Source organism: Ranitomeya variabilis, chromosome 8 (genome assembly GCF_051348905.1).
Source record: "Ranitomeya variabilis isolate aRanVar5 chromosome 8, aRanVar5.hap1, whole genome shotgun sequence".
Lineage (NCBI taxonomy): Eukaryota > Metazoa > Chordata > Amphibia > Anura > Dendrobatidae > Ranitomeya > Ranitomeya variabilis.
In genome coordinates, this window is record NC_135239.1 from 169,268,079 (window position 1) to 169,340,167 (window position 72,089).

Genomic DNA, 72,089 nt, shown 5'->3' on the forward strand with positions numbered 1-72,089 from the left:
ATTTTCTACAGGTGTATGTGGAGCGCCCCCAAGGGCAGCGGGGTACTGGGTACAGGGTCCTTCGGTTCACAGGGGGGATGTCACGGTGGCTGACCCAGTCCGTGGCCCTTAGGACGTCAATGTAGAAGGGAAAGGTCTTCAAAGGGATGATGTTCGTGACGCCACCTGTGGTATTCGGTCAGGGTGACCGACGCTGCTTTAAGGGGTCCGCTGGGGTGATGTTATGACAGCTAGATGGTATACCTTCCCACAGGTGAAGTGTATCCCCAGGGCTTCCCAGTGTGTAGATGGTGGATGGTGAGAGGTGCAGTGAAGAACGAGGACACAAGGTTGCAGTCTCTTTACTTTTACTGAAGGCTTCAGCATCCACAGTCCAGGGCACCAGATCACAGGACAGGCACAGTCCGGCCAGTTTGGAGGCAAGTCCAGGTGGAAATCAGTAGCCTTCCTCTAGCGCCTTGGTGTTGTAGTCCCTTACTGCTAAGCTTCTCATAAGGTCCTCACAGATGTTGTAGATGTTATGTCTCTCTCTCTGTCCCCCGGTTAGGATAGGACAAACCCGTATGACCGGTGGCTTGAGGCGTTTTACAGGGACTCTATCATGCCCCAGACTCTAAGGGGTGCCACCTTGACTCCTGGGTGTAGGGGCGAACAGGTAACGTGAAATTAGCTGTCCTGCCGGTCTCTGGAGCAAGGCATACAGGGCTGTTGCTCCCTCGGTGTTCCGGCTACCAGGATCCTGCGCCTCAGAAGGAGCCAGCCTGTGAAGGGCAGAACTCCTCCTGGTATCCACTACTTTGCTATGGCTTCTTCACCCTCTCTACAATACAGTTCTCCTTCAGTGTCTCTTTCTAGAAGCTGCCGCACTTAGGGCAGGCACAGCTCCTTGTCCTTCTGTCTCGATCTCTGACAGGCTCCCACCCCTGCCAGGGACCAACTACCTGAGCAAAGCTCAGCCAGCAGCTGTCTAACTTCCTCCCCAGGCAACCAGGTTTACCTAAGTGTGAAGAGTGCCCTAATAAACAAGAGCATAGCTCCCCCTGGTGGCCTGGAGTGCAAAATGTGTTGCATGTTTGTGATACCTGAATGCAGTTGTCCTTCTTTGCCTCCAAACGTAACATCACTCCCCACTAGAGGAGAATGATATTGCTGCAACGACCAGGACCCTGGGGCGCTGCATATGCTCCATAATAAGCAATATCAATAATAATAAGCAATAACATACTCCCGGCTAGGGCCTGTCCAGTGGGCATGGCCTCACTCCATACACTTGTATTGAGCCGTGGCCCAGTGAATGTGGCTCACTGTAGGGCGCTGCCTTCCGCCATACAAGTGTATGGAAACGAGGACATGCCCAACTCATACATACCGTCTGGTCCCGGCTCAGAAACAGGTGAATCCCCGTTGCGCATGGGAGCAGTGCATGCGCTGCGGAGGTTCATAAGTCGGCAGTCACACAGACTACATGCTCATGGTAACCTCTGTGTGAGCCGGCATGCTGTGAACTGCTGTAACCTAATGACGTCATTGCTCGTCACTGCCGCTGCTTCTTGCTCCACTCTCAGTGTATTCCGCTGACTGTGGTGAGTGGTCACGTCACTGATGTCACCGGTCATCACAGCCTCTGGATGTAGCAGAATCATTGAATAACATTGGTCTGAGTACAATCCAATTTTTTTTTCCCATTGCACTTGTCCAATTTATAAGCTGGTGTGAGTGAGCCCTTGGACGCTCAGTGGGTAGAAGTTTTCGTGAAATCACATCAAATATGCCTGGACAGTTAAGGCTACTTTTACACTTGCGTTTTTTGGTTTCCGTCGACGTGCAGTGAAATGACGTATCGACGGACGTCATGAAAATAGTGAAAAACGTGTGCGACGGATCCTGTGAAATGACGGATGCGTCGTTCTGATTTGTCAAGGGAAAAATTTCCGGAATTCAAATGTCTGGGGGAGAGAGAGAGGAAAATGAGAGAGAGGAAAAAGAGAGAGAGAGAGAGGAAAAGAGAGAGAGAGAGACACTTTTTCCCGGACTTGAAAATCCTTCCGGGCATGCTCAGAAGGGAAAAACTGGATCCGTCGCTGGATTCCTGTGTGTGACCGTCAGCGACGGATCCTGCGTCCATAGGCTTCCATTGTAGCCGACAACGGGCAGCGCAGGATGCGTCGCTGACCGATTTTCTGACGTGCACAAAAAACGTTACAATGAACGTTTTCTCTGCACGACGGACCGATATTTTCCCACGGATCCAGTGCACGACGGATGAAACGCATGGCCATCCGTCACAATCCGTCACTAATACAAGTCTATGGGAAAATGCAGGATCCTGCAATTTTTTTTGCAGGATCCTGCATTCTCAAAAATCGACGGATTGTGACGGATCTGAAAAGATGGAAGTGTGAAAGAGGCTACAGGGTATGTGCACACGTTGCGGATTCTCTGCGGATCCGCAGCGTTTTTTGCAGTGCAGAAACGCTGCAGATCTGCAATTGATTTACAGTACAATGTAAATCAATGAGAAAAAATAAATGCTCTGCACACATTGCGGAAAATCCGCTGCGGAAACGCTGCGGTTTAAAAGAAGTAGCATGTCACTTCTTTTTTGTGAATCTGCAGCGTTTTTGTACCCATTCCATTATAGAAAACCGCAGGGGTAAAAAACGCAGCAAATCCGCAAGAAAACCGCAGCAAAAACGCACAAAAAAAGCTGCGGAACCGCACAAAAAACCGCAGGTGCGTTTTCTGCCAGGAGAGGCAGAATCTGCACCAGAAATTCCTAAGCCTAATCTGCAACGTGTGCACATAGCCTAAGTGCGGAAGATTTTTTGTGCAAAAAAAAATAAAAACAATGGAAAAAAACCCACAGCAGTATGTGCACACGTTGTGGATTTGGCTGCGGATCCGCAGAGGATTTGGCCCTGCGGATCCGCAGCAGTTTTCCATGCGATTTATAGTACCATGAAAACCTATGGAAAACCAAATCCGCTGTGCACATGCTGTGGAAAATTCAGCGCAGAAACGAAGTGGATTATTTTCCGCAGCATGTCAATTCTTTAGGCTATGTGCACACGTTGCAGATTTGACTGTGGAATTTTCTGTGCAGATTCTACATTTCTTGGCGGAAAATGCAGGTCGGAATCTGCGCCTTTTTTTGGTATGTGCACACGTTGCAGATTTTTGTGCAGATTTCTTCCTTTTTTTTACCCCTGCAGATTTCTATTATGGAATGGGTGCAGAAACGCAGAATCTGCATATTGTAAATCACTTGCGGATCTGCAGCGTTTCTGCGCATTTTACCTGCGGATTCACCGCGGATTTACAGCTTTTTTTGTGTGGATTTCACCTGTGGTTTTACACCTGCGAATTCCAATTATGGAACAGGTGTAAAATGCTGCGGAATCCGCACAAAGAATTGACATGCTGCGGAAAATAAACTGCAACGTTTCTGCTCGGAATTTTGCGCAGCATGTGCACTGCGGATTTGGTTTTCCATAGATTTACATGGTACTGTGAATCGCATGGAAAACTGCTGTGAGTCCGCAGCGTCAAATCCGCTGCGGATCGGCAGCAAAATCCGCAATGTGTGCACATGGCCTCACACTACATTGAAGCATGGCCTCAGTGATCCAAATTCAGTCCTGTGATCAGACTCCAGCCTTCTCCCACTCAGGTGCAGATTATCACAGTGATCAGGTGATCTGTGGGATAATTTCTCAACATATAAAATGCTGCATTCCCAGCAGGCAGCACTGACTGGGGTGTGAATGATGGAGTTCTTTTACAAGATTGGTGAGTAGGGGAGAACCAAGGGCTTTGCAGTTTTTCTCTGGTTACACCAAGCTGTTGCTTGTTTTAATGTTCTACTCAAGAGTCCTGGCTAAAAAAAATGTTGTGATACATTTGGGTAATGTGTCACAGTTTTTTGTTTTTACTTTAATGTGAACCAATGGTGCTGTGCAGGCATGATCACTCTCTAGCTGGTGATAAATCTGATTGAGAAGCTGGAGTGTCAAGCCTGACTTTTTTTTTTTTTTCAGGAATTAGGTGATGCTGTATTTTGCTCCTTGTAATCCATGCCAAAATGTACAATTGTATGGAGCCTCACCAGTGAGGTGTGCTGGTTCAGGTTCAGAAGTTGGGGTTCAGCTGCTATGTTAAGGGATATTTGTATTGGGATGAATACAATTCTGATGTGGATCTTCAAAGTCAACATGTGTGGCTCTTGCAGTTGTGTGTGCTCCATGTTATCTTGTTCTCAGTTTACATGGGTCTAAAATGTGCAGTTGGATGATGTATATGGCAAAGTTTCCACCATTGTGTATGTGAAGCCATTCCACCAAGTCTTGGTGGGTCAGCCTTACCACCCATGTTCTCTGTAGCGTAGGTGCGTGTGACACAGGTGCAGAGCAAGGGTAAACAGTTGTCTGATCTTAATTGTTACAAGGATAGATCTCCTTGCAGGGAGCAACAGGGGTTAAATCAGATTAATGCTAGAAATTACAAAAGAATGGAACAACTTAAGGTGGCAGATTATATGTATGTCTGTCTTGGTGTGAGTCTGCTTGTTGTCGCTTCCTCTGGGATGGATGCTGGCCGTCTGGTGCTGAGGTTTTCTGGCTTCCCTGCCTAACATCAGGTTTTTCTTCTGCTGGCAGCGGGTGGCTCCTGGTCTGACCTGCTGATGAGCCCCTAGTCTGTTACACTGCTCAGCAGCCAAGAGTCCTTCACAGCAATCTCCTGCTTGGTGTAATCTGCTGCACGCCTGATGATGATCTCTGGTCCTGTCTACATCTGCCCCTTTGCTGCCACGCGGCCTATTGATACTTGCGGCGCAGGTCCTCACTCGCTTCCCACACAAGTTATACAGCTCTGGCTCACTACACCCTCCTCTCTGCAGGTCATGGGTCTCATCCGTCCTCAATTTCCTTCACCCCCCTCTGCAACAATAGGCTTGGCCCCAGCAGTTCTGGACTTGGTGCCCTGTCAGCACCCACAGCCAGGTCTTCTCCCTTACACAAGGCTATAATCACACAGGGATGTGTTTTGTTTTTTGTTTTTGTGCTGGGGCTCCTGTCCAAGAGCCATAAAGGGATTTGGCTGCTGAACCAGGGTCCTGCAAATATCTGCTCATCTGATGAGTTTGGGACAGGAGACCAGTGACCAGTCTGCATTTCAGATCATGTAACATGGATGTGTGACTGCAGCCTGACATGTTTGGCTGAGATCTCTTCAGTATTACACAAACCCTGGGAGAGCAAGGAATGCGTTGTAAAATGTTGAGCTGCTCTAGCACATCTTGGATTTCAGGGGGCATTAGTGTAACACCCCAGGTAACCAGTTGTTACAGTGATGTTGCCTTCCTTTCAGGGAGGGCAATATCATGCTTGGAGGCAAGGAGTATTCTCTTTACCAGGTATGCACCTACATTCAACATGTTCTGAACCCAGATTCAAGGGAGCTTCCCTGGCTTTAAGTGTTCTGGTCTGGAGCAGACAGTAAGGAGAGTAGACAGTGGGGCCAAGCAGCCACGTGGGAGCTGCAGCCCCTGGAAAAGGAAGAGAACCTGAAGAGTTGAATTGTAGTGGAGCTTAAGAGGAAAGGAGCACAGTGGAAGGGGCTCAGAGGGGAACAGCAACCAGACACCCCCAGAGCGCAGAAACTGGGAGCCCGAGGTCGTGTTCTCCAGGATGCACGACAGAACCAGAGGGCATAGGACTGTACGTTATTTGCCCACACCAAGTCTGAGGTGATTCAGTAATCTGAAGAGCCTGGGTCGTGATAGACCCTATAAAACGGCTCACATTGCCCACCGTGCAGACATCTGTCTCGTCAGGAGAGGGGGTACCTTGTCAGCAAGCTACGAGCAGCAGGGACCTCTCCAACTAGTGCAAGTAGGAAAGGCTTACTGACCTCACCTGGGAGAGGGATCCCCTATTGCCTCCAAGCCAGCCGGACCACAGCTACCCCTGCACTTGGTACCCTGGACTGAGGCTGACAGCTACCATCAGTAAACCAGGTTAAGACTGCAAACCTGTGTCCTTGTTCTTTACTATATCATCCACCACACCATCTGTGCCATACACCTTGGGAACCTCGCTTCACCTGTGGGAAGCGTCACCATCTAGCTGCCATACCATCATCCCAGAGGACCCCTTTAAGCATAGTCAGTCCCTACTGACCAAAAACCACAGGTGTCACGAACACAAACTTTATTCACTTATCCACCTTAGATTGAGCACCCAGGGTCACGGACGGAGTCGTAGCCACCGTGACATCCCCTTTAAGTGCAACAGGACCCAGTGCAGAGTACCCCACTGCCCAGGCGGGTGACTCATTAGCTTTACATGGCTACAATTAGTGGCACCATTCTGTACTTCTCTTGACTTTAACCTTTCAAATGTCATGTAGGCCTTGCATTGTAAGAACATTTTACCTGTAAACAGCAGAAATACCAGTTTGACAAGAGAGATTGCCAAGGCTTGGTGGCATGAAAAAAAACCATTTTTATTCCTCCCTTCTGTCCTTCTACATTCATTTAGAACATGACTAGTATGGTCTGGCAATGGTGACTGCTCTGCCCACCTACAGCCCTGTCCAAATAAAGAATTCAGTTCTTTGATCCTGAGGTTTCCATCAATGAATGGACAGACTATACGTTACCCCCTTCCATTTCCATGTTGACTTGCATAGTATAACCTTTATATCCCCTTTATCCAGGCTCCATATTCCAAGCATCAGAAGAGAGAGTTGACAATGGATCAGTTTATTTCACGCCTAAGGAGTCTCTTACAGGGCGATCTCAAAGAGGAAAATTGAGCAAATCTGACATTAGCTCACCAACTAACTTCAAGTAAGTCATAACTTGTCAGCCTGAGACTAAAAAACGTACTACTCCAACAAGAGGAAGCAATCCCCAATGCAGCACATCTACCACGCTTTACTCTAGCTTCCAGAGCACTGTTTTCTTGGAACACTGACCCACTAACTTATTTCTGACTTTTCATACACAGCCATGCCCATTTACCACTTTATACTACACTGGCAGGAGTAGAAGTCAGATGGCAGTGTGCAATATGCATAGTGACTCTGCACTCACCATCTTTAAGTAACAAGCTAGCAAGAGCGCACTGTCAGTGCATGTTGTAAGAATACACTGTATGCAGGAAAAGCACATCAGCGCTGCCTTGCAAGTGACCCAATTCACTTACAGACCCATTGTCTTGCCTTGCTGAGTTTAAACCAACACTTTGACCAATATCAGACATGCTTCCACCATTCTGCAGACCGCTTGGTCTGAGTATAAAATCTGACATGTGAACAGCTCCACAAACTTTCATGGGTACACTTTCTATCTGTGAAAAACTGATTTTTGAGTGAGGCCTTACTTTTGGAGAACACCTGTTAACCTCTCCTTCTGACCTATGCCCTCCTTGCAAGCCTCAATTGTTGGCCAGAAGAACAGACCTAGTTTTTGTTTTCTCTCCACAGACATGTTACTCATGTGGGACTCAAAGCTGTGCCTGGTTTTGATGTAAGTTATAGACTTATTTGGTCACTGGCTCATCCTAGTCATACCTTATTTCTTGCTAGAGGTCATGCATTATTGTTCTAGTGTAGTGGATGAGACTTTACTAAATCTCATGTGTGTAAAATCGACAGTGACTTCTGTAGCAGTGTTTATATGGAGGTGCCGAAATGTGACCGTGCATAGGCTTCTGATATAGCAATACATTTACCAGAAGGTTCCCATAAAAGTAATGTCACCAGGTTTTTGCAAATCTCCCCCATCTGAGAGCAGCAGAATTCAGACCTGGTTTCCAGTGATGTCACTTACTGGGCTGCTTGCTGTAGTTCTGATGAAGGCCCAGATCTGCTGCAGATCCACCATGTTATCTAAATGCTGAGCTCTGTATAACCCTGCCCACATCACTGGCAGCTGTTTAGCAGCTTTCAGTGTACACTGTGCATAGGCAATCGGTTGGGTGTGCCATGTTGGACTACATGACAGCAAATTTAACACATTTCTGACCTCAGATGGGATAGTACGTCCGAGGTCAGAACCCTCGCTTTGATGCAGGCTCCCCACTGGAGCCCGCATCAAAGCTGGGACATGTCAGCTGTTTTGTACAGTTGACATGTGCCCGCAATAGTGGTGGGTGGAATAACGATCCACCTGCTGCTATTGACTAGTTAACCCCTTCATGACCCAGCCTATTTTGACCTTAATGACCTGGCCATTTTTTTGCAATTCTGACCAGTGTCCCTTTATGAAGTAGTAACTCAGGAACGCTTCAACGGATCCTAGCAGTTCTGAGATTTTTTTTTTTCGAGACATATTGGGCTTCATGATAGTGGTAAATTTAGGTCGATGATTTTTGCATTTATTTGTGAAAAAAAACAGAAATTTGGCGAAATTTTTATTCTGTTAAACCAGAGTTGTGACACAAAATAGTTAATAAATAACATTTTCCACATGTCTACTTTACATCAGCACAATTTTGGAAACAAATTTTTTTTTTTTTTTGCTAGGAAGTTATAAGGGTTGAACTTTGACCAGTGATTTCTCATTTTTACAACCTTTTTTTTTTTTTTTTTTTTTTTTTAGGGACCACCTCACACTTGAAGTCAGTTTGAGGGGTCTATATGGCTGAAAATACCCAAAAGTGACACCATTCTAAAAACTGCACCCCTCAAGGTGCTCAAAACCACATTCAAGAAGTTTATTAACCCTTCAGGTGTTTCACAGCAGCAGAAGCAACATGGAAGGAAAAAATGAACCTTTAAATTTTTAGCCACAAAAATGATCTTTTAGCAACAATTTTTTTTTTATTTTCCCAAGGGTTAAAGGAGAAACTGGACCCCAAAAGTAGTTGTCCAATTTTCTCCTGAGTACGCTGATACCCCATATGTGGGGGGAACCACTGTTTAGGTGCACGACAGGGCTCGGAAGGGAAGGAGCGCCATTTGACTTTTTGAATAAAAAATTGGCTCCAATCTTTAGCGGACACCATGTTGCGTTTGGAGAGCCCCTGTGTACCTAAACATTGGAACTCCCCCACAAGTGACCCCATTTTGGAAACTAGACCCCCCCCCCCCCAAGGAACTTATCTAGATGCATAGTGAGCACTTTAAACCCTCAAGTGCTTCACAAATTGATCCGTTAAAATGAAAGTACTTTTTTCACAAACATTTTCAGCCTCAATTTTTTCATTTTCACATGGGCAACAGGAGAAATTGCCCAACAAATTTTAGGATCCATTTTATCCTGAGTACACTGATACCTCACATGTGGGGGTAAACCACTGTTTGGGCACATGGTAATGCTCGGAAGGGAAGGAGCACCATTTGACTTTTTGAATGAAAAATTAGCTCCAATCGTTAGCGGACACCATGTCGCGTTTGGAGAACTCCTGTGTGCCTAAACATTGGAGCTCCCCCACAAGTGACCCCATTTTGGGTACTAGACCTCCCAAGGAACTAGTCTAGATGTGTGGTGAGCACTTTGAACCCCCAAGTGCTTCACAGAAGTTTATAACGCAGAGCCATGAAAATAAAAACATTTTTCTTTCCTCAAAAATAATTATTTGGCCCAGAATTTTGTATTTTCCCAAGGATGAAAGGAGAAATTTGACCGCAAAATTTGTTGTCCAGTTTGTCCTGAGTATGCTGGTACCCCATATGTGGGGGTAAACCACTGTTTAGGCACACGTTGGGGCTCGGAAGGGAGAGGGCACCATTTGACTTTTTCAACGCAAGATTGGCTGGAATCCATGGTGGCGCCATGACGCATTTGGAGACCCCTCTGATGTGCCTAAACAGTGGAAACCCCTCAATTCTAACTCACACTAATCCCAACACACCCCTAATCCAAACTCTAACCATGACCCTAATCAGAACCCTAATTCCAACCCTAAACCCAACACACCCCTAACACTAATCCTAACCCCAACACACCCCTAACTCTAATTCCAACCCTAAGGCTATGTGCCCACGTAGCGGATTTGTGTGCGGATTTTTCAGCACCGATTTTGAGAAATTCCCCGGTTAAAACGCACTGCGCTTAACCTGCAGATTTCCAGTGTTTTTTGTGCGGATTTCACCTGCGGATTCCTATTATGGAGCAGGTGTAAAACGCTGCAGAATCCGCGCAAATAATTGACATACTGCGGAAAATACAACGCAGCGTTTCTGCGCGATATTTTCTGCACTATGGACACTGCGGTTTTGGTTTTCCATAGGTTTGTGGTACTGTAAACGTGATGGAAAACTGCTATGAATCCGCAGCGACCAATCCGCTGCGGATCCCCAGCCAAATCCGCACCATGTGCACATAGCCTAATTCTAACCCTAAGTGCAACCCTAACCCTAGTGGAAAAATAAAAATAAATATATTCTATTTTTTATTTTTTTTTTTGATCGCTGTGATATCACAGCAATCAAAATGTACCTGGAAAGAATCTGCCAGCTGGCATATTCAGCTGGCGCACTGCGCATGCACCCGCCGTTTTGGAAGATGGCAGCGGCCATGGAGAAGACAGACGGACACCGGGAGGGACATCGGAGCTCGGTAAGTATGGGGGGAGCAGACAGGAGGATAGAGGGGAGCAGGGGACGTGACAGGACGGAGAGGAGGAGATCGGTGGCTGGGGGGGGGGCAGATCGGGGTCTCCAGCCATGGCAGATGCTATTGCAGCATCGGCCATGGCTGGATTGTAATATTTCACCAATTTTCATAGGTGAAATATTACAAATAGCTCTGATTGGCTGTTGAAAGTGAAACAGCCAAATCGGAGCGATTGTAGCCACGAGGGGGTGAAGCCCCCCCGGGCTGCAGGGACACGATCCCTCCATGATGCCACATAGGCGTCACAGGTTGGATTGGCACCGACTTTCATGACACCTACGTGGCGTCGAAGGAAGGGGTTAAATGAACTGTCAAATGCTGATGGTGGCATTTAACTAGTGCGCTCATTTCCATCCCGATGGCCGTAAGCATCGCTGACCCCTGTCATGTGATCGGGGGTCATCAATGCATTGGCATGACAACCAGAGGTCTATTGAAGACCTCTATGGTTGTTGATGCCAGATTGCTGTGAGCACCACCCTGTGGTTGGTGCTCATAGCAATGCTGTAATTCGGCTACATAGGAGCGATCTGGGCATCACTCCTATGTAGCAGAGGCTATTGAGGCATGGCAAAAGTTAGTCTTTAAAAAAAAAAAAGTATAAGTTTAAATTTCACCCCATTCAAAATAAAACAATAAAGATCACATATACATATTTTGTATCACCGTGTTCAGAAACGCCTGATTTATCAATAAAAGGCTTAACCTGATCACTAAACAGCGTAGCGAGAAAAATCGAGTGCCAGAACTACTTTTTTTTTTTTTTGTCACTGCAACATTGCATTAAAATGCGATAATGGGCGACCAAAAAAGTATCTGCACCAAATGGTGTCATTAAACGTCAGCTCGGCATGCAAAAAATAAGCCCTCACCCAAACCCAGATCACAAAAAATGGAGATGCTACGGGTACAGTACATTATACTGCTGGAATCTGGGTCCCTCTCTATATTGTACTGCCTTCAGATTGGGTAACAAAAAATATGGTGACAGATTCAAGACTCGTGAACATACACACAAGTCAGTCTGCATAAATCTGCGCTACAGTAAGATGCGGCACTCGTCTATCATGCATCTCCAGTCAGGGAATATGTTATGAATTTGCTGGCTGTTTATCACACATTCTGCAAAACTCTACTCACTTTCAGAGTTTGCAGGAGTCGTGTAAAATCTTTACAATCTTTTTTTTTTTTTTTTTTCTTAGCCTAATTTAGACCTGGATAAATTGTTCACCATGGCAGGTGTCAAAGAGGAACACCTTGAAGACCAGGAACTGTCCCGGAAAATATTCTCTGTGCTAGAAAAGGCAGGTAGCTTGGAAAATGTGAGGAAGCAGACACGGAGAATGAGTATGTACTGATCTTTTCAGAAGTCTTCCAACTTATGAATCTTGGATTTTAGTGATTGAGGTCTCTGATGTATTGCTAAACTCTCTTGTTCTTTCCTTCAGCAACTGTGGACAGGCCAAGCACACGGGCTAGACTGCGTTCTCTGTCATCTTCAAGCATAACTCCATCAAAAAGACAAAATGGCCTTCAACAGGACTCTCCCCATGCTGCAAAAATGTTGGCACATGGTTCTCCATTATGTTATCTTCAGTCCCTGAGCAAAGTGCCACCAACTATGGGAACTCCTACACCTTTCAGCCATTTCCAATCAATTAAATCCCTTCCTCCAATGCCTCCATATTTGAATGAGTTGTCCCAAAGCTTTTCTCCAGCAGCTAACTTTCCTTTACGACCTCTTTCAAAGAAAGCTGCTTCCCCTCCACAACCTGTTTTTACAAAAAATTCCATGGAAATGCCACCCCCTCTACTTCCAGTTGCAAAATGTGTTACTAGCCTTTCTCCTCAAGGCCATCACTGTCATAATTCCAACACTTTCTCCCCACCTTCATTACTTCCTCACTTTGTTAGCGCCTTGGATAAAATAAACTGCATAGCTGACACCTTTCCTCCCTCTATCCCATTAATGGAGCCACCTATTAAACTGGGAGATGTTCCTTCACCTCCACCTCTTCCACAACTTGATAACCAAAATTCCCAAACTATTCCCCCATGTATTTTCCAAGAGAGTCTGATACCTGTTAATATCCCTCCACCGCCAACTCCACCATTTTCAATTAAACAGTCTTCTCAAAATCCACTGTGCCATCGATCGGAGTGCTCGGTCTTTTCCCAAATCAAAGAAACCAACAATCCAGTAAGTGTACAAGACACCAAGGCTTCCATTAAAGAACCTGAGCAACAGAACAATCCTATGTTCTTGGACCAGATCAAGCAGGGCATCCAGCTGAAATCTGTAAGTGCACGCAATATTGAGAATTTTGAGGAGAATTGTACTGCCTAGCTGCTGACCTACTCTGACACTTGATTTCTGCAAGTGCCAGGAAAGTGTGGTGCTGGAAGAACCATGTACTTTTCGGTGTCATGAGCAAGTGTCATAGCAATGTTGGGGTCAAGTAAGAGGATCGTGGCGATGGGGAAGTGCCACTGACAAGTCCAGACCAAACACAAGTGCACCCTAAGTGTGACAAGTCATCTTGTGCTAACAGATTCCATTGTTGCAATTTCTGTTAACATTTCAAGCGGAACTTTTATATAAAACTTTTTTTGGGGGCTACCCCATCTGAGAATGGCATAATGCCAGGACAGAAACCATGATTCCAGTGACATCACTTATTGGGCTGCTTTCTGTAGTTTTGACATGATCTACATTCTCTGAATGCTGAGCTGCATATAACCCGGCCCCATCACTAATTGTACACTGTAAAGTAGAAATCTGCCAATCAATGGGGTGCAGTGTTATACAGAGCTCATGAGTATGAAGGAATACATGGCAGGAGGTCTACTAGTGGTCTCCTGCAAAAGTTGATTTCTCTGATGCCCACGACGGCACCACGGAGAGAGGGGATCCGCCCACCAAGGACAGGAAACCTACAGATAAAAAGGCGGTACCTCCTTTCTCCTGCATCAGTTGGTTTCCTGTCCTTGATGGGAGACCTACAGATCCACCTCCGTCAGAAGGAAAGATTCTCTGTGGGAATTCCAGGGCCAATCAGCCGATTCAGGCAGCGGGGGCCCCCCTGCCTCAGCTAGATGTGGTGACCCGAAGCGCCACCGCTAGGGGCTGGTAGGCCTTTTTAGGGTGTGCGGAGAGGTGGCAGGACCAGGCCACCTCTCTAGGAAGACTCACCAGCAGCAGCCGTGTCCAAGTTTCATCTATGGATAGGAGCGATGTGGCTCCCTGGCGTCAGTCTGCAGCCTGAGTTCCGTGGAGTCGGCGTGCAGTAAGTGCGCGGCGCCATGTTGCCCCATCTGCGTGGGAGAAGACGAGATTTCAAGCGGCAGGGGCTTGCGCACAAGCGCTGCGATCCTCGCCTAGTGTGCCTGCGCGGCCGTTGGGAGAACTGCGCGGGATTTCGTGCTCGGGCCCGAACTGCGCAGGATTCCAGGGGCAAGGCGAACTGCGCATGCGCAAAAAAAAGGCGCCTTCCACCACTATTTTAGCAGGTGCATCTGGGGGCAAAAACGCTTCCAAGATGGAGACCGGCCAGTGCTCACCTGTGAGCGATGTGGAGCAGGTATCTCCCCTGCCCAGGGCATCTCCACAACCGACGCCTCAGAAGCGACAAAACCAGAAAGGACACCAGGACTCTACCGGAGGGCGTTCTGGATCTCTGTGCAGCAAAGAGTCCAGCATAGCGTCCGGCTCAAGGGATAAAGCGAACATGGATCGTGCCCAACCGGTATTTATGGGTCCATAAGGTGGTGAGTGATCTTCGTGAATGTTAGCGATAGTGAGAGTCTATCTTTGTGTCTTTTACCGTAGGGGAAGAAAAGCGCAAGTAAAACTAAACATAACACATGTGCCCTATGTAAAGATCTTCAATCTTCATGGGACAAAAGACTTTGCAGTATTTGTATTCAGCAGACAGTGTCAGAAGGCCTTCCTGGGTTTGCAGCAGATCTCAAAAACCTGATTAAAGTCCAGGTAGAGGAAACCTTTAAATCCCTCAAAGGAGGAAAAAAGAGAAGGAAGACTAAGCACAGATCTCTGTCTCCTGAATCGGGTGATTCGGGGGAAGATATGGATTCGGGCTCATCTAATTCTTCCTCCTCATCTTCCTCGGGAGGCCGTAGTTGCTTTCCTATAGAAGAAACTGATAGTGTTTCTAACGGCCTTAACTAGACTATGGGGCTGGCAGATCCTCACCCCAAAAGATCCGTTCAAGACATAATGTTCGGGGGCTAGACCAGAAAAAGAGAAGGGCCTTTCCCCTTAATGAAAAAATCCAGTCTTTGATTAAAAAAAGTGGAAAAAGCCTATAAGAAAGTCGCTACTGACTCCGAAAAAGTACCCATTCGATGACCAATCCTGTTCCTTCTGGGAGAAGGCCCCTAAACTGGATGTGGCAATTGCTAAGGCATCCAAAAAAATATGCCCTTCCATTTGAGGACATGGGGGTCTTAAAAGACCCAATGGACAAGAAAGCAGATGGCTTCCTCAGAGGTTCATGGGAAGCGGCTGGTGGAGGCCTTTAAACCAGCAGTCGCTGCCGCATGTACATCCCGCTCCCTGATGGTATGGCTAGACCAATTGGAAAGCCAGCTCAAAAACAGGGCATCCCGAGACTCAATTTTAAATATGTTGCCCATTATGCGTGGAGCTGCCGCCTTCTTGGCAGATGCCGTGGCGGACTCAATCAAATTATCCACTAGGTCAGCAGTGTTTTCTAATGCCGCAAGACGGGCCCTCTGGCTAAAATGTTGGCCAGGAGACCTCCAGACTTAGTCTAAATTATGCACCATCCCCTGTGAAGGAGAGTTCCTATTCGGGCCCACTCTAGATGATATACTAGAGAAAGCGGGGGATAAAAAGAAATCTTTTCCCTCCCTGGGTTTCCCTTCATACAGAAGGCCCTTTCGGAGCAAGAGGTTCTTCCGAAGGAAGCCCGGAAAAAAACAGGATAGGTGGGAGGACAAGCGAAACAAAAACAAGGGTTTCATCTTCAACAAAAACCCTAACGATAACAAAAAACCCGCACAATGAATGCTTGCCCCAGGTGGGGGGGGAAGACTGGCCCTTTTCCTCTCAGCCTGGGAGAATATTACCAACAGTCCTTTGGTATTGAACATAATAAGATCCGGACTGAAATTGAAATTTCAAAAACCCCCTCGTTCAGGACGACTTCACGAAGATCTTCGGAGGAAGAGCAGCTAGCATTAGAGAGAAGTCATGGGACTGGTAAACAAAGGGGGTTCTCATGGAAGTTCCCCTTCAAGAAAGAGGTCAAGGGTGTTACTCCCCTCTGTTCCAGAGAAAGTCCTGAATGAACCGTCCGGCTTCTATCATAAATCTGAAAGAGTTAAACAAATTCCTAGAAATCCAGCCGTTCAAGATGGAAACAATAAAAACCTCAATAAAAATGCTGTTTCCACTGTTTCATGGTAGTCCTGGATCTAAGGGACGCCTACTATCACGTCCCTATCCAAAGATCACCAAAAATTCCTAAGAATAGCAGTCTATATAAGGGGGGTGGTATACCATTTTCAATTCTTGGCCCTACCTTTCAGGCTGGCTATAGCCCCGCGGGTCTTCACAAATAGTTGCGGAGGTAATGGCTCACCTGAGGGAGCAAGATACCCTGATAGTACCATACCTCGACGATTTTTTGATAATAGGTTCCTCTCCACAACACTGCGAGGAACAGCTGAAAACAATCAGACATTCTCTGGAAAAACTGGGCTGGCTAGTGAACTTAAAAAAATCCAGATTGTTACCATGCCAGATCCAGGAGTACCTGGGTCTCACTCTGGACTCTATAAAACAAGAATGTCGCCTTCCAGGGGAAAAAATCCAAAACATCATAAATCTGGTATCCAGAAGGCGAGACACCCCCTCCATAACACTGCGCCAAGCGATGTCCCTCCTGGGATCCATGACAGCCTGCATTCCGGCAGCCCAATGGGCTCAATTACACACAAGGGAACTTCAATGGCAAATCTTGTCAGAAGAAGTCTCTCTAAAAATGAGCTGACCTTCTAAATTCCCTTTATATCCAAACACAATTTAGTCACTAGGCTGGTGGACATCGCTAGGCAATCTTTCTCAAGGAATCCCGTGGGTGACTCCAGTATCCCAGGTAGTAACAACAGATGCGAGTCCCAGTGGGTGGGGGGCTCACCTGAACGACCTGTTAGCTCAGGGGAATTGGCCTCCATATCTGAAAAGCGTCCTCCAATATGAAGGAACTATTGGCAGTCAAATTTGCACTATTAGAGTTCCTGGGGCCCCTTCGGTCTCACCATGTCAGAATCATGTCAGACAACAAAGTGGTGATGGCATATCTGAATCACCAAGGGGGTACCCGTTCTCGGAGTCTGATGGAGATAACCAATCTTCCACATAGCCGAATCCAACCTTCAATCCCTATCGGGCCTGCTTATAAAGGGGGTAGACCATTTCAGAGCAGACTACTAAGTCGCTCTCGCTTGAAGCAGGGGGAATGGGAGCTGAATCAGTCGGTGTTCAGTCAAATCTCGGTAAAATGGGGCACACCAAACATAGACCTCTTCGCAAACCATCTAAACAAAAAAGTGAACACCTTTTGCTCAATAACACCAGGGGGAACCCTGTTTCCCTAGATGCGTTCCTGGAACCATCAACTAGCATATGCGTTTCCCCCTATTGCTCTGATTCCAGCGGTGCTGAGGAAGATTCGGGAGGACAGGGCTCACATAATCTTGATCGCCCCATTCTGGCCGAAAAGGACTTGGTTTTCCTGGATGATGAGAATGTCCATCTCTGATCCATGGGTACTTCCGGATCTCCCAAACCTTCTCTCCCAAGGCCCAGTTCATCATCCACAGATGGCAAGTTTGCACTTGACAGCTTGGCATTTGAAAGGGAGCTACTAGAAAGCAGGGGGGTTTCTCCAGGGCTAGTATCTACACTGTTACAAAGTAGAAAACCTGTTACAACCAGACAATACGGTAAAGTATGGAAAAAATTCCTTTCATCTTCAGGCTTCAAAATGGGGGAGGGTGTCCCTCTTAATGCCTTTCTGGAGTTTCTGCAGAATGGGTTAGAGTTGGGTCTGGCCACAAACACCTTGAAGGTTCATGTAGCGGCTCTAGAAGCTCTGTTCAACTATGATTTAGCAGGAAATTGATGGATATCTAGATTCATCAAAGCAGCCGGTAGATCAAGGCCTCTACCCGTGAAATCTACCCCTCAGTGGGATTTAAATTTAGTTCTTGGAGCATTATCTAAACCTCCCTTCGAACCCTTAGCGGATGCTTCAGTCAAAATCTTATCCCTAAAAACTTCCCTGCTAGTCGCACTCACTTCCGCACATAGGATCAGTGATATCCAGGCCCTATCCGCCAACCCCCCCTTTCACGCAAATCCTGGATGATAGGGTCATCCTAAAACCTGACCCTGCATATCTCCCAAAGGTGGCATCCTGTTTTCATAGGACACAAATCTCTGCCCTCCTTCTGTCCTAACCCCAAAAACAAAGAGGAAGAGGCGTTACATACATTAGATGTAAGGAGATGCCTGATACATTACATAGAAGCCACTAGGGAGAGTAGGGAGGATTCCTCTCTTTGTGTGTTTCCAGGGTCCCCGAAAGGGGAAGAAAGCATCTAAACGCACCCTGGCAAGATGGATTACAGAAGCCATCAGCCTGTCATACTCGGCGAGTGGCGTACCCGTTCCGGGAAATATCAAGGCACACTCAACAAGAGCAGTGGCAACCTCTTGGGCGGAGAAGGCCGGAGCTTCTATTGAGCAGATATGTAAAGCTGCTACCTGGTCTTCACCGTCCACTTTCTATAGGCACTATAGATTGGACCTTACCTCCTCTCCAGACCTTACCTTTGGTAAAAGGGTTCTGGAAGCGGTGGTCCCTCCCTAATGTACAAATCTCTGCAAATCTCTCCGTGGTGCCGTCGTGGGCGTCAGAGAAAAATATAGTTACCGATAACGGTATTTTCCCATCTCCCATGACAGCACACCTGAGAGGGATCCGCCCAGTCAGGACATGAAACCTACTGAAATAAAAGGGCGGTACCTCTCCCTCGCTTCAGTTGGGTTTCCTGTCCTGATGAGAACCCTTGTGCTGAAGACGGCGTTTTTTTTTTTTGTTTTTTTTAATAGAAGATCCACTTACCCGCTCCTGTCCCGGCACTGGAAGCACAGGCAGGGGCCTGTATGTCGGCCTTCAGGAGACGGTAGCGCCGTTCGCAGATCCCATGGGGCTCTTGCGGGCGTTGGTCCAGCACAGTCCGGACTCCTGGGGCCGTTCTGTCTACCACGCCGCTCTCTCCCCCTCAGCTGGGTGACTTCCGGGCGCATGGCTGACGTTGCGCGCAAGGTACGCTGGGAGTGGGCGTGCCTGCATGACGTCAGACCGGCACGCCAGATCCAAGATGGCGGCGCCCATGGAAAGAACGCCAGTAACGCTACAGGCTTCCCGGCGGGGTTCGGGAGGAGAGGAGCTTAACAGTCACCGGAAGAGGTGGGGAGCACTGAGGAGAACCCTTTATTAAGGGTAAAGCAACGCTGAACGACGCTCATTCCCATACAGCTGTTCCAGAGATGGAGGATCATATGGAGCTGCAACAGCTGCAAGAGCCCTCTTCAGGTGATACACCTGCTCACTAGCTTACTAAAATGGATAGCCGCTCGAGTGGAAGGAGTGGCAATCGTCCTGGTCGGTCATTTCAGGATTCTTCTACCTCCAGGAGAAACATTCCCCGTGCTCCTAGTCCGCCTCGGAATCCGGTACCGTTTGTGGTCAGCAGGTGGTGAGTGATCTACGTGAATGTCACCCTGGTGGTAATAGAGTACATTTTCTGTTTACTTGGCAGGCGCCGAGGAAGGCTAGCTCCAAGACAAAGAATAAAGAATGTGCCCTCTGTAGAGTTCCGTTGGCAGTCCAGTGGCAGAAAAGTCTTTGTATAGATTGCATCCAAAAGACTATCCAGGAAGAGACCCCTGACTTTGCCTCTAGTCTTAGGGCAATAATTAGAGCAGAAGTAGAAGGCTCTGTTAAAGCAGCACTTAAGAAAATGGGGTAGTAGAGACCTAGAACCAGTTTCTGTATCTGAGGTTTCTCATTCTGATGAGGAAGGTCCGGAAGAAACATTGTCTCCCTGCTCCTCCTCTAGGTCCTCTGGCTCCTCTTCAGATAGCGATGTTGGGGGGCCGTCCGTGCTTTCTTACGAGAACATGGACAAGCTGGTAAAAGCCGTTAGAGCTTCAATGGGCCTAAAGGATGAGAGAACAGCTAAATCTCTGGAGGACATTATGTTCGGGGGTTTGGAGGAAAAAAGAAAATGTACCTTTCCTGTTATCTCCAAAATAAAGGCCCTTATAGAGAGAATGGAGAAATCGGGTAATCTGCCCTCGGCTTCTAAAAGACGTTACCCCTTTGAGGAGAAGGATTCAGAGACTTGGGATAAAGTGTCTAAAATTGACAGCGCTGTAGCCAAGTCTTCTAAAAAAAACTATCCCTTCCCTTAGACTCTGGTGTATTAAGGGACCCCTTAGATAAAAAAGCGGACGGATTCCTAAGGCACACCTGGGAAGCAACCGCGGGCAGTCTGAAACCGGCAACTGCGGGAACCTGTGTCTCACGTTCCCTTATTGTATGGTTACAGCAAATAGAGGAGCAGTTAAAATCTAAAGCTCCAAGAGATGAAATTTTATCCAATGTAGCTATGGCTAAAGGAGCGGCAGCCTTTATAGCAGATTCTTCAGCAGACTCCGTAAGGCTGGCGGCTAGAGCTGCAAGTCTATCCAATGTGGCTAGACATGCTCTCTGGTTGAAGGGGTGCCCGGGAGACTTACCCTCAAAGAATAGACTCTGTTCTATACCATGTGATGGCCATTTCCTCTTCGGTAAAAAGTTGGAGGACATTCTGGAGAAAGCCGGAGACAGGAAAAAGGGGTTTTCCTCGCTTTCCAGTGGACTTTAGAAGGCCTTATTTTCGGAGGGGCAAATTTATTAGAGGCCGCCCCCCCCCCGGGAGATAGGAGTTGGGACTCCAGAGACAGAAGGGGATCTGGATATATGTTTAAAGGTCCCTCAACATCAACAAAAAAGCCCTCCCAATGACGCCAGGCCAGTAGGAGGGAGGCTTTCGTCTTTTTTCCCAGCCTGGGTAGACATATCCCCCACTCATTGGGCTCTGAAGGTGGTCAAAGACGGCCTAAAAATAGATTTTGTTTATCCACCGCGACAGACTTTTGTTTCAACACCCCAAAGAAAAACCCCGGAAGAGCAGCTAGCCTTGGAAGCAGAGGTATTGGAGCTGGTATCAAAACATGTTCTGGTAGAAGTCCCGGGGGAAGAGCAGGGAAAAGGTTTTTATTCCCCTCTTTTTGATAAGGAAACCAGACGGGTCACTATCATCAATTTAAAAAATCTCAACCAATCGGTAGTAAACTGTTCCTTCAAAATGGAGTCTGTGAATACAGCAATAAAACTCTTGTTTCCACAGTGTTTCATGGCAGCTATCGATTTAAAGGACGCCTATTATCACATCCCAATTCATCGAGACTTTCAAAAATTCCTAAGGGTAGCAGTTTGTCCAAGGTTGTCTCAGGCACTATCAGTACGCTGCCCTCCCATTCGGCCTGGCAATAGCGCCAAGAATATTTACCAAGCTGATGTCAGAGGTCATGTCCTTCCTCCGCTCTCAGAACGTGGTAATAGTTCCGTATCTAGACTACTTCCTGATAATAGGGAATTCAGCAGCACACTGCCTGTCACAAATAAAAGAGGTTATGGCGACACTAGAAATGTTGGGGTGGAAAATAAATCTCGCCAAATCAAGGTTGACACCGGAGCTGATTCAGTCCTTTTTAGGCCTGGTTCTGGACTCCAGGCGTCGGCTTTGTCTCCTACGGCTTCTTTCACACTAGGCCGACGTTCCCAGCGCTAGCGTGGTCTCCGCCGCACAACGGGGGCACCGGATGCATTTTTCCAGTGCATCCGCTGCCCCATTGTGATGTGCGGGGAGGTGGGGGCAGAGTTCCGGCCGCGCATGCGCGGTCGGAAAAAGCGGACCGTCGTGAGCAAAAACGTTACATGTAGCGTTTTTTGCTCCCAACGGTCCGCCACTGCACGACGCATCCGTCGCAGGACGGGTGCGACGTGTGGCAATCCGTCACAATGCGTTGCTTCATGTTAATCAATGGTGAAAAAACGCATCCTGCAAACACTTTTGCAGGATGCGTTTTTTCAGCAAAACGACGCATTGTGATGGAATGCAGTTAACGCTAGTGTGAAAGTAGCCTACCAGAAAACAAGCTGGTCAAAATTCAAAATCTTGTGGAAGCAGCAATTCAACACCCTGTAATGACATTGAGAAAGGCAATGTCCTTGCTGGGCTCTCTGACGTCCTGTATACCCGCAGTAAGATGGGCTCAGTCCCATCTAAGACTATTGCAGTGGGAGGTCCTGTCTGCGCAAAGATGGTTAAAAGGGCGTTTAGAGGGCAAGCTATGTCTTTCGTTGGAGGTAACAGATTCCCTAAAATGGTGGGCCATAAGAGATCATTTAACGTCGGGGGTCCAGTGGATAACTCCGGTAGAGCAGGTCATCACCACAGACGCAAGTGGTACAGGATGGGGGGTGCATTTAGGATCTCTCTCAATTCAGGGATCCTGGTCCCATCTAGAATCACAGCAGGCGTCAAATCTAGGAGAATTATGGGCTGTAGAAAGAGCTGTGAAACGCTTCCTTCCCATCCTTCAAGGTCACCATACCAGAATCATGTCAGACAATCGCGCAGTGGTGGCATATATCAACCACCAAGGGGGGGACGAGATACCTTTCTCTAATGAAGTCAGCGTCTGTCCTCCTACATCTACCAGAGCGCCACCTACTATCCCTCTCTGCTCTCCACATAAGGGGAGTCGAGAATACGAGAGCAGACTACCTAAGTCGCAAGACACTGAGGCAGGGAGAGTGGTCTTTAAATCCCAGGGTGTTTCAACAGTGAAGGCTTGGGGGCTTACCTGTAATAGATTTATTTGCCACTCTAAACAACAGGAAAGTAGACAGTTTCTGTTCGTTAGACCCGAGGGAGAATCCTTTCACGGTAGATGCTCTGCAAATACAATGGGATTTCAGTCTCGCTTATGTGTTTCCACCGATAGCGATGATTCCAGCAGTGGTGAGAGAGATCAGAATGGAGCAAGCGAGGGTAATCTTGATTGCTCCATTTTGGCCGAAAAGACCTTGGTTCTCCCTCCTGAGACAGATGTCTATAACCGATCCTTGGATTCTACCAGAAATTCCAAACCTGCTAACCCAGGGCCCAATATGCCACTCAAGTGAAGGGCTTCCATCTTGCAGCCTGGAATTTGAGAGGGCATTACTGAGTAGGCGGGGGGTTTCGCCGGGGTTAGTCTCCACCTTATTAAAGTAGAAAACCAGTAACATCGAGAATTTATGGTAGAATGTGGAAAAAGTTTCTGGATTTTTCGGGGCAACCTTTGGGGGATAAGGCTCCTGTGGGTACTATCTTAGAATTTTTACAAGCGGGTTTACAACTGGGGTTGGCAACTAATACGCTTAAGGTTCAGGTGTCGGCATTAGGAGCCTTGTATAATTGCAATCTTGCCTCCAATAGATGGGTGTCCCGCTTTATTAAATCCTGTGGTAGGTCTAGACCAGTGGAAATTCATAGAGTTCCCCCGTGGGATTTAAATCTGGTATTAGATGCCCTAACCAAAGGTCCATTTGAACCCTTGCAGGAATCGTCAATAAAGATACTCGCCCTTAAAACGGTGCTTCTGGTAGTTAACATCAGCCCGTAGAGTGAGCGACTTGCAGGCCCTGTCTGCCTCCCCTCCTTACACGCAAATTTTTGATGAGTAGTACAGATCCGGCATACCTTCCGAAAGTTGTACTTAAATTCCATAGAAGTCAAGAGATTGTGTTACCCTCTTTTTGTAGTAATCCTAAGAACCCAGGGGAGGCAAAATTTCATACACTGGATGTGAGGAGAACTATTTTGCAGTACATATCCTTGACTAGTCAGTGGAGGAAGGATCAATCCCTATTTGTAGCCTTCCAGGGTAGTAAGAAGGGATATGGGGTATCCAAGGGTACTATTGCTAGGTGGATTAGGGAGGCTATTTCCTTATCCTATGCTTCCTGTGGCGCCCCGATCCCTGATGGCATCAAGGCTCACTCCACCAGGGCCGTGGCTACTTCCTGGGCAGAAAAAGCAGAGGTATCGATAGATCAAATTTGTAAGGCTGCTACCTGGTCCTCTCCATCTACCTTCTTTAGACACTATCGGCTAGATCTATCCTCCTCATCTGACCTTACCTTTGGTAGAAGGGTGCTACAAGCGGTGGTCCCTCCCTAAGGTGGTTCTTTCTCCAAAAATCTCTCAGGTGTGCTGTCATGGGAGACGGGAAAACACCAAGGTTACTTACCGGTAGCCGGTTTTTCCAGAGCCCATGACAGCACCTGTATATTCCCTCCCTTCTTTTTTCACCCTTTGGTGCGCACTTTTTAGCTGGGTGTATCTTGTTATAATTATGATGTGGTGATGGATTACCATGTACTAACCATGGGGCCTCTCATGCTCTGAAAACCAACTGAAGCAAGGGAGAGGTACCGCCCTTTTATTTCAGTAGGTTTCCTGTCCTGACTGGGCGGATCCCTCTCTCAGGTGTGCTGTCATGGGCTCTGGAAAAACCAGCTACCGGTAAGTAACCTTGGTGTTTCTCTGAGCCCAAGACGGCACCCCTACATTCCCTCCCTTCACTTCCTGGGTGTGCACATGAATATAGTGCCTTATGCTAATGGTATAAGTCACGCGGTATCTCATGTTAAGTATTTAGGTAATGTTAAAAGCAAGTCTCTGTTCATAGTCTCCCATCGTTCTCTAGTAAACAACTGATGCAGGAGAGAGGTACCGCCTATTTATCTGTAGGTTTCCTGTCCTTGGTGGGCGGATCCCCTCTCTCCGTGGTGCCGTCGTGGGCTCAGAGAAATACCGTTATCGGTAACAACTATATTTTTTTTTAATCAGTAGTACAGCAAGCAGCCCAGTAAGTGACACATTGCTGGAATCAACATCATGCTGCTCTCAAACACATGATGAGATTCCCTTTGAAACTGATCTTTTCTTGAGTCAATGGAATCTGTTTTTTATGGCAATGGACCAGTTGGGTGTTAAAATGGTGGTTGTCTTAAATAAATAACTTCAACTTGGTGGCAAATCTATGATTTTAACTTTGATTATACGATTAAAATCCTTTTAACTTCAAAATAATGAATACTTAGAATGGAAGCAAACCTAATTGCTTATTTCACCCCCTCCTAAGGTAACCCAACCTTCAAAGGTTGAAAATGCAGAAAGTCTTAACATAGTCACAGCATTAATGGATGTCATCAAAAGAAGGCACAAGGCTATACACTCCTCAGGTAGGTAATAATCAATGATGAGTTGGTGAATATTGGTCTGCTCATATGTAGAACTAACACTTGTTTGCATTGGGCCCTCAACGTGTGATTTAATGGTTCACACCTTGTCACATGATTCTATCCAAATTCAACCTTTAAACAAGTGCTTTTCCCATCAAAGCTCACAGCCTTTTAATATATTGCACTCATCATATTCTATAATACTGTGCTTACAATTGATTTTTTTTTTTCCCTTTCTGCCAGCTACATTTTTCTTTTCTGCTCTATGTAGAAACACTCTTGTCCCTCCATTCCCCCCCCCCCCCCTCACCCTGCCAGGGACTTCTGCAGTGACTTATGAGTCATGCAGGGAAACCAGCCCTCCTGCTTCTACAGAGCTTAAAGATTCAGCTAGCGTGGTTTTTTTTTTTTTTTTTTTTTTTTTTTTTATCACATGTCAATAGGTCATCTTATTTTCTAGCCCATAAGAGGCACCTCAAATTTTTGGGAGGAGTGTAAAATGGGGGACCGAATTCAGCTTACCAGGGAAGGGATCAGTACAGGTGGAAGTGTGGTCCAGGCTGGTGCGGTGGCCTCCAGGAAATTCCATCCCAGGCTGGTGGGATGGGGGGAAGCAGCGCTCTGGTGTGGTGGTGGGGCTCCGCCAGCATTTCTTGGAAGCCCCCACAGCTCCACTGCTGTGATGCAGTGCGGTGGTCTCCAGCAAAATAGGAGGCGCATGCTCGGATTCAGATCTCGGGACAAGATCTGAATCTGAGCATGCGCCGCCCTGGTGGCCATTTTGCCAGAGACCACCACAATTAATGGAGCTGTGGGGGCTTCCAGGCTTTGAAGAAATGCCAGCAGAGCCCCACCACACCACAGAGCACCGTCACAGCCACACTGGGATGGGAAGCTGCATCGGCGCTGCCGCCACAGGATTTATAAGTATATTCCTACCATAAGATGCACCCCCTATTTTCACCCAAAACTTTATTTTGGGGGAAAGTGCGTCTTATGGTCCAGAAAATACAGTAATCTGTCATTCCATTAGGTCAATCCGGAGTAGAAAGGCAAAATAAGCAATTGTAAATACACACTGCTATATAATATGATGGCTACAATATGTTAAGAGGATAGTCTTAGTTACTCACCGGTTAACGGTGTTTTTTGGAGTCCATGACAGCACTACGGAGAGAGGGGATCCGCCCTTCAGGAACAGGAAACCTACAGATACATAAGGGCGGCACCTCTCCCACGCATCAGTTGGTTTACAGAGCACAAGAGGACCACCAAGGTTAATAGCATACATAATAAACAATGACCCAAATAACTAACTATTCACTACCCGTGAAATATATAAATAAAGGAAGAGGTGTACACCCAGAACTTAAGAAGACAGGAGGGTATGTACAGGTGCTGTCATGGACTCCGAAAAACACCGTTAACCGGTGAGTAACTAAGACTTTATCGGTCGTCCATGACAGCACTAGAGAGTAACTAACTAGGGAGGGACTACAGCTTGCAGCACCCTTACACCAAACGAAAGGTCAGAAGAGGCACCCAAGTTCAATCTATAGTGGTTATAGAATGTGTTTGGGGAAGACCAAGTAGCAGCCTTACAAATTTGGTCGATCGACACCTCCAATCTTTCCGCCCACGAAGCCGCCATAGCTCTAGTGGAATGCGCTTTCAGACCTTCAGGCGCCGGCTTGCCCTTTGAGATGTATGCCAGCGAGAGCCTCCCTGATCCATCTAGCTAAAGTAGATTTTGATGCCCTGTCACCCTTCCTACTACCCTGATAGGACACGAATAGGGTGTTATCTATCTTCCAGGGATCAGTTACTGCCAGATATTCCAGGATACATCTTTTTACACCTAAAGTGTGTAGCTTCCTTTCCTTATCGTTAGTAGGATTGGGGAGGAAAGATGGAAGAACTATTTCCTGTGTTCTGTGGAACCTGGACACTACTTTAGGGAGATATGCTGGATCAGGGGAGAGAATCACTCTATCATCCCTAAGCTGCATGTAAGGGGGAACCCTGGATAATGCTTGGATGTCGCCTATCCTACGCGCCAATGTTAGGGCCACCAGGAAGGCTACTTTAAGGGATAAATTTTTAATAGAGGCTGATGCAATTGGCTCAAATGGAGCCTCTGTCATGGCTGAGAGGACTAGGTTCAGGTCCCATGGCATGACCCTATTCACCATTGGCCTAGACCGTTTTGTCGCTCTGAATCTGCTGACCCAGTGATTCTCAGCAATGTTGCAGCCAAAGAGGGCCCCTAAGGCTGATACCTGCACTTTAAGTGTATTTGGGGATAACCCCATATCCAACCCCTTCTGTAAGAATTCTAAAATCTGGTCTATTGGTATTGACTGACCAGCTATTACACCCGAGTTTTGAAGGAACTTCTTCCAGATCCTAACATAAATCTTTGTGGTGATTATTTTTCTGCTCTTCAGCAGAGTGTTAATGAGGCCCAGAGAGAACCCCCTATCCTTTAACAGCGCCCGCTCAAAACCCACGCCGTCAGATGAAGGCCAACCGCCCAAGGATGGTAGACTGGGCCCTGGGATAGGAGATCCAGGATGTCTGGCAAGACCCATGGGTCGGATATCGACATAGCCCTCAGGCATGGAAACCACATTCTTCTGGGCCAGAAGGGGGCAATTATTATCACTGTGGCTTTGTCCTTCCTGATTTTCCTCACTACCAGAGGAAGTAGAGACAGGGGAGGAAAGGTGTAGGCTAGCCTGAAGTTCCAGTCTATGAGGAGGGCGTCTACTGACAGAGGATTTTCTCTGGGGTTGAGAGCAGAATTGTGCCACTTTCCTGTTTTCTTTTGTGGCAAACAGGTCTACCTCTGGTTGACCCCATCTTTCCACGATGAGGTTGAAGATTGAGGCAGGGAGAGTGGTCCCTGAACGACTCCATGTGTTGCGGCTTAAGAAATCCGCCGTAGTGTTTTCTGCCCCTCTTATGTGAAGAGCCGTCAATGAGAAGATGTTGCTCTGCTAGATGGAATAGACGATCTGCTACGCACATTAGGGATATGGAACGAGTCCCGCCTTGGTGATTTATGTATGCCACGGCGACCCGATTGTCCGAGAATACCCACACGTGGTGGCCCTGTAGATAGACAAGGAGTGATTTAACTGCCTGTTCCACAGCCGTTAACTCCTTTAGGTTGGAAGACATTTCTATCTGATCCCGATCCCAAAGCCCCTGGACCAACGTATCCCCCATGTGAGCCCCCCCACCCAGAAGGGCTAGCGTCCGAGGTGAGTATACGAGTTACATTATATTCCCAGGGGACCCCTGTGGACAGGTTCTCTTGGTCTAGCCACCATCCGAGGGACATAATAGCGTCTTGGGATAGGGTCATCAGGCTCTCCAGACATCCCCCCCAACCTTTTTTGTTGTAACAGCACCTCGCCCTGAAGTATCCTCGTATGATACTGGGCCCATCGGACCGCTGGAATACAGGAAGAGAGCCCAACAGACATGGCTCTTCTAAGGGACATGGTGGGGTTTTTAGAGGCATTCAGCACCTGAAGGTGCAGGCGATCAATTTTCTCTTGAGGCAAACGGCATTCCTGAACCTGGGAATCCAGGGTCAGGCCTAAAAATCGCTGCACCGTCATGGGCTGTAAGCGTGATTTTTTGACATTTAGCATCCACCCCAGACGCTCCAGAGCAGACATCACTTTATGTAACTGTTCCAGACAGTGATCCGCCGTTTTACCTACGATAAGGAGATCGTCCAGGTAGGGGATTATTAGAATGTTGGACTCATGCAGGTGTGCCATAACTTCCGCCATAACTTTGGTAAACACTCGAGGGGCGACCGATATACCAAAGGGGAGGGCCCTATACTGGAAGTGTCTGATTACCCCATCCAACCTTACCACCACCCTCAGGTATCGTTGGTGACCTGCATAAATAGGGATATGGTAATAGGCGTCCTTCAAATCCAATACTACCATAAAGCAGTTTTTAAACAGCAGCATTATTGCGGTGTTAATAGTTTCCATCTTAAATGATTGGACGGTCAGGAAATTATTAAGAGCCCTAAGGTTAATTGTTCTGAAGGAGCCATCAGGTTTACTTATTAGGAATAGAGGAGAGTAGAATCCTCTACCCTGTTCTCCTTCCGGAACCTCTGACAGGACATTCTTATTGAGCAGGTCGTGAACTTCTGCTTCCAGGGCCGCCTGTTCTGCTGGAGAGGACCTGAGTGGGGTAACTCTGAAGAAGTTCTGAGGGATGGAAGAGAACTCTAGCCGCAGACCCGCAGCTATTAACCCCAAAATCCAATCGCTACTGGAGATTTTGGACCAGGCCGGGTAGAAGGCAGATAGTCTACCTCCCACCGGGGCGACTAGTCATTGGGGTGGTTTTTTGACCTCACGGTATGGCTCCTGACGTCCTCCACCTCCAAACATAAATCCAGTACCTTTCTTCTTTTTCTCATCCCATCTGCTCTGGTCTCTGGCTGGTCTCCTCCGAAAATCTCTTCCCTGCGAAGGGACGCCTGTAAGAGGTATTTGGTAGATTGGGAAACTTTTTTTCTTCTAGTCTCCAGCTTTCTCCAGCAGTTCGTCTAGGACTGGACCAAACAGGTATTCCCCTTCGCATGGGATAGAGCACAGACGGGATCTGGATTGAAGGTCACCCGGCCAACATTTCAGCCATAGGGCCCTGCGTGCTGCGTTTGATAGTCCGGCCGCCCTAGCCGCCATTCTTGCCGAATCCGCAGATGCGTCCGCGAGAAAGGCAGCGGCATTCTGAATTGTTGGCAGGAATTTCAACATAGAATCTCTGGAAACACCGCCTTCCAACTTAGACCCTAGCTGATCCAGCCAGACCATCATCGATCTGGCTGCACATGTCGCAGCTACAGCAGGTCTCAGGGCACCCGCTGACATCTCCCATGTCCCTTTAAGGAATGAGTCAGCCGTCTTATCGAGAGGATCCTTTAGGGAAGCCATGTCGTCGAAGGGGATAGATGATTTTTTTTTTAGACACCGCTGCGTCCAATTTCGGTGCCTTATCCCATGTATTCACCATGGGGTCCTCAAAGGGATATCTGCGTTTAAAGGCAGGTGGAAAAGAGCCTTTCTTCTCTGGTTTTTTCCATTCCCTTTTGATGAGGTTCTGGACCTTGTCATTGAGCGGAAAAGACCTACGTTTTTTAGGGTCTAGACCGCCAAACATTAGGTCCTGTGCTGAGAGTTCTGGCCTTTCATCAGCCACACCCATGGTGGATCTAACTGATTTAATTAGTTTGTCCATTTGGCCCAATGGGAAACAGAACCGGTTAGACTCCTCTTCCGAAGAGGACGCTGAGGAGACAGAGGCATCTGACTCATTCTCCCTACTAGGGCCAGCGGACGAATCCGAATCTGAGGCGCTAGGTTCCCTTCTTTTGGAAGGCTCCCGGGACAGGGATTTCAGGGAATCTTTCACCTCCTTCCTGATAATCTCCCTAAGGTTTGATGTGAAATCAGGAGACTCTTCCACCACCTATGGGAGCGGAGAAAAAGGCTATCAGAGTCCCCATCAATTTATTTCCTACCGTCTGCTGTACACACGACTGACAAAGTCTCTTAGGGTAGGCGTCTGGCAAAGGGCAAGCGCATAGCGTGCACTCCTTGTTTTTTGTTTTACAGCGCTTTTTTTTTTTTTCCCCTACGGAAATAAACATAGGAAAAGACTGCATCAGGGTACTTTCACGAAGATCTTACCCATGCAGTAGCGGTAGGTACCGGATTACTGGGGGGTCGGTCCAGATCCTTCTGTTTATATCTGCGACCGGGCTGGTTACTGCGTCCGTGGGCCTTCGGCTGGGGGTTCGCATGGGACTTCTCCGAGGATCTGTCCTGCTCCTGCTCCAGCAGACCGACGGCAGCTTCCGGCTCATCCATAGCTGTAGATGGGCTCACAAGCAGCCCTGCAGCGTTATGCTCAGCTATATATAGCCCACCCCCGAATCCGGAACATGTGCAGGTGTGTGGCCAGAATCTTTTCCTCCACCTGCAAATCCGTGCCCCGCCCCCGCCGCATGCAGGACAGTGGTGATTTTTGCAAAAAACCAGCCGGCCGGCGTCCAACTTCCGGTTTTAGCCCTGCCCCCTGCACGTCACTTCCGGTTTCGGCCTGAGGGCTCAAACGCACCCAGAAGCCGGGGACAGCGTCGCCGGACCCCCTAGCTGCCCGCCGCTACACCACCACCACCCGTGGCCGCAGCACAGCGGCGAAAGCGGCAGAAGCCAGCGCCCGACCCCCGGCCTGCCGACCAAAAAGGAGCGCACAGGGCGCCGCACCGCACCGACGGGGACCAGAGGCGGGGAAGACCGAGGCCCAGGAGGGTGAGCGGACCCCAGGGGGGCATACTCACCTCGCTGACCACTGGGGATGGACCTCCTCCGGACGTCGCTCCACCCTGCACCGCTCACTGTTGTGGAGTCCTACCCGGACCCACCGTGGCGCTTCCAGGGACCCGCACTGCCCGAGGTAGGAGACCCCCCCCCCCCCTCGCTACCTGGGTCAGACAGTCGGCCTGGGTATTGATAGGAGAAACAAAGTCGTATCTGCAGGGAATCCTGTCCTCCAGGAACAGGAAACCAACTGATGCGTGGGAGAGGTGCCGCCCTTATGTATCTGTAGGTTTCCTGTTCCTGAAGGGCGGATCCCCTCTCTCCGTAGTGCTGTCATGGACGACCGATAAAAATGGTATAGATCGCGCAGTGCTCATTGTTTGGCTCTTTACACAGGCGGACCAAAGCAAAACTGCCGATCAGTAAAAGCTTATCAATTAGTGGTCTACTCGTGCTCCTGGTTGGGCCATGTAAACGGACCCCTAGTATTTAATTGCTGCCTCCGTTCTGTAGTTCTAAATATTCTAAGTAGAAGGTTATGTGAGACATGTAGATCAGGAGAGCAGACTGTCAGTAATTACATGGCTCTCAGTGGTAACACCCCTTTCATGTAAAATCTTTGGAGGCAGATTCTCAGATCTATGTCCATAGATCTTAACAGCTCACTTCCATATTTTATTAAATTTAGACTTAGAAAATGTAAGTGTTGTTCAGCTTTCTATGATCTGTGCTCATATAGAGTTTATAATTGACCCTACTGACACCTTCCCTTTAAGATGTTCTGTATTAATGGAGTTCTCATTTGTTTCAGATGAAGATGAGGTGGAAGATGACGAATGGGAGGACTAAAACATTGTAGCATAGCTTGTCACTGTCTCTTGTGTTGTAAGCGATGAAGTTTGTTTCATATTTTGTGTTTAAAAATGTAAATAAAGATGACAACCTTTTAATGTTGGACTTGATACCTTAAACTAGCATTGCAGATAATAATGTACAGAAAACTTTAAAATGCTAACCCACAATCCAGATTCCTCACCTCCTCCCCCCAAAAAACAGTAGGTGCCTGCTCAGGTCAAAAACTAATGCACAATCAATGGTTCAGCAAACCCACTTACTAAAGATGATGGCAAAATACTGAGACCACCACTCAAGCCTACAAATTCATGGAGTGAGAGGTTTAGTATTAAAACTGTAAACAAAGGTTGCTGGAAACTAGACATGAGCAAACTTGTCTGTCCTATGTTCACGCCGAATGTTTTCCCAATCAGATTTGTGTTCTTTCACAAGCATTCTTGCTCAAAATCTGGTCACAGATCGCATTTCCACTAATGCTTTTATTACTTTGGCTAGGATAGTGGTGCTCTGAGTGGGGGATGTGTTTGGGAGGGGGTGTGGAGAGTTTAAAGCAGCGCCCCTTCTACCAGGAAAAAAAATCTTCTAGAGGCAAAAAACCCAAGTACTCTCCCAATCACAAATAGTTTATAGCTCAATAAATTGAATATATTGGATGTTTTTTCCTAAGTGACCTTCCTTGTATGGGATAATTCTGGTAATGTGCAGACCTACTTCATCTGGAGCTTATTCTACCAATCCAACAGATTACCTAGATAAAAAATTTTTTATTCAATTAAATCACATTTGCACCAAAACATTAAAAAAAGTGGATGGAAATGGCTACATCCATTTAGGCAGTGGACGTATATTAAATGGTTAGAAAACATCCCACAAAAGAATTGGAGAAAACTGCACTCGAATTGTAATTTCAACAATCAAGCTAGAGCCCTGAAAGATTCTAAAACCAGTAATACCCCAAAAATCTGGTGAATCAAGCACTCTCAAATGGCAGCAAAATCAAACAATTTTTGCTTAAACAATAGAAATAAAGGAGAGGGACCAGATGAATATGACTATAATTTACAATTCACAACAAAGATCTAAACTTTCTTGGTCACCAGTAAATCTTGTTGAATGATCCTATTTTGGGGAAATTGTTAACGAAAAACCCAGGTTTGATGCTTTATGGAACTCCTGTGATACTAATCACTTTTCACAGCCAAGTCATGAGTCAGGATATCTAGTTCACTCTCTGACTTTGAACCAGTTACAGAAGAAGTGAGCAGGCTCCTTGCATCTTCTCGCCCGACCACTTGCACCAGTGACCCCATTCCGTCACATCTCCTCCAGTCCCTTTCCCCGGCTGTCACCTCTCACCTAACAAAAATATTCAACCTTTCGCTCACTTCCGGTATTTTTCCCTCCTCATTTAAGCATGCCATCATACATCCATTACTTAAAAAACCCTCCCTCGACAAATTGTGCCGCTAATTATAGACCTGTCTCTAATCTGCCCTTCATCTCTAAACTCCTCGAACGCCTAGTCCACTCCCGTCTTACCCCCTATCTCTCAGATAACTCTCTTCTTGACCCTCTTCAATCTGGCTTCTGCTCTTTACACACTTCTGAAACTGCCCTCACTAAAGTCTCTAATGACCTACTAACAGCTAAATCTAATGGTCACTACTCCATGCTAATTCTCTTGGATCTCTCCGCAGCATTCGACACTGTGGATCATCAGCTCCTCCTCACTATGCTCCGCTCCATCGGCCTCAAGGACACCGTTCTCCTCCTATCTCCCTGACCAATCCTTCACTGTATGTTTTGCTGGTTCCTCCTCTCACCTTCCCTTACTGTTGGGGTTCCTCAAGGATCAGTCCTAGGCCCCCTCCTCTTTGTATACTGCCCCTATTGGACAAACAATCAGTAGATTTGGTTTCCAGTACCATCTCTATGCTGACTACACCCAATTATACACCTCTCCTCCTGTTATCTCGCCGACCTTTTTAGAAAACACCAGTGATTGTCTTACCGCTGTCTCTAACAGCATGTCCTCCCTCTATCTGAAACTGAACCTGTCAAAAACTGAACTCCTCGTGTTCTCTCCCTCTACTAACCTACCTTTGCCTGACATTGCCATCTCCGTGTGTGGTTCCACCATTACTCCAAAGCAACATGCCCGCTGCCTTGGGGTCATCCTTGATTCCGAACTTTCATTCACCACCCCACATCCGATCACTGGCTCGCTCTTATCTGCATCTCAAAAACATTTCTAGAATTCGCCCTTTTCTTACTTTCGACTCTGCAAAAACTCTTACTGTTACAATAGTCCAGACAAGAATGAATAAGTGAAACTCTCTACTGATCGGCCTCCCTCTTACCAAACTCTCCCCGCTCCAATCTGTCCTGAATGCTGCTGCCAGAATCATATTCCTCACCAACCGTTACACCGATGCCTCTACCTTGTGCCAGTCATTACACTGGCTACCCATCCATTCCAGAATCCAGTACAAAACTACTACCCTCATTCACAAAGCACTCCATGGCTCAGCACCACCCTACATCTCCTCTCTGGTCTCAGTCTACCACCCTACCCGTGCCCTCCGCTCCGCTAATGACCTCAGGTTAGCATCCTCAATCAGAACCTCCCACTCCTGTCTCCAAGACTTTACAGGTGCTGCACCGATTCTTTGGAATGCATTACCTAGGTTAATATGATCAATCCCCACAGTTTTAAGCGTGCCCTAAACTCATTTGTTCAGACTGGCCTACCGCCTCAATGCATTAACCTAACCATCCCTGTGTGGCCCATTAAAAAAAAAAAAAAAAATTCCTCTCATCATGTTCTCATACACTTTATGCAGTTAACAGCACTCTGTGTCTGTACTGCTACATACTTAGGCTGTTAACTGGTTCATGCAGCTTTACATGAACACCCGAGCCTTACACTATGGCTGGTCCAAATAACTAAAGCAATTGTTACCATCCACCTCTCGTGTCTCCCCTTTTCCTTATGGTTTGTAAGCTTGCGAGCAGGGCCCTCATTCCTCCTGGTATCTGTTTTGAACTGTGATTTCTGTTTTGCTGTAATGTCTATTGTCTGTACAAGTCCCCTCTCTAATTTGTAAAGCGCTGCGGAATATGTTGGCGCTATATAAATAAAAATTCTTATTTAAGAAGTCAAATGTAGTCAGGTAATGTTTCGAGGTCAGATTACCAGGAGGATAGCGGATCAGAGAAGAAGGGGTTAAACACAGATGGTCAGAACGGGGTCCAAGATCAGGCAACAAAAAATCAACATACAGAACTCCAAGCACAGAGGAAACAAACCACACTTGGCTAATGCACATATGGAAAAATAACAGCTCAGTTAAGTAGCATGGCAATCACCTGGGATAATGAACACTTGGAGACAGCCAACTCCTCCTTGTCTCAGATTGGATAGTCGGTTGTCAATGAAAGTACTGACCGCTTCCTCATGCCCCTGTACCAGATTGGACTGCTCAGCTGTCAGTAACTGCATTCCAGACACTCTGAGGGGTAGACCCGTGACAGCTCCCACTGTAAAAACATTATAGCTCCAAGCCAACTAAAATCAAGATCCACAACTGAAACAGTTAAATCACAATTACCATGTGGAGTTTTTAAGTGCAACAATAAACTGATGCCATTCAGTCATGGATCAAACGGTATCCTCTCGTCCAGTACTACTAATTTTTTTTTTTATTTATATAGCACCAACATATTCTGCAGCACTTTGTTATAGAGGGGATTTGTACAGACAATAGACATTACAACATAACAAACACAGATCAAAACAGATACCAGGAGGAGTGAGGGCCCTGCTTACAATCTGAGGGAAAGGGGAGACACAAGACGTGGATGATAACAATTGCTTTAGTTATTCGGACCAGCCGTAGTGTAATGATCGGGTGTTCATGTAAAGCTGCATGAACCGGTTAACAGCCTAAATATGTACAGATATGTAAACAGTACAGACCCAGAGGGCTATTAACTGCATACTAGCATGACCTTTCCAATTAATATCTCATGTGCACATAACAATTTGTAATCCATATGATAGAATGTCCTTGCAATGAACAATATGTAGGATGCACCACTCAGCCTTTAAACAATAGAATTAATTCACACAGGTTACATATCCAGAAGGGTTTTCTCAATCATGGATTATTCTGCATTTCAGTATTACACATAAACATCATGAGGATATGTGCATCAGCCCAACAGAACATGTCCCTATTAGTGATGAGCGAGTAGCATTGTTGCTCGGGTTTTCCCGAGCACACTCTGGTGATCTATGAGTATTTTGATGTGCTCAGATTTAGTTTTCATTGCCTCAGCTGCATGATTTACAGCTTCTGGACAGCCTGAAAATGTGGTAATTCCCTAACAAACAGGCATTCCTCACGTATTCAGCCTATCTTGCAGTCGTAAGTCATGCAGTTGAGGCCAGGAAAACAAATTCTCGGAGCACATCCAAATACTCTGAGATCACCCGAGTATACTCGCTCATCACTAGTCCCTATTCAAACACAAAACTGTACTCAACATTTTAGTAGAAAATAAATGTATTGGATTTACAAGCTTAACACTTAATGGTTTGCATGAAATTTCTGTGTTATTATAGAACTCCTTTACTAATTTTTCTATAATTTCTGGTGTGCTTTTATAAAATTGTTCTTTTTCACCCGTTAATGACAGCCGATCCGCCTTTAACGGCAGCAGTTAAGGGGCCTTATTACTCAGTGACACTTTTTAACAGCGCTGAGAAATAAGTGTGTAGCGCTGCCCAGCATCAGAAAATGTCTGGGGTCTTGGCTACCAGGGGTAGTGGAGACCCCAGAGAACATGATTCGGGTCGGTTTTTACCGTCACCAGTCTCGTGATCACCATTTATTCACCGAATGACGGCAATTAAAGTCCGATTTTCAATTCATTTCTCTCTCCTCTATGATCTAGCATACCAGGGGAGGGAGAAATGGGGTCCCCTGAGGCCCCCCTTTACCTCTGCCATCCCCAGACTCTCCTGCTCCGTCCCCCCTTCCTGGAAGAAAATCTGATCTGCTGGCCGATACCTGGCAACAATAGTTTTCCTAATGGTTCATTTTGATCACTGTGATGGGCCCTCTCTCAATACAGCAGCCAGCCCTAAGTCCAGCAGTTGTGGTCACGTAAAAGAACATTTTCTCCTACACATGCCAAAGCTAACAGCTGGAACTCCATCATCTCCAATCTGTTGGCCACGGAAATGCTGCCTTTCCACCTGGAGGATACAGACGGTTTCAGAGAGTTGATGGCTGTCGTAGTCCCCCAGTACCAGTTGCCCAGTCACCATTACTTCTCTAAGAAAGTTGTGCCTGCGCTACACCAGCATGTTGCAGACATCACCCATTCCCTGAAAAAAATCTGTCTTCCAGGGTCCATTTCACCACCAGCAAACATGGGCAGGGGCGTTGCATCTCACTGACAGAGTACTGGGTGGCTGTGGGGGCAGGCAGTCAAGGAGAAAATGCTGTCTCCGCTGAACCTGGAGCCAGGGAAGGCTGTGTGTGATAACGTTGCAAACCTACGCCGGGGCAACCTCACACACGTCTTGCATGGCTCAAGTTCTCAACCTGGTGGTACAGCAATTTCTCCACCACTCTCCTGGGCTGGATGCGCTGCTGCAGAAAGCACCCTGCTGCAGAAAGCACCCTGCAGGTCATCGACTTGTATTGCTAGAGAGGTCTTTCGGTCTACCGGTTAACTGTTTGATTTGTGATGTTCCAACACGGTGGAATTCCACTCTGCACATGCAGTGACTGTGGCAGCAGCGACAAGCCCTGATGCAGTATGTCCTTTTTCATAGCTTGGACCATGCAGTATGGATGTGGTGCAAATCAAGCTTGCAGAGTTGGTACCGATGAAGGACCTTTGCACCCTTCTGCACAGTTTCAAAATGGCTACTAAGATGGTTAGCGCTGACTATGCTGTCATCAGCATAACTATTCCGGTCATCTACATGTTGGAGCACACTTTGAATAGTCTGCGTAAAGAGGTGGTGTTCGCAGAGGGAGAGGTGGAAGCAGAAGAGGATGCGGAAGGGATAACAATAACATCCAACCCTGGGAACATCAAGGCATCAGTGCAAAAACATTAGCAGCAGTGTAAGTGGCATAATCAATTTCTTTGAGTCGTTTCACACATTTGGTAGGCCAGCCCGTGCACCAGTAAAACAGAGCACAAGTCTGACACGTTCTGAACAACTGGAGAGGATGGTGCAGGAGTATCTGGAGCTCAATATCAATGTCATCACGAGGAGGTTTGGAGTCTTTTGCATTTTGATCTTCAAAAATGGAAGAGTGGCCTGAGCTTGCCTGTCACGCCTTGCAGGTTTTGTCATGCCCAGCAGCTAGCGTTCTCTCAGAATGTGTCTTCAGCACTGCTGGTGTTGTCCTGACAGGTAAGCACATCCGACTGTCCCCTGAAACTGTAAACTGCCTAACTTTCAGCAAAATGAACAAGTCATGGATCTCCCATGACTTTTACACCCCAGTCGCAGACTAGGTGATGATGTAGTTTTTAGTGTCATGCATTGATCTTGCATTATTGCAGTCTGTGCCACCTTTGTTCTGTCTTCGGTGCCTGCTGTTGCTACTGCTGCTGATGTTATCAACAATTTATTGAAATGTGGAGACTCCAAGTTGTGTCTCTATCTGTTGGGTTGCTTGTGGTGACAGGTGTGTCAGAGGCCTATTATAATATTTCTTCTATGTGTAAATTGATGCCACTTTAGTGGTGTGTGACAATAATTTTTGAAATGTGGAGACTCCCAGTTGGGTCTCCATCTGGTGGGTCATTCTGCAGGTGGTGCTCGGCCCAGACACATTGTCAGAAAGTTCTCTCAGGCAGCGCTGCAAGCAGGCCAGATAACCTTTTTCCCCTATCTTCTTGCGGAGCACCTCAAGGATGACTCCCATGTTCTTCAGGTATGGCAGCACTTCTGATATGGCAGTGTCGAGGACTGACACGGAGCCTCAGCACTGCCATCTTTTATTCATTCCACTTCCCCTTTTTACAAACCCTTCACCCTATCAGCAGACGTCATAGGGAAGAAAACACAATCTTTCCCTGCGAAGTACCGCTGACTGGCTGCCACATACAGCCAATCCACAACCTACTTTCCCCCAAGCAACAGTGGGAAGAACTTGGCAGGAAAACCTTTTCCTGCCATTTAACCCTTCAGGAGAGGAACACAAACGCATGTCAATGACCAGTAGCATAGCTACCAGGGGGGCAGAGGGTGCGGGCACCCCGGGCCCGGTGCACAGAGGGGGCCCACCCGGAGCTACGCTACTGTAACTGTATCAGCGTGAGCAGTGCGCCGATACAGTTACCTTCTGCGGCAGAGCAGGGAGAATCGATCTCCCTGCTCTGCCGCTATGGGGCCCCTGAGCAGGCGGGGTGGCCCAGTGCCAGCAGTGGGCCCCCCGCCTGTCATCGCAGGGTCAGCTGTACCGGCATTTAGCCGATACAACTGACCGCAATGATGAGGGAAGGAGCGCTGCGCTCCTTCCCCCATCATCCCCCTGTCAGCGTCAGACGTCGGCGACGCTGACAGCGGGTGCGATGAGTCACTGCCGGGCACCCTCTGTCAGGAGACGAGCGGGAGCACAGAGCAGCGCAGGAACCAGGAAGAAAAGAAGTGAGTATTTATTTTTTTTTTTTAAGGGGTGCTGCCTTATACTACAGAATCTGCCTATGGTGGGGTGCTGTCTTATACTACAGGGTCTGCCTATGGGGGGTCTGCCTAATACTATAGGGTCTGCCTATGGGGGGTCTGCCTAATACTATAGGGTCTGCCTATGGGGGGGTCTTCCTAATACTACAGGGTGTGCATATGGGGGGTCTACCTAAAACTACAGGGTCTGCCTATGGGGGGTCTGCCTAATACTACAGGGTCTGCCTATGGGGGGTCTGCCTAATACTACAGGGTCTGCCTATGGGGGGTCTGCCTAATACTACAGGGTCTGCCTATGGGGGGTCTGCCTAATACTACAGAGTCTGCCTGTGGGGGGGGTCTGCCTTATACTACAGAGTCTGCCTATGGGGTGGGGTCTGCCTAATACTACAGGGCCTGCCTATGGGGGGTCTGCCTTATACTACAGGGTCTGCCTATTTTCTATGTTGTTTGTTATTGTAAAACATGGAGGTTTATTTAACCTCTGTCTGATGTTCTCCTTTGGAGCTTTTATATTGTGTAAGTTTATTGCCCCATTGTCTGATGTTTGCCTGGTATCTCTGATTCGTCTTATCCCAAAAGCTGGCCACTAGAGGGTGAGGCTGAACCAGTGTTACACAGTGTAAATCACTATATAAGGCCAGAGAAACATGACACAGACAGAAGCAGAAGGTTTGGTTCCTGTACTTATACGTGTACAGTGTTGTGATACCTGCATAAGTGGGTACGCCCATGCAGTGTTGTGAATTTCCCAGGGGTTCTCTGTCTTGGTGCTTGCTTCTCTGATATTCCAGATGGATGATAGTTAAAAAGCTCCTCGACAATGGTGTGAGTATATGTACTTAATCTTTGTGTGTGCGCAATCATACTATTCCTTTAATTTTGTACTTTGAAATAATTTGCGTTGTATCGCAAATAGTAGCCTTCTTTAAAACCGTATCCGATCCTTAGTGTTAAAAACTTGGCAATACACTATGGCATCCGATTTTATATACATCAACAGGTATAAAATTGACAATACCAAATATAGTGTTTTACTTTTTTTCACAACCATAGACTTGAATAGTCTCATCTTCTCCGAAGCAGGGCCGCGAAACGCACGCGTCGGGGCAGGAGTCAAAGGGTTGTGACAGCGGCATGCTAAGCGTGCACCTAAATAATCAGGTAATAACACTGAAATCCCTTATCATTTGCACTTGATATTCTCTTAGTGATTGTGTTTTTTTTCTAACCTTCACAGCAGCATTCGGGCTATTGAAGCTATTTGTTTGTTTGGTTGGTGATAGGATCTAAAATAGGGATTAAAGGTACCGTTACACTAAACGACTTACCAACGATCACGACCAGCGATACGACCTGGCCATGATCGTTGGTAAGTCGTTGTGTGGTCGCTGGGGAGCTGTCACACAGACAGCTGTCTCCAGCGACCAACGATCAGGGGAACGACTTCGGCATCGTTGAAACTGTCTTCAACTATGCCGAAGTCCCCCTGCAGCACCTGGGTAACCAGGGTAAACATCGGGTTACTAAGTGCAGGGCCGCGCTTAGTAACCCGATATTTACCCTGGTTACCATTGTAAAAGTAAAAAAAAAAAACACTACATACTGACATTCTGATGTCTGTCACGTCCCCTGGCGTCCACAGGGTTAAAACTGCTTTCGGCAGGAGCGCTGGTAATGCACGCGCTGCTGCCGAGAGCTTCCCTGCACTGAATCTGTCAGCGCCGGCCGTAAAGCAGAGCACAGCGGTGACGTCACCGCTGTGCTCTGCTTTACGGCCGGCGCCGACACAGTCAACCCTGTGGACGCCGGGGGACGTGACAGACATCAGAATGTGAGTATGTAGTGGTTTTTTTTTTTTTAACTTTTACAATGGTAACCAGGGTAAATATCGGGTTACTAATCGCGGCCCTGCCCTTAGTAACCCCGATGTTTACCCTGGTTACAAGTAAACACATCGCTGGATCGGCGTCACACACGCCGATCCAGCAATGACAGCGGGTGATCAGCGACCAAATAAAGGTCCTCCTGATCATTCCCTACGACCAACGATCTCCCAGCAGGGGCCTGATCGTTGGTCGCTGTCACACATAACGAGATCGTTAGCGGGATCGTTGCTACGTCACAAAAAAGCGTGACGTTGCAACGATATCGTTAACAAAATCGTTATGTGTGAAGGTACCTTTACGCTAGTGTGACTCCTATTTACTGGCACAGATTATAAATTGATAATTAAACAGCAAAGTTTCATTCTTTATGCAACACTACCCTCTGGTGATGAGTTTAAATATTGATTAGGTCCTTTTGTGGAAAAGCACTTTATGACTATTTAATATATGTGATATTTACAATCCTTTTTTGCACAATGCACTTTATTATATCTAAATATTATTTGCTCTTTTGCTGTTACTAGTTTACTTAATTAATCTGTCAAATTAATGCCTGCTGGGAACCTTCCTTTTGGCTTACCTCCATTATTCCAGCTAATGTCTATTCCTGAACATTTTTTAATTGTGTTGTATTTAATTGAATAAAAACTAATATAGTTTTAAAATAAATTTTGTTGTCACTTCAGATTTTTCTTTTGCACCTAAACTATGTGACTATGGTTCATAAGGAATATGGTCTTCTAAATCAACCCCAACTACCATTATCCCGATTGCCACTGCACCAAGGTAATCATGAAGAATGAAAGCGAAGCACCAGAATGGACCTTCCCAGCCTGATAATATCAGCTCTCATCTGTCTGCTTTACCTTTGCTGGTTATCAAAAATAGGAGGGATCCCACGTAGTTTTTTTAAATGAATCATTTATTACGTTAAACATGCCTGAAAAGCTGGACCATAAGGTCCGCATAAAATGCACTAAAGGGTGAAAGTTTATTATATGTAAAGGGCTTGTGAAATTATAGATTTTAAGGGATATCTATTCTATGCTATCCTATCTGTTTATATAAAATTGCTTCATTATTTAACAAGTGAATTTAATTTACATAGAGTATTATAGTATGTAAAAGATTATGTTAAAAATGCATCGCATACAGATGCTTGGAGAGACAAAAATCGCACACTCACAGTACTTGCATGATATACGCCAACTTTTCTGGTTGAGAATCTGTGGGATTCTATATACAGGTCCTTCTCAAAAAATTAGCATATAGTGTTAAATTTCATTATTTACCATAATGTAATGATTACAATTAAACTTTCATATATTATAGATTCATTATCCACCAACTGAAATTTGTCAGGTCTTTTATTGTTTTAATACTGATGATTTTGGCATACAACTCCTGAAAACCCAAAAAACCTGTCTCAATAAATTAGCATATTTCACCCGTCCAATCAAATAAAAGTGTTTTTTAATAACAAACAAAAAAACCATCAAATAATAATGTTCAGTTATGCACTCAATACTTGGTCGGGAATCCTTTGGCAGAAATGACTGCTTCAATGCGGCGTGGCATGGAGGCAATCAGCCTGTGACACTGCTGAGATGTTATGGAGGCCCAGGATGCTTCAATAGCGGCCTTAAGCTCATCCAGAGTGTTGGGTCTTGCGTCTCTCAACTTTCTCTTCACAATATCCCACAGATTCTCTATGGGGTTCAGGTCAGGAGAGTTGGCAGGCCAATTGAGCACAGTAATACCATGGTCAGTAAACCATTTACCAGTGGTTTTGGCACTGTGAGCAGGTGCCAGGTCGTGCTGGAAAATGAAATCTTCATCTCCATAAAGCATTTCAGCCGATGGAAGCATGAAGTGCTCCAAAATCTCCTGATAGCTAGCTGCATTGACCCTGCCCTTGATGAAACACAGTGGACCAACACCAGCAGCTGACATGGCACCCCACACCATCACTGACTGTGGGTACTTGACACTGGACTTCAGGCATTTTGGCATTTCCTTCTCCCCAGTCTTCCTCCAGACTCTGGCACCTTGATTTTCGAATGACATGCAAAATTTGCTTTCATCAGAAAAAAGTACTTGGGACCACTTAGCAACAGTCCAGTGCTGCTTCTCTGTAGCCCAGGTCAGGCGCTTCTGCCGCTGTTTATGGTTCAAAAGTGGCTTTACCTGGGGAATGCGGCACCTGTAGCCCATTTCCTGCACACGCCTGTGCACGGTGGCTCTGGATGTTTCCACACCAGACTCAGTCCACAATCTTCCTCAGGGTCCGGTCACCTCTTCTCGTTGTACAGCGTTTTCTGCCACATTGTTTCCTTCCAACAGACTTACCATTGAGGTGCCTTGATACAGCACTCTGGGAACAGCCTATTTGTTGAGAAATTTCTTTCTGGGTCTTACCCTCTTGCTTGAGGGTGTCAATGATGGCCTTCTTGACATCTGTCAGGTCGCTAGTCTTACCCATGATGGGGGTTTTGAGTAATGAACCAGGCAGGGAGTTTTTAAAAGCCTCAGGTATCTTTTGCATGTGTTTAGAGTTAATTAGTTGATTCAGAAGATTAGGGTAATAGGTCGTTTAGAGAACCTTTTCTTGATATGCTAATTTATTGAGACAGGTTTTTTGGGTTTTCAGGAGTTGTATGCCAAAATCATCAGTATTAAAACAATAAAAGACCTGACAAATTTCAGTTGGTGGATAATGAATCTATAATATATGAAAGTTTAATTGTAATCATTACATTATGGTAAATAATGAAATTTAACACTATATGCTAATTTTTTGAGAAGGACCTGTATATGCAGATGAGAGCGACCACTAATTACTAAGTTATGCACAGCAAAGACTAAACTTCACCTAAAGGTAGTTAAAAGGGGTGTTTAATACTGGGACATCCCCCTTCTCAATCGCAATGTTCTCCCATGTACAATAAAAACCAGCCTGTACTCACGGCTGGTGCTGTTCCAGACATGTCTGTGCTGTGTCTTTTGTGGCTCGTGTCATTCTGGCTGTGGTGCTCACATGACATAAAAAAATCAGTGGCTGCCAATAGGCCACGTCACTCACTTCCTTCATACATAAATGACATTCAGCGCAACATCTGCCAGATGTCAGGGGAAAGCGGCTGTTTGGGCTTGGTGGCAGTTGCAGGGCCCACAAGGCGTAATGTGACATGAGACCTGACCTTGCTGGAATAGCACCAGTGGTGAGTATAGTCAGTTTTTATTTTTCACGGGATGATATACTGTTACTGTTTCTCTTATTCATTCTCATCTGGACTATTGTAATTCTCTACTAATCGGTCTCCCTCTTACCAAACCATCCCCTCTCCAATCTGTCTTGAATGTTGCAACTATGATCAAATTCCTCACCAACCGTTACACCGATGCCTCTACCTTGTGCCAGTCATTACACTGGTTACCCATCCACTCCAGAATCCAGTATAAATGTATTACCCTCACCCACAAAGCACTCCGCGGCTCAGCACCACCTTACATCTCCTCCCTGGTTTCAGTCTACCACCCTACCTGTGCTCTCCATTCTGCTAATGACCTGAGGTTAACATCCTCAATAATCAGAACCTCCCACCCCCATCTCCAAGACTTTTCACATGCTGCGACAATTTTTTGGAATGCACTACCCCTAGGTTAATTTGATTAATCCACACAGTTTTAAGGGTGCACTAAAAACACATTTCTACAGACTGGCCTACTGCTTCAACACATTAATCTAACTATCCCTGTGTGGCCTATTCAACATTTTTTACCATAACCAGGTTCCTCGCATCATGCTCTCGTACGCCTTATGCAGTTAATAGCCCTCTGTGTCTGTACTGTTACGTATTCTGTCTGATAACCGGTTCATGCAGCATTATATGAACACCCGATTTCTTACATCATGGCTGGTCCCAACAATGAAAGCAATTGTTACCATCCACCTCTCGTGTCTCCCCTATTTCCTCATAGATTGTAAGCTTGCGAGCAGGGCCCTCATTCCTCTTAGTGTCTGTTGATCTATGTGTTTATTGTTAAGCTTAATGTCTATTGTTTGTGCCCTCCAAAATATAAAGTGCTGCGGAATATGTTGGTGCTATAGAAATAAAATTATTATTATTATATAATGGCTAACTGAAAAGATGGTAACAAATTGCTAGCTTTCGAGACTACACAGGTCTCTTCATCAGGCAAAGACTAAAAGAAATTCGGAAGAATCATATATTTATGCACAACATAGCACAGAAAAAAAAATGTTGTGCATAAATATATGATTCTTCAGAATTTCTTTTAGTCTATGCCTGATGAAGAGACCTGTGTAGTCTCGAAAGCTTGCAATTTGTTACCATCTTTTCAGTTAGCCATTAAAAGGTATCAACCACTGAGGACTCTCTATTCTAAATATTTTTCTATCTACTGGCTAACACGGTACCAAGATCTATATCTTTCCTGTATTATTATATAGCAATTGGGAAGAGGCTGTCAGAGTGGTAGACAACCCCTTTAAGAGACCACATTAGTGTATTGTATGGCATTTCATCCTAAAACCACTTGCCTGTTGCTATGCCACTCTGTGCACAACCCCATACTGTGAGTGAACTCAGATGAGGGGAGTACTTTATTGGACTTTTCCTCCACTTGTCTATAGCAACACGTAGCACTTGTAGCACTGCATAAAAACCTGGCAGTGCCATAATGCAACATTGACCTCTAGTGGTTGTACAGAAAAATACACACTATTGGTTGTTTAAATGTATTTTAACCCCTTAGTGACAGAGCCAATTTGGTACTTAATGACCGGGCCAATTTTTACAATTCTGACCACTGTCACTTTATGAGGTTATAACTCTGGAACGCTTTATCGGATCCCGCTGATTCTGAGATTGTTTTTTCGTGACATGTTGTACTTCAAGTTAGTGGTAACATTTCTTCGATATTACTTGCAATTATTTATGAAAAAAATGGAAATATGGCGAAAATTTTTAAAATTTTGCAATTTTCAAAATTTGTATTTTTATGCCCTTAAATCAGAGAGATATGTCACAAAAAATAGTTAATAAATAACATTTCTCACATGTCTACTTTACATCAGCACAATTTTGGAAACAATTTTTTTTTTTGTTAGGGAGTTATAAGGGTTAAAAGTTGACCAGCAATTTCTCATTTTTACAACACCATGTTTTTTTTAGGGACCACATCACCTTTGAAGTGATTTTGAGGGGTCTATATGATAGAAAATAACCAAGTGTGACACCATTCTAAAAACTGCACCCCTCAAGCTGCTCAAAACCACATTCAAGAAGTTTATTAACCCTTTACGTACTTCACAGGAACTAAAACAATGTGGAAGAAAAAAATGAACATTTAACTTTTTTTTGCAAACATTTTACTTCAGAACCATTTTTTTTAATTTTCACAAGTGTAAAAACAGAAATTTAACCACAAATTTTGTTGTGCAATTTTTCCTGAGTACGCCGATACCCCATATGTGGAGGTAAACCACTGTTTGGGCGCACCGCAGAGCTTGGAAGTGAAGGAGCACCGTTTGACTGTTTCAATGCAGAATTGGCTGGAATTGAGATCGGACGCCATGTCGCGTTTGGAGAGCCCCTAATGTGCCTAAACAGTGGAAACCCCCCACAAGTGACACCATTTTGGAAACTAGACCCCCCAAGGAACTTATCTAGATGTGTGGTGAGCACTTTGAACCCCCAAGTGCTTCACAGAAGTTTATAACGTAGAGCCGTGAAAATAAAAAATCGCATTTGTTTTCTACAAAAATGATCTTTTTGCCCCCAAATTTTTATTTTCACAAGGGTAACAGGAGAAATTAGACCACAAAAGTTGTTGTGCAATTTCTCCTGAGTACGTCGATACCCCATATATGGGGGTAAACCACTGTTTGGGCGCACCGCAGAGCTTGGAAGAGAAGGAGTGTCGTTTTACTTTTTCAATGTAGAATTGGCTGGAATTGAGATTGGACGCCATGTCACGTTTGGAGAGCCGCTGATGTGCCTAAACAGTGGAGACCCCCCACATATGACACCATTTTGGAAACTAGACCCCTTAAGGAACTTATCTAGATGTGTGGTGAGCACTTTAAACCCCCAGGTGCTTCACAGAAGTTTATAATGTAGAGCCGTGAAAATAAAAAAATCGCATTTTTTCTACGAAAATGATCTTTTTGCCTCCAAATTTTTATTTTACCAAGGGTAACAGGAGAAAATGGACCCCAGAAGTTGTTGTACAATTTGTCTTGAGTACGCCGACACCCCATATGTGGGGGTAAACCACTGTTTGGGCGCATGGCTGAGCTCGGAAGCAAAGGAGCGCCATTTGACTTTTCAATGCAAAATTGACTGGAATTGAGATCGGACGCCATGTCGCGTTTGGAGAGCCCCTGATGTGCCTAAACAGTAGAAACCCCCCAAAAGTGACCCCATTTTGGAAACTAGACCCCCCAAGGAACTTATCTAGATGTGTAGTGAGAACTTTGAATGCCCAAGTGCATCACAGAAGTTTATAATGCAGAGTCGTGAAAATAAAAAATATATATTTTTTAACAATAAAGATTTTTTAGCCCCCAAGTTTTTATTTTCACAAGGGTAACAAGAGAAATTGGACCCAAAATGTTGTTGTCCAATTTGTCCTGAGTATGCTGGTACCCCATATGTGGGGGTAAACCACTGTTTGGGCGCACGGCAGAGCTTGGAAGGGAAGGAGCGTCATTTTGGAATGCAGACTTTGATAGAATTGTCTGCGGGCATTATGTTGCGTTTGCAGACCCCTAATGTACCTAAACAGTAGAAACCCCCAACAAGTGACCTTATTTTGGAAAATAGACCCCCCAAGGAACTTATCTAGATATGTGGTGAGAACTTTGAATGCCCAAGTGCTTCACAGAAGTTTATAATGCAGAGTAGTGAAAATAAAAAATATTTTTTTTCCCACAAAAAAGATTTTTTTAGCCCCCAAATTTTTATTTTCACAAGGGTAACAAGAGAAATTGGACCCCAAATGTTGTTGTCCAATTTGTCCTGAGTATGCTGGTACCCCATATGTGGGGGTAAACCACTGTTTGGGCACACGGCAGAGCTCGGAAGGGAAGGAGCGCCATTTTGGAATGCAGACTTTGATAGAATTGTCTGCGGGCGTTATGTTGCGTTTGCAGACCCCTAATGTACCTAAACAGTAGAAACCCCCAACAAGTGACCCCATTTTGGAAAATAGACCCCACAAGGAACTTATCTAGATATGTGGTGAGAACTTTGAATGCCCAAGTGCTTTACAGAAGTTTATAATGCAGAGTAGTGAAAATAAAAAATATTTTTTTTCCCACAAAAAAAGATTTTTTTAGCCTCCAAATTTTTATTTTCACAAAGGTAACAAGAGAAATTGGATGCCAATATTTGTTCTCCAATTTGTCCTGAGTATTCTGGTACCCCATATGTGGGGGTAAACCACTGTTTTGGCACACGGCAGAGCTCGGAAGAGAAGGAGCGCCATTTTGGAATTCAGACTTTGATAGAATTGTCTGTGGGTGTTATGTTGCGTTTGCAGAGCCCCTGATGTACCTAAACAGTAGAAACCCCCACAAGTGACCAAATTTTGGAAACTAGACCCCCTATGGAACTTATCTAGATATGTAGTGAGAACTTTGAAAGCTCAAGTGCTTCACAGAAGTTTATAATGCAGAGTAGTGAAAATAAAAAAATATTTTTTTTTCCAACAAAAAAGATTTTTAGCCCCCAAGTTTTTATTTTCACAAGGGTAACAGGAGAAATTGGACCCCAAAAGTTGTTGTCCAATTTATCCCGAGTACGCTGATGCCCCATATGTGGGGGTAAACCACTGTTTGGGCGCACGGCAGAGCTCAGAAGGGAGGGAGTACCATTTGACTTTTTTAGCGCAAAATTGGCTGTTGTGTTTGGAGACCCCCTGATGTACCTAAACAGTGGAAACCCCCAAATTATAACTCCAACCCTAACTCCAACACACCCCTAACCCTAATCTCAACCCGATCCATAATCCTAATCACAACCCTAACGATAATCACAACCCTAACCCCAAAACAGCCCTAATCTCAACCCTAACCATAACCCTAATCAAAACCCTAAATCCAACACACCCCTAACCCTAATCCCAACCCTAACCCTAATCCCAACCCGAATCCCAAACGTAACACTAATCCCAACCCTAATCCAAACCCTAACCCTAATCCCAACTCTAACCCTAACTTTAGCCCCAACCCTAACCATAACTTTAGCCCCCGTCGTCACAAAAAAAGTTCAATGTAACCTTTTTTTTGTACGTCGCGTCCGCCATTTCCGCGCATGCGTGGCCGTAACTCTGCCCCCTCCTCCCCAGGACATAGACTGGGCAGCGGATGCGTTGAAAAACTGCATCCGCTGCCCACGTTGTGCACAATTTTCACAACGTGCGTCGGTACGTCGGGCCGACGCATTGCGACCGCCCCGTACCGACGCAAGTGTGAAAGAAGCCTAAGGCTACTTTCACACTAGCGTCGTACTCAGCCCATCGCAGTGTGTCGGGCGACATACCGACGCTAGCGTTGTAAGCGCCGCACAACGGGTGCAGCGGATGCTGTTTTTTCAACGCATCCGCTGCCCCATTGTGAGGTGCGGGGAGGCGGGGGCGGAGTTCCGGCCACGCATGCGCAGTCGGAAATGGCAGACACGTCGCACAAAAAAGATACATGTAGCTTTTTTTGTACCGACGGTCCGCCAAAGCACGACGCATTCGTCGCACGACGGATGCGACATGTGGCAATCCGTCGCTAATGCAAGCCAATGGAGAAAAAACGCATCCTGCAAGCACTTTTGCAGGATGCGTTTTTTCTCCAACGACGCATTGCGACGGAAGCCAAAAAACGCTAGTGTGAAAGTAGCCTAACCCTAACCCTAGCCCTAACCCTAAATTTAGCCCCAACCCTAACCCTAACCCTAACCATAACCCTAACTCTAACCCTAACTCTAACCCTAACCCTAACCCTAATTTTAGCCCCAACTCGTCTTCTCCTGCCGGCCAGCAGATGGCAGCAGATGGCGGGCGCACTGCGCATGCGCCCGCCATGATGAAAAAGCCGGCTGGCAGGAGAAGACAGAAGAGGACCCAGGGACACCGGGTGAGTATGTTAGGGTCCCCGAATCCCCCTATTTCTCTGTCCTCTGATGTGCGATCACATCAGAGGACAGAGAATTACAGATCGCTTTTTTTTTTTTTTTTGCGGTCGCCGGTACTGTTAATTACCGGCGATCGCAAAACAGGGGTCGGTGCAAACAGACCCCGATCATGTTCTTTGGGGTCTCGGCTACCCCCGGCAGCCGAGACCCCAAAGATCTTCCGGGTGCCAGGCGGCGGGCGCACTGCGCGTGCGCCCGCCATTTTTTCCCGGAAAAAAGATGGCGGCGCCCATCGGGAGCCACGAGGAGCACCGGGGGAGGTAGGTAAGTATCGGGGGGCTATTGGGGGCCATCGGGGACCACATTTCTCTGTCCTCCGATGTGCGATCACATCGGAGGACAGAGAAATTAAACGGCAAATCGCGTTTTTTTTTTTTTTGTTGCGACCGCCGGTAAACGGTTAATTACCGGCGATCGCAACTCGGGGGTCGGTAAAAACCCCCCGAATCATGTTCTCTGGGGTCTCGGCTACCCTCGCCAACCGCGACCCCAGAGAAAATCCGACTCCGGGGGGCGCTATTCACTTTTTCCACAGCGCCGTTAATTAATGGCGCTGTGGTTTAAGTACCCTTAGCGGCCGCCGTTAAAAGGCGTATCGGCGGTCGTTAAGGGGTTAATATTTTAACAGCTTCTATACAAAGTGACTTTCAAGGCCAAATGCAAGAACCAGAGTAACTACAGTTCAATGGGCCCCAGTGCAAGATCTGGACCGGGCCCTCCCGACAGCCCATCCTGGTATATGTCCATCATCCTGGCCCCATCCTGGTATATATTTCCCCCATCCTAGTATTTGTCCATCATCCTGGCCCCATCCTTGTATATATATATCTCCCATCCTGGTATATATATCCTCCATCCTGGTGTATGTCCAGCATCCTGGCCCCATCCTTGTATATACAGCTCTGGCAAAAATTAAGAGACCACTGCAAAATGTTAAGTTTGTCTGATTTTTCTCTTTGTAGGTATATTTTTGATTAAAATGTAAATTGTTCATTTATTCTATAAACTTCTGGCAACATGTCTCCGAATTTCCAAGCAATAAATTTTGTATTTTTTTCTGAAAAGGAGAAACGGTCAAAATAAAAAAAAAAAACCCAGTGCTTTCAGACCTCAAATAATGCAAATAAAACAAGTTCATAATCATTTAGAAACCACAATGCCAGTAGCGGGGGGGGGGGGGGGGGGGCGCTAGTCGCGGGGTAGGGGGGGGGGGGTAGGGAGGCAGAGGGGGTGGTGGCCCCGGGATGCCTATGGGGTGCATTACACTATTACACTACGGAGGGTGCCTGTGGGGGTCCAATACATTATAGAGGATGCCTATGGGGGTGCATTACACTACAGAGGCTGCCTATTGGGGTGCATTACATTATAGAGGCTGCCTATGGGGGAAGCATTACACTATAGAGGCTGCCTATAGGGGTGTATTACATTACAGAGGCTGCCTATAGGCGTGCATTACGCTATAGAGTCTGCCTATGGGGAGAGCATTATACTATATGAAGACCAATGGGGAGTGCATTATACTATATGGAGACCTATGTGGAGTGCATTATACTATATGGAGGCCTATGGGGAGTGCATTATACTATAAGGAGCCTGTCAGGACTCTGAACATTTTTTACCTTTGTGCATTACTGCCCTTTTCCAAGATGGTGTCTTTGGTCTCATGTGCACTGTGTCTTCCTGCTATAAAACTCCACCCCAGCCTTCAGTCTGTGCTAGAGTATTCTGCCTTGCATCCAGCTCCTGACCTCTGATTACTCCCTGGCTATACACCTGCTCCAGTGAACCTGTGTGGTGATCCTGCTACTCTGCTCTGAGTTCCTGCTGCATACTCAAGTTTCCAGTAATCCTCCTTCATCTGCTGCTCGTGTTTTACTTCCATCTGCATTTGCTGGACATGTAAGCTGTTTCTGCTTTGCAATAACCTGAGACTATTAACCAGGCCTCCCTGGTTGAGCTAAGATATGATTTGAACTGCCTTATAAGCATATCTATCTGTGCCTGGACTAAGACAAGGATTTATTCGTGTCAAGTATCCTCAAGAATAACTGTGCTTCATAGACTTTCTGCTTGATTGCATTTTCCTCTGAAGTTTCCTATAGACTGCTAAGCTGCATTTATTATTTGCACCAAGTGTTGTGGACTTCAGTTTCTCTCTGCACCTGTTTGAATCACCGTGTGATAATATAGACTTTACCACTTATAAAACTGTGTCCTGTAGTTGTCTTGTTCCACGCAAAGAGTCTCCTGAGTTATCCCCTATAATTATTACAGAGCCCTATGGGTGTGCATTATGCAATACGGAGGCCTATGGGGCGTGCATTATACTATATGGAGGCCTATGGGGCGTGCATTATACTATATGGAGGCCTATGGGGCATGCATTATTCTATATGGAGACCTATTGGGAGTGCATTTTACTATATGGAGACGGTGGACCTATGGGGAGTGCAATATACTATATGGAGAGAGTGGAACTATGGGGAGTGCATTATACTATATGGAGACCTATGGGGAGTGCATTATACAAAATGGAGACCTATGGGGAGTGCATTATACTATATTGAGTATTATCTGGTGTATTATGCTATATGGAGGCTATCTAGAGGGCCATCATACAGCGTTGGAGCCATTAAACAGTTTCGGGGATATTAAGGGGTTAGTATATATACCGTGAGGGGGCATTTTACTGTGTATAAGAGAGCATCATACTGTGTATAGGGGAGCTGTACAGGGGGGAGACCCGGGACATTATTAAATGTAAAGTGCGCACTTATTGTTATAGAGGAATTCAGGTTACGGTGACTGTCAAAGGGGCGCACAGGGCAATATTACTTTTTAGGGGACAAAATGTGGGCACTGTTTTCTAAGGCACTTATGCAGCGCCCCAGAGTCCTGGTCGTTGCAGTAATGTTGTCCCTCCACCAGGGGGAGTGATATTACGTCTGAAGGCAATAAAGGAGATCTTCTTACCAGGTATCACAAACCATACACTACACTTCACACTCCAAGCCGCCAGGGGGAGCTACGCTCCTATCTATTAGGGCACTCCTCACAATTAGGTAAAACTGGTGGTCTGGACAGAAAGTGAGGCAGAAGGGGGGAGAAGCTGGCTGGAGCGTGTTCCAGTCAGATCCAGACTGCGGTATGAGGAGGACGAGGGTCCACGGAGCTGCGCCTGCCCCACGTGCGGCAGCATCCTAAGAAAGAGACATTAGAAGAGAAGTGTATTTCAGAGGGTGAGAAACGAAGTCATAGCAAAAGGAGAAGAAACCAGAAGGAGTTCTGCCCTGTAAAAGGCTGCCTCCTACTGAGGCGCAGGAATCCGGTAGCCAGAACACCGAGGGAGTAAGGATCTCTACGCTTTACTTCAGAGACTGGCAGGACAGCTAATTCCACGTTGGCTGCCCGACCTTATACCCAGGAGGCACGGTGGCAACTTGTGGGGGCCGGGGCGTGATAGAGTCCCTGTAAAAAGCCTCAGGCCATCAGTCAAAGGGGTTTGTCCTGTCCTATCCTATCCATCATGGGGACAGAGAGAAAGAGACATAACACCTACAATAGTTGTGAGGACCTTACCGAGAAGCTCAGCAGGGAGGTACTACAACACCCAGGTACTAGAGGAGGGCTACTGATTTCCACCTGGATAAGGGGACTCTGGATTTGCCTTCAGACCGGCCGAACTCTGCCTACCCTGTGGTCTGTACCCTGGACTGTGGATGCTGAAGCCTTCAGTAAAGGTAAAGAGACTGCAACCTTGTGTCCTCGTTCTTCACTGCACCTCACACCATTCACCATCTAAACTCTGGGAAGCCCTGGGGATACACTTCACCTGTGGGAAGGTATACCATCTAGCTGCCATAACATCACCCCCAGCGGACCCCTAAGCAGCGTCGGTCACCCTGGCCGAATACCACAGGTGGCGTCACGAACATTATCCCTTTAAAGACCTTTACCTCATTTACAACGGACGTCCCTAGGGCCACGGACCGGGTCAGCCACCGTGACATCCCCACTGAGAACCGAAGGGCCCGGTACCGAGTACTCCTTGCCCTTGGGGGCGCTCCGCTTACATCTGGCATTACTATTTTCTAGAGGGTTGCTTTAGAATTTAGAAGGCACAGAGAACCACACAGCAGATGCAGTAATAGGGTCACATACGGCAGCAGCGGCTCAGTATTGGTGTATCAGCAGGGTGAGGAATTTGTGTAGGTTGGGAATAGATGGTGATGGGGCTGGAATATGAGAAATGAAACGTGTCTTTGTTGTATTCTCTGCAGGTGAGTCCTGGCTGGAGAAGTTGTCATGTCGGTCTGAGCCAGATGGAAAAGACGGGAAAAGTGAACGATTCCATCAGAAAGAACGTCAGCAGTAAGTCATTATCCGTAACTGTGCTGTGATCTGTTATATGTTCTGTAGGGCTGGTATTTACCACTGACCATATGTTGGTAATATCTATGTTGGTCTTTATATAGAGATTTTTTTCAGCAACAGCGCGGTCATCTGCTGAGGTTCTCCTCCACTATTAGGGTGCATCACCCAGGTATAATCAAGGTTACCTGGTTAGGGGCCCACTCAGAAGTTTCCCACCCCCCCTGAACCAAAACCCTAGCTATGCCTCTGCACAATGCTAATGTTTTAACTCAGGAAGAGTTCAGAAATCAATATTCTCTGGAATAACCATGATTGTTAATCACAGCTTGCATGCGTCTTGGCATGCTTTCCACCAGTCTTTCACACTGCTTTTGGCGCAAAAATGTAAGCAGTTCTTCTTTGTTTGATGGCTTGTGACTATCCATCATCCTCTTGATTACATACCAGGGGTTTTCAATGGGGTTCAGGTCTGGAGATTGGGCTGCCCATGACAGGATTTTGATGTGGTGGTCTCTTAATTTTTGCCAGAGCTGTATATCTCCCATCCTGGTATATATCCCCCATTTTGGTATATGTCCATCATCCTGGCCCCAACCTGGTATATATACCCCCCATCCTGGTATATACGTCCCCCGTTCTGTCTCTGTTCTTTAATGCATAAAAAAAGTAAACAATTATACTCACCTTCCCCCCCCCCCACTTCCACGCCGCACAGCATCCTCTTCTGAAGCTGGCAGCTGACTTCAGCATGCAAGCGACGGGAGCGCATAATGTCACTGCACGTCGACATCAGCTGCTGACCTCTGAATGGCCGGCAGTGTGTATTTCTGCGCACGGACCCGACAGGTCTCTGCACTGCAATACACTTCAGACTGCCGCGACACAGGAAACTCTTCTCCCACAAAGTGACGCCACACATGACTATTTAAATATAACTTGTTTATTTTATGAAACAACTTATTCATATAACTTCCATCTTTTTCTTTTGGCTTAAAATTATGGTCGCAGCTTAAAACCGGCAAAATTTGCCAACCAATCGGGTGTAGGGAGATTGTCTGCCTTCCGGTCTCCCGCTGCAGGTATCTTCACCACCAGAATCCCCACCCATTCCGCAGCTGCGACTGGAAAAACAAAACCACCAAAACACAAGGGAGGGAGGGCGGGAACCAGGTCCGAGTTCAAGTGAGGGGTCCGGAAGCCCGCCTCCTTTCAAATGAGGCCACACTCCCCGGCGGGGCGGCCTTCAATCAGCAGCGCCGTCACCCTGTGGGAGACCGGGGGTAGCCATGTAGAGGCCCGGCAGTCAGGGGACAGCGGAAATGCCGCAGTGTCCCTCAGACTGCCGCGACCCAGGAAACTCTTCTCCCACAAAGTGACGCCACACATGACTATTTAAATATAACTTGTTTATTTTATGAAACAACTTATTCATATAACTTCCATCTTTTTCTTTTGGCTTAAAATTATGGTCGCAGCTTAAAACCGGCAAAATTTGCCAACCAATCGGGTGTAGGGAGATTGTCTGCCTTCCGGTCTCCCGGTGCAGGTATCTTCACCAACAGAATCTCCACCCATTCCGCCACGGAGTAGCCCGTGACTCGAGCTATGACCCCCCCAAAGAATGGAGCGCCTGAACCACCCCTTCCCGAAGACCATCCAGAAAAATATCCAGACCCGCGTCATTAAGATAGACCCCATCTGGTAGGAGAAAACCCGAATTATCCCCCTCTAATCTGTGGGGCCTCACCACAACACCATTCTTAAACCTGATGAAGCGAGAAATTCGTTGGTTTAAAGTGCGTCTAGATCTTTCCATGGCGCTTAGCTCCCTGGCGCCCCGCCAAACCAATCTAGGAATCAACTCCGACCAAACCAAACGCATCACTGGAAAGAAACCAGGAAATTTATCCAAATCAGCTCTCATCAGGGTCAATAGTTCAGCGAGAGGAAAAGAAGCCAAGTCGTTCCCTCCTGCATGAATAACCACCACTATCGGGGAGACGCAACTCTTGCAATACGCACGACTTCCGGAAGGACTTGAGACCAGGTAAGACCCCTTGTGCCACGCCAGATAACGTCCATTCCTGTAAAACCGAGCGATCGACCTCCTGGGCATAATTCAGCACGCCGGGCTGCCCAATATATCTACGAATGACCCACCAACCATATGCTGGGCCGCATACCATCTGAAACAAATCAAAGGAAGTTATTAAGCAAAAGGAAATGCGAGCCAGGGAACAAAAGCATCAGAAAAAACTAACATAAAAGTGTATCCCTGAAAAATTCTTACAGGAATAATTCGGGCCTGATATACCTGGTGAAACAACGGGACCTCCATCTACCAACCCTCTGGATATCCGATTCAAAAAGACCCGCCCTGGAGGCCTCCGTAGCCGCGCCGATCCTAAAAGAATGGGTACTGAAATCTGCCGCAGGCAGACCTAAGAATGACAGCGCGTGCCTGAGGACCACCAAAAACTGGCACGAAAAAAGGGGAGAGCCATTTTCGTGAACGAACAATTGAGGCCCGCTGCTCCTGACCTGCATGTAGCTGTTGATTAACGCTGGTGGGCAAATCGCTCCTTTTATGGCAAACAGAGGGAACCACGTGCCCCTGCCTTCCTGGTCGGTTTTGGATCTGCGCACTCTAACCCTCAAACCGTCGTCGCAAATCACTATGTCGTCCAGCTGCAATCCGCCTGCCCTGCGGCGGGACGAGGGGAGCATCTCGCTGACCCGCATGGCCCTGAAAAACACCAGGCCGAAAACCGCCGAGATCAAAGTGGCTTCGTAAACGGAGTCGCAAACATTGCCCGAAGCCTTGACCAGACTGGACAGGAGCGGGAAGGAAATAGGCCTCCTTTGATCGTTCCTCGCGATTGCCCGACGCCAGCCTTTCAGGACTTGCCCGATCAAAAAATGCTTGGCTGAATCGGACCACCCGCGTAATTTAAAATGGAACACCACGCCCGATATGCGGTTACGAGCCACCGCTCCTGAAACCCCAGAGGCCTGCAATCGGGCCAGGAAAGCCAGAGTGACCTGAACCCTCAGGGAGTCCGAATAACCTACCGGTTTATCTGCTGCCAAGCCGCACCACTCATCCCACGCCTTACCGTATGCTCTCCAGGTGGACGGAGCGATGGATGACCTTATCAGGGGGATTAATTCTCCAGGACATCCCAAACCGAAAGCGGGCATTCCAGAATTCGCTGCTGTTCCCTCGGCTGCCGACCACATCGTGCCTGTGAATCAGACCGATGTTTGACATTGGTAAGACTGTCATTAACACTGGCACCAGCGCTCGCTTTTATCCACACGTTAAACTCCAAACACTTCAAAATAATGAAACCGATGACCTTTATGACAGGTAAAGAGGAAGATGACAGGCAATTAATGGCATGTGTAGTGCTGTACGTTCCGAACTGTAGTCGGATACGCTTGTTGCGGAAAAACTGGCCCCAAAGTTCCATGGCGGCCGCCAGAGGAAACAACTCCGTTAAAATCGGGTCCCGGGGCCATGCTCTGCCAACCCAAGATTCAGGCCATGTTCCAATGCACTTCTGGTCCCTAAAACTAACGCTGAAACCTGCCAGACCCGTTGGTCCGAACGTTAGGCCCAGACTGACAATGTCGCATTCCTCCTCCTGAAAACACGTTTTGCCGTTGTAGGTATTAAGAAATCGCTGCCATATGATCAGATCACTGCGCAGTTGGGTAGTGATCCTGATCCTGTGGTGAGGTTGCCTCACTCCTCTCGTGGCCAGAATCAACCTGCGAGAAAAAATTCTGCCCATCGGCATTATCTTACAGGCAAAATTCAGGGAGCCGAGCAGGGATTGCATTTGTACTAGGGAAACCTTGCTGACCGATAAGCACCCCGTGATTAGGTCCAACAGCTTTGCAATCTTGTCCTGTGGCAACCTAAATTCCATGGCAATCGAATCAATTTCGATCCCAAGGAAGGTGATTACGGGGACAGGACCGACCGTTTTTTCTGGAGACAGGGGAACACCGAAATGGGACATGAACTCCTTAAATTGGGCCAGGGCTTGGGAACACGAATTCGAATTCATCGGGCCCACGAGCAAAAAGTCATCGAGGTAGTGCGTAATAGATGACAAACATGTCACTTTACGGGCGACCCATTCCAGAAATGTGCTAAACATTTCGAAATAGTGGCAGGAAATTGAGCAACCCATAGGGAGGCATGTGTCGTAGTAATATCGGCCTTCGAACATGGCACCCAACAAGTGATAGCAGTCCGGGTGAACCGGGAGCAGCCGGAATGCGGATTCGATATCTGATTTGGCCATAAGGGCCCCTGGCCCAGCTTTTCTGACCATTTCAACGGCTCTGTCAAAGGGTATATACGTCACCACGGTGTCGTATCCCGGGATGCCGTCGTTCACCGATCTGCCTTTTGGGTAAGACAAATGGTGAATTAGCCTGTATTTTCCCGACTCTTTCCTGGGAACTATGCCCAAAGGGGAGACCCGTAAATTATAAAAGGGAGGGGCGTCGAATGGGCCCCAAAAGCGTCCTGCTTGAATTTCCTTCTTCAATTTTTTGAACAAAATAACCGGGAAGTCCCTGGCAGATTTTAAATTGGGGGACGACTGGGGTTTATCCGAAAAAACGAAAGGGATGAAAAAACCAAAAGCAAAACCGAAACTGAGTTGTGCCGCGGCCGGTTTATTGGGGTACCTGCCCAGCCACGGTTCCATGTTTTTTACGCTCACCGGTGTCAAATGGTTCACCCCCTGCGGGTGTCTTGTTGCTATTTGCTTTTTGAGGGGGTCTTGTGCATTTTGATGCAGAATGGGTTCCTCCGCACCCGGAACATTCGTGCTTGTATTTGCATAAACCGTAGAATTTGCAGTGGCCCTCGTTGAACAGCCAACAAGTGCCAGGTCTTCGTATAACCGCCGACCCAGCACTGTTGGCTGGGCCGGCGGGCGACCCGGGAAAGGGCTGCAGGGTTAACCAGGAATCAGTGGCTTTGACCCCCCACCCCAAGTGTGGGTTAACGGCTAGCCGGTGGCGGAAATCCTCGTCATATTTCCACCATGCCGAACCGCCGTGGGACTTGTACGAACTGTAGATGCTGTCTTAATAAATGAACAGCTCGGAACAGCATTCCGGGTGTTTTTCCCCCATCACGCAACCTAATACCGCAAAAGCCTGCAGCCAATTGTTGATAGTTTTGGCTACTTTCGGCTTCCTGTCGTTTACTTTTTCGCCCACCCGTCTCTCCTTATCCACCGAGTGCTGCTCGGTGGATACGAGGGACCAAATGTCGATGAACTCGTTAGCCCAAATCTGTTCCTTCACGCTAATGTCTAGATGTGACCCAAGGGGTGGAACACCGCAAAAAAGTCCGTCTTTGTAAATGTCCGGGTGAGGAGGGGGGAGGGATGGTTTAGGCGGTGCCGCCGGTTGCAGCAACCTGGGATTTACAAAAATCCTGCCGCCGCCCGCACTAAACTGGATTGCGTCCGCTAAATTCACGGTATTACCCCTATCACCGCCCCAAGCCCCAGTAAAGGCGTACTCACCAGGTTGCATACTAGGTTCCGGACGACTCTGCTCTTGAGTCTCGTGGTTGGTATCACGTCATCGTTCCACTCGGGACGTAGACCTGTGTCGTGATGAAACGTGTCGACGAGACCGGCTGGATGAACTATCCGACGAGGATGGAGAACGCCACCTTGATGCCCTAGACCGCCTGCTGCGACGGCTGGATCGGGATCTATGGGCATGCCTCCTACTACCGTAATGCTCCGCATGCCTTTTATGGCGTCGGCGATAGTGTCCGGACGACGATGAAGAGGAGAGGCTGCGCGCGGAGCGGTTACCCGCGCTCTGACCGCTAACCAGAGCCGGGGTGCCAGCACCCTGTGCGGGAGGTCCAACATCGGTTGCCACCAGCGATGCGACTGCTGGGGCGTTCTGATGTTCTCCTGTTGCCAATTGTGATGAAACTACTTGCCCCCCAGGTATTTGTGAAGGAGGTGTTATAAAAGTCAAAGGGCATGAGGGGAAACCCCCACATGGCCAGCTACAGTTTGCTGCCTGAATACTGAGGCAGAGCGTATCTGCTGTTGGGCCGCTATTAAAGCCTCCCACCCCCTCCCGTATTATTGCTACTTTCCCCCATTGGTTGTGGAGTCAGGGAAACCATCTCCTGTGACTCTCCTACTCCCTCAGCCTCCTGCGACAACGCAGATGACCCTTGAACTCCTCCCATGCCAGCCGCGGGTATCGGCCCTGACCCAGCTATAGTGCCCAGTGGCTGTTGCTGTGAACCCCCTTCCCAAGAAATAATACCCGCCGAGAGAGCGGCGCCGGTAGGTTTCAGAAAAGCCCCCTCCTGTGCCTGCCCGACCGCCGCTGCTGAGACGCACTGTCTGCCGACCACGTGTGAGGAAGCGCGCACGCTTGAACCGAGCGTGCTCCTCTTCAAATGGATTGGCGGGCTCAGGCGAGCTGGCGGCCTGGAGGCTCTGCCAGATCGCCGCCCGCACGACGGCATCGCCTGGCCCGTCGCATGGAGGGAGCCGCTCCCGGCCAGTAAAGCTGTCAGCCATTCGCTGCCCTCCCTGCTCATTTTATCTCTCACTGCCTCCTGGAGCGGGTCCATATTGCCGGCAGCCCCAACCAGGTCTGGGTTCAAGTGAGGGGTCCGGAAGCCCGCGGGGAGCGCGCCTGCCTCCTTTCAAATGAGGCCACGCCCCCTGGCGGCGCGGCCTCCAATCCGCAGCGCCGTCACCCTGTGGGAGACCGGGGGTAGCCATGTAGAGGCCCGGCAGTCAGGGGACAGCGGAAATGCCGCAGTGTCCCTCAGTTGCATGTCCATCTGAGAACGTACATCCAGTTGAAGTTTGTGCTGTTGGTGGCGGCCCAGTCACGGTGGCGACCTCTGCACAAGTGCAGTCATCACACCACTGATAACAACTTCACCCCTAAACAAGACACCATTTTACAAATTGCACCTTTAAAAGTTTTTAAAACTGTGTTCAAAAAGTTTAACCCTCCAGGTACTACACAGCAATTAACACAATGGAATTTTTTTTAAAATACTTTTAACAATGTCTCAGCCCCCAATTTTTTTTTATCACAGGTGTCCATCCCACACCCACTTCATTACTCAAAGTTTCTCAAATGTGGCATTATTCCAACTGCAATCATAAACTACTGTTGGAGCAAGCACCAGGGCTTACAAAGGAAAGCTGCTTGACTTTGAGGACAAATTTTAACTGATATAGGGTAATTATGTGCACACATTGAGGATTGGCCTGCTGAATTTTCCGCACAGAATCTGCATCTCTTGGCAGAAAACACAGGCCAAAATACTTGCGGATTTAATGCGGAATTGATGTGGATTTCTTGCGGACTACTTGCGGATTGTCATGTGTTTTTTGATGTGCGGATTTGCCTTACTCAATGTATAGTCAATGGGTGCAGAAAAGCTGCGTTTCCACACAAAGAATTGACATGCTGCGAAAAAAAAACGCAGCGAATCAGAGTGGATTTTTCCGTAGAATGTGCACAGCAATTCCCATTGACTATCATTGTTACTGTACTACACTGAGGATTTGATGCAATTCCGCGTGTCCAAAAATGCATCAAAATCCGCAATGTGTGCACACAGCCTTAGACCAGGTGCCATGTTGCGTTTGCAGGAACCCCACAAATGACCCCAATTTGGAAACTATATCCCTTAATTAATTCAATTAAGAATGTAGTGAGCAGCTTTGAACCTACAGATGCTCTACAGAATCTTATAAAATTGGGCTCTTGTCAATATTGATTTAACCCCAAACTTTTCAAGTTCACAAAGAAGAAGTTGCGGTATTCATTTTTCTCCTTAGGCTATTTTCACACGCTGCGGATTTTGCTGCGGATCCGCAGCGGTTTACCATGCGATTACAGAACCATGTAAACCTATGGGAAACGCAATCCTCAGTGCACATGCTGCGGAAAAAAACATGTGGAAACGCAGCGGTTTACATTCCGCAGCATGTCAATTCTTTGTGTGGAATCCGCATCGGTTTTACACCTGCTCCATAATAGAAAATCGCAGATGTAAAACCACAGTGGAATCCACACAAAAACCGCGGTAAATCTGCAGTAATTCCGCAGAAAATCCGCAGGTAAAAAGCAGTGCCTTTTACCTGCGGTTTTCACAAATTTGTAAGGCAGTTGAAACACAAGAAGAGTCTGGGGGTGGTTACCTTCTCGGCTCTGTGCCTGGAACCATTGAGCTGTGCTGCAGGTTCCCCAGGGGGCAGACTTAGAGACTGGGACAGGAAGGAAGCCGGGCAGAGAGCGGGAAAGGCACGCGCGCAGGGGACAGAGCAGTGTGAGCAGCGGTCAGAGCAGGGTGCAGCTGCGCTCCGGGAGAGAGAGCTCCCGGTCAGAGGACAAATACACAAATAAAAAAAATCCGGCACTCAAAATGTCTACAATTTAGATTTATTTAGTTGCAATCCCAAATTCATAACGTTTCAGTCTATTACTTAGACCTTCCTCAGACTAGGATTGAAAAACAAAACAAACAATCAAATTCAACAGAAAGTACACAAATGCCTTAAATTTAGGCAAAAACGTAACGCACTGGTTTTTCACAAAACGTCACCTAAAGAGGCTGTATATACATCAGCAAAAATCCTAAATGTCATATAGAGTACATATCAAAAAACTGGTACCATCAAATGACAATACATTGCATGAAGTGTAACATCACTTATTACTAATGCACCCTCTGTACCTCCACATGATACTACTGCTATATCTGTACCTCTACATGGTACCAGTGCTCCCTCTGTACCTCCATGTGATACTTGTATCCACTCTGTACCTCCACGTGATACTTGTGTTCCCTCTGTAACTACATGTGATACTAGTGCTCCCTGTGTACCTTCACATGATACTAGTGCTCCCTCTGTACCTCCACACAATAATAGTGTTCCCTCTGTACCTCCACATGATACTGGTGCTCCTTCTGTACCTTCACATGATACTAGTACTCATTATGTACCTCCACGCGATACTAGTGCCCCCTTTGTACCTCCACATGATACTAGTGCTTCATCTGTACCTCCACATGATACCAGTGCTCCTTCTGTACCTCAACGTGATACTGGTGCCCCCTGTGTACCTCCACATGATACTTGTGTTACCTCTGTGCCTCCACATGGTACTAGTGCTACATCGGTACATCCACATGACACTTGCGCTCTCTCGGTACCCCCACATGATACTATTGCCCACTATGTACCTCACCGTGATACTAGTGTACCACTGTACCTCCGTGCAATACTTGTATACCATCTGTACCACTACATGATACTAGTGCTCCATTTGTACCTCCACATGATACTAGTGCTCCCTCTGTACCTTCATATGATACTAATGCCCCATGTGTACCTCCACATGATACTAGTGCTTCATCTGCACCTCCACGTGACACCAGTGCTCCTTCTGTACCTCAACATGATACTGGTACCCCTCTGTACCTCCACATGATACTAGTGCTACATCTGTACCTCCACATGGTACTAGTGATACCTCTGTACCTCCACATGATGCTTGTGTTCCATCCGTACCTCCACGTGATACTGGGCTCTCTCTGTACCTCCATATGATACTAGTGCTCCCTCGGTACCTCCATATGATACTAGTGCCCCTTGTGTACCTCCACATGATACCAGTGCTTCATCTACACCCCCACATGATACCAGTGCTCCTTCTGTACCTCAACATGATACTGGTACCCCTCTGTACCTCCACATGATACTAGTGCTACCTCTGTATATCCACATGGTACTAGTGCTACCTTCTGTACCTCTACATGATGCTTGTGTTCCATCTGTACCTCCACGTGATACTGGGCTCTCTGTACCTCCATATGATACTAGTGCTCCCTCTGTACCTTCACATGATACTATTGCTCCCTCGGTACCCCCATGATACTAGTGCTCCCTCTGTACCTCAGAACAATACTGGTGATTCCTTTTAACCTCCACATGATACTAATTCTACATCTGTATCTCCACATGATGCTATTGCTTCATCTGCACCTCCACATGATAACAGTACTTCTGTACCTCAACGTGATACTGGTACCCCTCTGTACCTCCATGTGATACTAATGTTCCCTCTGTACCTCCACATGATGCTGGTGCTCCCTCTGTACCTCCACATGATACTTGTGTTCCCTCTGTACCTTCACGTGATACTTGTGTTACATCTGTACATCCACGTGATACTGAGCTCCCTCTGTACCTCCACATGATACTAGGGCTCCCTCTGTACCTCCACGTAATACTGGTGTTTCCTCTGTACCTCTACATGATACTAATGCTACATCTGTACCTCCACATGATACGACTGCTCCCTCTGTAACAACATATGATACTGGTGCACTATGTGTACCTCCCCGTGATACTAGTGCTCCCTCTGTACATCAACATACTTGTGCTCCATCTGTACCTCCACATGATACTATTCCCCTCTGTACCTCACAGTGATACTAGTGTTTCCACTGTACCTCCGCACACTACTACTGCGCCATCTGTACCTCCACATAATACTAGTGCTCCCGTTGTACCTCCACATGATACTAGTGCTCCCTCAGTACCTCCATATGATACTAGTGATCTATGTGTACCTCAACATGATACTGGTACCCCTCTATACCTCCACATGATAATAGTGCTACCTCTGTACCTCCACATGGTACTAATGCTACATCTGTACCTCCACATGATACTTGTATTCCATCTGTAACTCCACATGATACTTGTGCTCCCTCTGTACCTCCACATGATACTAGTGCTCTCTCGGTACCCCCACATGATACTATTGCCCACTATGTACCTCACAGTGATACTAGTGTTCACACTGTACCTCCGTGCAATACTTGTGTACCATCTGTACCACTACATGATACTAGTGCTCCCTTTGTACCTCCACATGATACTAGTGCTTCATCTGCACCTCCACGTGATACCATTGCTCCTTCTGTACCTCAACATGATACTGGTACCCCTCTGTACCTTGACATGATACTAGTGCTACCTCTGTACCTCCACATGGTACTAGTGCTACCTCTGTACCTTCACATGATGCTTGTGTTCCATCTGTACCTCCCCGTGATACTGGGGTTCTCTCTGTACCTCCACATGATACTAGCGCTCCCTCTGTACCGTCACATGATACTATTGCTCCCTCGGTACCCCACATGATACTATTGCCCCCCTCTGTACCATCCCATGATACTAGTGCTCCCCCTGTACCTCCGCATAATACTGGTGATTCCTTTGTACCTCCACATGATACTAATGCTACATCTGTACCTTCGCATGATACTATTGCTCCCTCTGTAACTACATATGATACTGGTGCCCCATGTGTACCCCCACGTGATACTAGTGCTCCCTCTGTACCTCCACATGATACTTGTACTCCCTCTGTACATTCACATGATACTATTGCTCCCTCAGTACCCCCACGTGATACTATTGCCCCCTCTGTACATCACTGTGATACTAGTGTTCCCACTGTACCCCCCCACAATACTAGTGTACCATCTGTACATCCACATGATACTAGTGCTCCCTGTGTACCTTCACATAATACTAGTGCTCCCTCAGTACCTCCATATGATACTAGTGCTCCATGTGTACCTCCACATGATACCAGTGCTCCCTTTGTACCTCCACATAATACTAGTGCTCCCTCAGTACCTCCACATAGTAGTGCTCCCTCAGTACCTCCACATGATACTAGTGCTCCCTCTGTACCTCAGTACCTGCATACTATTACAAATTCACGCGGAAAAATCCGCAGACCTCAGGAATATGTGTGCACATACCCTTAATGTGACAATACATATTGTCAGAAACTGTGTAGACGGGAATGAGCGCTAGTTTTGACATCAGATTTTGCTGGAATCGTTTGTAGGAGCCATGTATCATTTATAGATTACACCGACACCACCATATCATCCTGGGGTGCCAAAAACTGTTCCCAAAAGTGACTATTTTACAAACTACACCCCACAATGACTTCACGTAGGGATTAGGCTACGTTCACATTTGCGTTGTGCGCCGCTGCGTCGGTGACGGAACGCACAACGCAAACAAAACCGCAACAAAACGCACGCTAAAACGCTGCGTTTTGCGACGCATGCGTCCTTTTTTGACGAAAGTTGGACGCAAAAAAAAATGCAACTTGTTGCGTTCTCTGCGCCCAACGCTTGCGGCCATGCGTCGCAAAACGCATGTCCATGCGCCCCCATGTTAAATATAGGGGCGCATGACGCATGCGGCGACGCTACGGCGCCCGACGCTGCGGCGCCGAACGCTAATGTGAACGTAGACTTAGAGATGAGCGGTGTTGGAGTCGAACTGTTCGCCAATTTCAAATTGTTTGGGCGGTGTTCGAGTCGTTCGACGAACCCGAACAATTTGCTTAAAATTCGGCTGTTTGAGTTTCTGTTCGATAACTGTTCGTTCACCAAAAGCCTAGCTTGATTTGCACATTAAAACTGTTTATCATTGTTAATGGACTGTTTCAGTGTATAGTGGGCGGGGGATAGACCTGTGCTGAAATAACGCCGATCTCCATTTTTTTTTTCTTTCCCGCATTTACAGAGGGCGCGGTGCAGTCTCTCAGCCTATCAGCAGTGCGCACACACACAGCAATGTGCATGTGATGCACACAAGCAAGGGCATGTGTCATTGGCTGTGTATGTCACATGTCCTTGCCCTATAAGAACCAGCCATTTGCCCCGTCGCCACCATTTCCTCACTGCTGCAGCTTAGTGTTAGACGGCACCGCTGCTGCTGTGGGTGCTATACAGACTAAGAGTGCTTTTTTGGAGCGAATTGTCAGAGAGATAGGTTTAGGGAGTCAGGAGGAGTCAGGACTAGTTGTAATATCAGCCCTTTTCAGGGTAGGTTACAGCAGTTCATAGCACTGTTTGCCAGGCAGGTTAGTCACAGCATTTGGTGTAATCTATCTCAGCCAATCCTTTTGGGCTAGTAGCATTGTCTGATAGTAATCTGAGTAGCCCGCCTGTGAAGCTAGCTACACCTCCTGTGTATCTCAATTTTTACTGCATCTAACCTAGTAAATCATTTTGGGGTTTTGGGCTTAGTAGCAGTGTTCGCACGTCAGCAGAGTAGCCCGCCTGTGAAACTAACTACACCGCCTGTGTGTCTCTATTTTCACTGCATCTAATCCCGTTAAGGCCGGCCTCACACTAGCGAGTTTTACGGACGTATGAGCGCAGAAATTATGTCCGTAAAACTCGCAAAATAAACGGCACAATTATTCTCAATGGGGCTGCTCCTATTAGCCGTATATTACGGTTCAGTATTATACGGCTTTCTACGGCCGTACAAAATCGCAGCATGCTGCGTTTGTCAGCGTATTGCGCAAAAAAATCGCCAATGAAAGTCTATGGGGGCGAGAAAAATACGTATTACACACGGACCAGCAGTGTGACTTGCGAGAAATACGCAGCGCTGTTAGTGAAAAGTCGGTAATTCAATTGCCGGCTTTTCATTTCTCCTGCACAAACCCGACAGGATATGAGACATGGTTTACATACAGTAAACCATCTCATATCCCCTTTTTTTTTGCATATTCCACACTACTAATGTTAGTAGTGTGTATGTGCAAAATTTCAGCGCTGTAGCTGCTGAAATAAAGGGTTAAATGGCGGAAAAAATTGGCGTGGGCTCCCACGCAATTTTCTCCGCCAGAGTGGTAAAGCCAGTGACTGAGGGCAGATATTAATAGCCTAGAGAGGGTCCATGGTTATTGGCCCCCCCGTGGCTAAAAACATCTGCCCCCAGCCACCCCAGAAAAGGCACATCTGGAAGATGCGCCTATTCTGGCACTTGGCCACTCTCTTCCCACTCCCTGTAGCGGTGGGATATGGGGTAATGAAGGGTTAATGCCACCTTGCTATTGGAAGGTGACATTAAGCCAGATTAATAATGGAGAGGCGTCAATTATGACACCTATCCATTATTAATCCAATTGTTGGAAAGGGTTAAAAAACACACACACACATGATTAAAAAGGATTTTAATGAAATAAACACAGCGGTTGTTGTAATAATTTATTGTTCTCTCAATCCATCAGGAACACCCTCGCTTGGAAAAATAATAAACGCACAAGATACATACCTACCGCTACAGCGCTGAAATTTTGCACATACACACTACTAACATTAGTAGTGTGGAATATGCAAAAAAAATGGGGATATGAGATGGTTTACTGTATGAAAACCATGTCTCATATCCTGTCGGGTTTGTGCAGGAGAAATGAGAAGCCGGCAATTGAATTACCGGCTTTTAACACATATCGCGCTGAATGAAATCTAAATACAGAATATATATATATGTGTCTCAATGACATATATATATATATATATATACTGTATATATGTTTTCCCGAACATTTGAGCACATAAATCCATTAGATGTCGGTTTTGCAAGCCTGCGCGAAAATCTCGCAGTACGGATGCCATACGGATTACATACGGAGGATGCCATGCGCAAAATACGCTGACACACCCTGACTACGGATCAATATTTTGGGAACATTTCTCCGTATTACGGCCGTAGTACGGACGTATAATACGTGGCGTATTGTCTTACGCCCAGTGTGAGGCCGGCCTAATAGTTTAAGGCCTTGTAGCATTGTCTGCACGTCAGCAGAGTAGCCCGCCTGTGAAACAAACTAAACCACCTGTGTATCTCAATTTTTACTGCATCTAATCCAGTTAATAGTTTTGGGCCTAGGAGCAGTGTCTGCACGTCAGCAGAGTAGCCTGTCATGATTCTCAATGGCGAGAGAACATAGCCCAGCATATATGAGAACTAGCTCTTGGAAGATGGAAACTATACTGACCATGAACTAAACCTGCCGCACAACTAGAAGTGGCCGGGTAGCATGCCTACGTTTTTTTATCCCTAGATGCCCAGCGCCAGCCGGAGAACTACCTAATCCTAGCAGAGGAAAAGACAGTCCTGGCTCACCTCTAGAGAAATTTTCCCAAAAGGCAGACAGAGGCCCCCACATATATTGGCGGTGATTTTAGATGAAATAACAAACGTAGTATGAAAATAGGTTTAGCAAAATCGAGGTCCGCTTACTAGATAGCATGAAGACAGAAAGGGCACTTTCATGGTCAGCAGAAAACCCTATCAAAACACCATCCAGAAATTACTTTAAGACTCTAGCATTAACTCATAACACCAGAGTGGCAATTTCCGCTCACAAGAGCTTTCCAGACACAGTAACGAAACAGCAGCTGTGAACAGGAACAAAATGCAAAAACACACAAGGATAAAAGTCCAACTTAGCTGGGAGTTGTCTAGTAGCAGGAACATGCACAGAAAGGCTACTGATTACATTGTTGACCGGCATGAAACTGACAGAGGAGCAAGGTTATATAGCGACTCCCACATCCTGATAGGAGCAGGTGAACAGAGGGGATGATGCACACAAGTTAAATTCCACAAGTGGCCACCGGGGGAGCCCAGAATCCAATTTCACAACAGTACCCCCCCCCTCAAGGAGGGGGCACCGAACCCTCACCAGAACCACCAGGGCGATCAGGATGAGCCCTATGAAAGGCACGGACAAGATCGGAGGCATGAACATCAGAGGCAGTGACCCAAGAATTATCCTCCTGACCGTATCCCTTCCATTTGACCAGATACTGGAGTTTCCGTCTGGAAACACGAGAGTCCAAGATCTTTTCCACAACGTACTCCAACTCACCCTCAACCAACACCGGAGCAGGAGGCTCAACGGAAGGCACAGCTGGTACCTCATACCTGCGCAACAATGACCGATGAAAAACATTATGAATCGAAAAGGATGCAGGGAGGTCCAAACGGAAGGACACAGGGTTAAGAATCTCCAATATCTTGTACGGGCCGATGAACCGAGGCTTAAACTTAGGAGAAGAAACCCTCATAGGGACAAAACGAGAAGACAACCACACCAAGTCCCCAACACAAAGCCGAGGACCAACACGACGACGGCGGTTGGCAAAAAGCTGAGTCTTCTCCTGGGACAACTTCAAATTGTCCACCACCTGCCCCCAAATCTGATGCAACCTCTCCACCACAGCATCCACTCCAGGACAATCCGAAGATTCCACTTGACCGGAGGAAAATCGAGGATGAAACCCCGAATTACAGAAAAACGGGGACACCAAGGTGGCAGAGCTGGCCCGATTATTGAGGGCGAACTCCGCCAAAGGCAAAAAAGCAACCCAATCATCCTGATCCGCAGACACAAAACACCTCAAATATGTCTCCAAGGTCTGATTAGTCCGCTCGGTCTGGCCATTAGTCTGAGGATGGAAAGCAGACGAAAAAGATAAATCTATGCCCATCCTAGCACAGAATGCCCGCCAAAATCTAGACACGAATTGGGTCCCTCTGTCAGAAACGATATTCTCCGGAATACCATGCAAACGAACAACATTTTGAAAAAACAGAGGAACCAACTCGGAAGAAGAAGGCAACTTAGGCAAGGGAACCAGATG

The 72,089-nt window shown here is 46.9% G+C and overlaps 1 protein-coding gene across 1 annotated transcript; it reads left to right on the plus strand.

The window, feature by feature from the left end:
• The first annotated feature begins 3,746 nt into the window (after nt 1–3,746).
• LOC143788355 (uncharacterized) lies at nt 3,747–32,399 on the plus strand. Its single transcript, XM_077277985.1, has 7 exons — nt 3,747–3,789; nt 6,718–6,850; nt 7,489–7,531; nt 11,827–11,971; nt 12,073–12,923; nt 24,987–25,086; nt 32,263–32,399. Exons 1-7 carry the CDS (start codon nt 3,765–3,767, stop codon nt 32,298–32,300), a joined length of 1,335 nt encoding a protein of 444 aa, XP_077134100.1. The 5' UTR covers nt 3,747–3,764; the 3' UTR covers nt 32,301–32,399.
• Nucleotides 32,400–72,089: the final 39,690 nt, after the last annotated feature.

Excerpts from the sequence above, each read along its gene's own strand:
- LOC143788355 (XM_077277985.1), top strand. The coding sequence starts at position 3,765 with ATGATGGAGTTCTTTTACAAGATTG. Across the intron at positions 11,972-12,072 it reads GAAGCAGACACGGAGAATGA|CAACTGTGGACAGGCCAAGC; the intron begins GTATGTACTGAT and ends TCTTTCCTTCAG. Across the intron at positions 25,087-32,262 it reads CAAGGCTATACACTCCTCAG|ATGAAGATGAGGTGGAAGAT; the intron begins GTAGGTAATAAT and ends CATTTGTTTCAG.